This window comes from Oncorhynchus mykiss, chromosome 1 (assembly GCF_057628025.1).
Source record: "Oncorhynchus mykiss isolate SJ-2025 chromosome 1, ASM5762802v1, whole genome shotgun sequence".
NCBI classification, from domain to species: Eukaryota; Metazoa; Chordata; class Actinopteri; order Salmoniformes; family Salmonidae; genus Oncorhynchus; species Oncorhynchus mykiss.
In genome coordinates this window covers 71,453,541-71,525,629 of record NC_143022.1, presented here as the reverse complement: position 1 = coordinate 71,525,629, position 72,089 = coordinate 71,453,541, and the positions used below count along the sequence as shown (strand labels likewise).

At 43.8% G+C, this 72,089-nt stretch overlaps 2 protein-coding genes across 3 annotated transcripts; both read right to left on the bottom strand.

Moving 5' to 3' along the window:
• Nucleotides 1–17,457: 17,457 nt before the first annotated feature.
• On the bottom strand, nt 17,458–44,809 carry fbxw4 (F-box and WD repeat domain containing 4). Its single transcript, XM_036983601.2, has 9 exons — nt 44,354–44,809; nt 43,252–43,347; nt 41,428–41,613; nt 41,047–41,179; nt 40,569–40,654; nt 30,794–30,859; nt 20,747–20,887; nt 17,749–17,890; nt 17,458–17,652 (listed from the first exon to the last, which is right to left on the bottom strand). Exons 1-9 carry the CDS (start codon nt 44,536–44,538, stop codon nt 17,521–17,523), a joined length of 1,167 nt encoding a protein of 388 aa, XP_036839496.1. The 5' UTR covers nt 44,539–44,809; the 3' UTR covers nt 17,458–17,520.
• Nucleotides 44,810–62,558: 17,749 nt separating this feature from the next.
• Nucleotides 62,559–69,414, bottom strand: fgf8a (fibroblast growth factor 8a). 2 transcript variants are annotated; one of them, XM_021609399.3, is made up of 5 exons: nt 68,171–69,414; nt 68,053–68,089; nt 66,818–66,998; nt 65,001–65,107; nt 62,559–63,699 (listed from the first exon to the last, which is right to left on the bottom strand). In XM_021609399.3, exons 1-5 carry the CDS (start codon nt 68,200–68,202, stop codon nt 63,415–63,417), a joined length of 642 nt encoding a protein of 213 aa, XP_021465074.1. In that variant the 5' UTR covers nt 68,203–69,414; the 3' UTR covers nt 62,559–63,414. The 2 variants fall into 2 exon arrangements, with proteins under 2 accessions (XP_021465074.1, XP_021465083.1); XM_021609408.3 differs by having other exon boundaries at nt 66,818–66,894; nt 68,171–69,096.
• Between the last annotated feature and the right edge of the window lie 2,675 nt (nt 69,415–72,089).

Genomic DNA, 72,089 nt, shown 5'->3' with positions numbered 1-72,089 from the left:
ACCAAAGATTTCAAGACTTAAGGCTGGTTGAAACTATGTCTATAGACAGTTGTCGCAGTGACATCATGAACATTCTATTGTCATCCGACATCGAACTCATTGTCGTTATGAAAAAGTATACACACAAATCGACTGGCTGCATGACATCAGCAGCCTTCTGGTCCAAAATAACATAACTGGTGTATCTTAACACCAATAAACCCATCCACTCAAAGAGATATTGAATATATGTCAATCTAGCAAACCAGGCAACTAAAAGCAACTTTCTAAACAATGTTTTGGTTTGTTTCGAGCTTGTTAGCCAGCTAGCTTGTTAGCTAGCTAACTTTAAGTTAGCTGGCTAGCCAGTTTAAATAATGACCATATCATATAGCTGACAATGTCTTAACTTTAGCTAATTTGTATTTGTTATTACAGAAAAATAAACTCACAACAATATCATTATTTACAAGTTCATGGCAAATACACCTAGTTTCCTGACAAGAGTCACAAATGTGGAGCGTTAAAATTAAAATTGGATTTACCTAGTTCGGTGAAGACCCAAGGACTTTCAAGAGTTAACCAACCCTGGGAACGGTGTTGGGATCTCATGTTTTTATACTTTAACTGCAAAGTTAGGTAAGTCGGAAGCTTGTATAGTAGAGCGTTGTAAACAAAAAGGAGTCATGAAGTGATCTACGGAACTTTAATGAGGACCAGCCAACCTTTTGATACAGGATGCAGTGATGCGTATTAAAACAAACACCTGTGATAAGGCGAAGGGAGCTATGGTAGACGACATCCAAAGGATTAAGAGTAGTGGTTGTGCATTCCGATAAATAGTGTCACCATAGTCAATAACTGGCAGGAATGTTGACTGTACAATCTGAATCCTGCTGTTCAGAGAGAGGCATTATTTATAGATGGGATATTTATAGGCGGAAACCTGCTCAATGAAAGAAACATCCCATGCATAAATGTGTAAGCCATCTGAAATATTTCTACGAGAATTAGAAAACAGCATACGTTTAGTTTTTCCCGCATTAAGTACTAATTTTAAATCAACAAGGACTTTCTGCATGGCAACAAAATCAGATTGCAGCTTCAACATAGCCTGGTCAGCTGTAGAATAGGGTACATAACAGTGTCTTCTGCATACAGATGAATGTTACATGTTTTTGCATATAGTTCTTTGTGATATTATTTATATAAATAGTAAAGAAGACAGGACCCAAAATCGACCCCTGCGGGACACCTTTAGTAATATCGAGACAACATCAGAAAGCACACATTGGCCTTACTGACAGATAGTTTCCTATTTCAGACAACCTTTGAATGAGTAGGGGATGGTATCAAAAGCCTTGGATGGGTCTATAAATATGTCAGCACTGTGATTCCTATGATCTAAGCCAGGGGTTCTTAAACTTTCAGCCTGGGACCCAAATGAGAAATTCTGTGTTTTCCTGGGACCCAAGCTTATGAAAATATGCAACTATACATAAATATTGGTACATTTCATTACCCTTATGCCTAAAACAAATGCAATATAGACCAAAATAAAGATGAAATTAAATATAAATAAGTATTCATGTTTATTTTTCCCCATTAAAAGCACTTTTACATATCTGTCTAGGTTGGAACTGTTGCTGTTAAAATACAATAAATAATTTCATTCTGACCTGGAATAAACTGATTGATCACATCACACAGATGAATAACAGAACACACACAGGCTTTTTGATAATGCAACCCTAAGTAAGAGTACAGATGAAAGAAAATGATCAGGCCTACTGTACATCTTACTGTTGGAAGTATTATTGAAAAAAAGTCTAATTATGAACTGTTGCTGTTAAAATACAATAACTATTTGTTTATTCAGAACTGGAATCACACAGGTTCAACAACATGTCTATTCTGGACTCAGTGCAACACAGAGGTCATGCTCAGCATTGAGTCTATTTCTGTACTTGTTTTTAAGTATGTCAGAGTTGAGAACCATGACTCACATAGGTATGTGGTGCCAAACTGGACGAGAACATCTACTGCTTTCTCAGTCAGGCAGGAGACCGCTTCCTGCGTTAGATGAACAACCCAGAACTGTGTGAGTGCGTTTGCCTCAAAAAGCATCTTGCTTCAATCAGTATATTCCAGTTATTATTATTGTATTTTAACAGCAACAGTTCCAACCTAGATCATTTTTCATCTTCATCTGTACTGTTACTTATTATTAGTAGCTTGTTAGCTTTATTTGCCTAACATTAGCTGTTAACTGTGTACAAGGCCAGGTGATTGTTTGAAAGAGAAACTCACATCTACTACTGTTGACTAACCCCATTCCGTACAAATTTCACGCAACTGCGGCATTCAAACGAGGCTGCAATGAAAACTAATGGGACTGTAGCGAATGTGTTGGCTTCAAAATCTGGGGTGTGAACTACGTTTCTATTCAAGAGTTGATTGACATGGTAATAGCCCTCTAGTATTAGAGAAAAGTTTTAAAAAACGGACCCCTCTGATGCTGTACGTATTGTGACGTGTCATGACGTACAGCATGCATAATGCAACTCATTCTGTGCTGTACAGCCTCTCTCCACCAGGTGTAGTGCTCCTCTCGCACATTAAAAACAAGAAAGGGACAGGGACAGGAACAGGGACAGGGTAAGGGGGGATACCAAGTCAATTGTACAACTTAATGCATTCATTTTTTGCGTCATCACTGCAAGCCAACTTGACTCTCAAAAGCCGCTGTTTACTTCTGAAGATCACTTTAGCGCCGCCCTAAAAACCCGATTCAAATTCGACACAAACCTTCAAATAGGTATGTAATGACACATTATATAAACTCTTTATAGTGTTTTATTTACATGTTAGAGGTAATTTGGACAGATCGGGTGAAAAAAGCAGTTTCCCCACACGGCTTATCTCCCCCTTTCCTTATCACTCAGTAGGTTTCGTTCCCCACCCATCATTTTTAAAAAGACCCGACGGAGCTCATTGCCTTCTTCAATCATGCAGAGACGGGCAGCATCAAGGTCTCGTCATTGATTTTGCAGGAAAGGGGAGAAATTGTGCTTTACAAGGGTATTCATATTACAGTTGACCTGGAAGTATTACGTTTTTTGGGGCGCTAAAATAAGGTAAATTGTATGTTACAGCGTGATGTACAAAAGTGTGTTAGCTAACTATAGTATGAAAGATAGTACTCCCTTATTTCTGCTTACTTACTTTTCCACTGTCGAGGCACTGTTTCCTGAAGCATTCTTCACTGTTCTGAAAGAACTCCCTGGGTTTACCCTCATGCTGTGGATGTTTGGACAGGACGTGTCGTTTTATAAATTTTTCCATATTGAGAGACTCATTACTAAGCACTTCCCAGCACAAAACACATTGTGGGTGCTCCTCATTATTTCTCAAAGTTTGTATGAAACCAAGAGAGAGAAACTCATCTCTGTATTTACGTTTCATGACGACTGAGCTCAGGCAAGACTAGTGTCTAGTTTGAGTCCATTTGATGACAGTGGTGAGAGATGGCGAGTGGGAATGATAAGTCAGTGGCTGACAGTGCATCATCTGTTGCTGAACGACAGCGCTGCAGCGTGTAGATCAAGGAGTGATTTTCAATAAAACTGCAGAAAAAAAAGATCCTGTAAACCCCGAAGCACACGGCATCTCCCACTTGTGCAGCTGCCAAACTGAGCAGAGACCGCTGCTAAGCAGAGAGCGCACTGAACAGTGAGCACAGTTGCACTTGGCCAAATCAATTCCAGTAATCAATTATATAATTATACATTTACTCTGACACGTTGCGACAGGTCCACGACCCACTTTGGGTCTCGACCCATACTTTAAAAAAGGGTGATCTAAGCTATTTAATATAGAATTTAAGATAAGTGTAGCCGCTGAAACGGTGCTATGTCCAGTTCTAAAACCAGACTGGTGCTTTTTTTTTTTTAAAGATTTGACCCTTTTCCAGAATTTTGCTGGATTTCTCCACTCAGATATACAATTAAAGAAGTATTTTGAGTGTTGCTTTTCTAACCAGTGTAAGACAGCTATTTCTCAAATGTCTGAAGGACTGCACGTCAGAGGTAGAATCAGTCAATTAAGCCTTAGCCCAAACTAAGTTTCTTTCATGAAATCTTTCAGAAAATTCATGTGTGAACCATGGGTTAGATCTGTCTTTTACCTTTAATCTCTTATATGGGGCATGCTTATCTGCAATAGAGTTAAACAGAGAGGTAAATTATTTAAGGGTCTGATAGAGGACACATACAACAATCATACAACCACAGGTCAGACAGGAAATGTTGCTCATTGAAAATTCTGAATTTCCTCTTTGTAATAATGTATGGATATGATTTTGGTAGCTTAGTATCTCCAATGCAGGCAACAGGACAATGGTCACTAAGCTCGTTAGCAAAGATTCCACTGGCTGTATACTTGTAAGGATGATTTCCAAAATGTTTTTCAGGGTGTATTAAGTTGAGTTATATGTAGCTCAGCACAAATATCTTTCAGTCTATCTGATACTGGCATCACCAATCCAGGTTAAGCTCACCCAATATGAATCATTCAGATTTAGCATAGTTACAGTGCCGTGTGAAAGTATTCACCCCCTTGGCGTTTTTCCCATTTTGTTGCATTACAACCTGGAATTTAGATATATTTTTATTTGGATTTCATGTAACGGACATACACAAAATAATACAAATTGGTGAAGTGAAAAAAATAACTTGTTTAAAAATATTCTCAAAACTTTTTTTCGGAAAAGTGGTGCGCGCATATGTATCCACCCCCAATTACCTTCAGAAGTCACATAATTAGTTAAATAAAGTTCACCTGTGTGCAATCTAAGTGTCACATGATCTCAGTATATATATATATATATATATACACCTGTTCTGAAAGGCCCAAGAGTCTGCAACACCACTAAGCAAGGGGCATCACCAAGCAAGCGGCACTATGAAGAGCAAGGAGCTCGCCAAACAGGTCAGGGACAAAGTTGTGAAGTACAGATCAGGGTTGGGTTATAAAAAAATATCTTGAAACTTTGAACATCCCACGGAGCACCATTAAATCCATTATTAAAAAAATATAAACAATATGGCACCACAACAAACCTGCCAAGAGAGGGCCGCCCACCAAAACTCACAGATCAGGCAAGGAGGGCATTGATCAGAGAGGCAACAAAGAGACCAAAGACAACCCTGAAGGAGCTGCAAAGCTCCACAGCGGAGATTGGAGTATCTGTCCATAGGACCAATTTAATCCGCTTCGCGGAAGAGTGGCAAGAAAAAATCCATTGCTTAAAGAAAAAAATAAGCAACACGTTTGGTGTTCGCCAAAAGGCGTGTGGGAACATTTGTATTTTTATTTCACCTTTATTTAACCAGGTAGGCTAGTTGAGAACAAGTTCTCATTTGCAACTGCGACCTGGCCAAGATAAAGCAAAGCAGTTCGACACATACAACAACACAGAATGACACATGGAGTAAAACAAACATACAATCAATAATACAATAGAAAACTCTATATACAGCATGTGCAAATGAGGTAGCATCGGAGAGGTAAAGCAATAAATAGGCTATGGTGGCAAATTAATTACAATATAGCAATTAAACACTGGAATGGTAGGATGTGCAGAAGATGAATGTGCAAGATGAGATACTAGGGTGCAAAGGAGCAAGATAAATAAATAAATACCGTATTGGAATGAGGTAGATTGGATGGGCTATTTACAGATGAGCTATGTACAGGTGCAGTGATCTGTGAGCTGCTCTAACAGCTGGTGCGTAAAGCTAGTGAGAGAGGTAAGAGTCTCCAGCTTCAGAGTTTTTGCAGTTCGTTCCAGTCATTGGCAGCAGAGAACTGGAAGGAGAGGCGGCCAAAGGAATAATTGGCTTTGGGGGTGACCAGTGAGATATACCTGCTGGAGCGCTTGCTACAGGTGGGTGCTGCTATGGTGACCAGTGAGCTGAGATAAGGCGGGGCTTTACCTAGCAGAGACTTGTAGATGACCTGGAGCCAGTGGGTTTGGCGACGAGTATGAAGCGAGGGCCAGCCAACGAGAGCATACAGGTCGCAGTGGTGGGTAGTATATGTGGTTTTAGTGACAAAACGGATGGCAGTGTGATAGACTGCATCCATTTTGTTGAGTAGGACGTTGGAGGCTATTTTGTAAATGACATCGCCGAAGTCGAGGATCAGTAGGATGGTCAGTTTTACAGAGGTATGTTTGGCAGCATGAGTGAAGGATGCTTTGTTGCGAAATAGGAAGCCGACTCTAGATTTCATTTTGGATTGGAGATGTTTAATGTGAGGCTGGAAGGAGAGTTTACAGTCTAACCAGACACCTAGGTATTTGTAGTTGTCCATATATTCTAAGTCAGAACCGTCCAGAGTAGTGATGCTGGACGGGCGGGCAGGTGCGGGCAGGGATCGGTTGAAGAGCATGCATTTAGTTATACTTGCATTTAAGAGCAGTTTGAGGTCATGGAAGGATAGTTGTTTGGCATTGAAGCTCATCTGGAGGTTAGTTAACACAGTGTCCAACGAAGGGCCAGAGGTATACAGAATGGTGTCATCCGCGTGGAGGTGGATCAAAGAATCACCAGCAGCGAGAGCGACATCATTGATGTATACAGAGAATAGAGTCGGCCCGAGAATTCAACCCTGTGGCACTCCCATAGAAACTGCCAGAGGTCCGGACAACAGGCCCTCCGATTTGACACACTGAACTCTATGGGGCGGCAGGGTAGCCTAGTGGTTAGAGCGTTGGACTAGTAACCGGAAGGTTGCAAGTTCAAATCCCTGAGCTGACAAGGCACAAATCTGTCGTTCTGTCCCTGAACAGGCAGTTAACCCACTGTTCCTAGGCCGTCATTGAAAATAAGAATTTGTTCTTAACTGACTTGCCTAGTAAAATAAAAAATCGGAGAACCAAGCAAGGCAATCATTTGAGAAACCAAGGCTGTTGAGTCTGCCAATAAGAATGTTGTGATTGACAGAGTCGAAAGGCTTAGCCAGGCCGATGAATATGGTGGTTATGATATCGTTTAGGACCTTGAGCGTGGCTGAGGTGCACCCATGACCAGCTCTGAAACCAGATTGCGTAGCGGAGAAGGTACGGTGAGATTCGAAATGGTCGGTAATCTGTTTGTTAACTAGGCTTTCAAAGACATTAGAAAGGCAGGGTAGAATAGATATAGGCAGTTTGGGTCCCTTTGAAGAGGAGGATGACCGCGGCAGTTTTCCAATCTATGGGAATCTCAGATGATACGAAAGAGAGGTTGAACAGGCTAGTAATATGGGTTGCAATAATTTCGGCAGATCATTTTAGAAAGAGAGGGTCCAGATTGTCTAGGCCGGCTGATTTGTAGGAGTCCAGATTCTGCAGCTCTTTCAGAACATCAGCTATCTGGATTTGGGTGAAGGAGAAGTGGGGAAGGTTGAAGTGGGAAGGTTGCTGTGGGGAGCGCAGGGCTGTTGACCGGGGTAGGGGTAGCCAGGTGGAAAGCATGGCCAGCCGTAGAAAAATGCTTATTGAAATTCTCAATTATTGTAGATTTATCGGTAGTGCCAGTGTTTCCTAGCCTGAGTGCAGTGGGCAGCTGGGAGGAGGTGCTCTTATTCTCCATGGACTTTACAGTATCCCAGAACTTTTTTGAGATTGTACTGCAGGATGCAAATTTCTGTTTGAAAAAGCTAGCCTTAGCTTTCCTAACTGCCTGTGTATAATGGTCCTAACTTCCCTGAAAAGTTGCATATCACGGGGGCTATTCGATGCTAATGCAGAACGCCACAGGATGTTTTTGTGCTGGTCAAGGGCAGACAGGTCTGGAGTGAACCAAGGGCTATATCTATTCCTAGTTCTACATTTTTTGAATGGAGCATGCTTATTTAAGATGTTGAGGAATGCACTTTTAAAGAATAACCAGGCATCCTCTACTGACGGGATGAGGTCAATGTCATTCCAGGATACCCCGGCCAGGTCGATTAGAAAGGCCTGTTCGCTTTCAGTGATGAGGGGTGGTCGTTTGACCGCAGACCCATTACGGATGCTGCCAATGAGGCAGTGATCGCTGAGATCTTGGTTGAAAACAGCAGAGGTGTATTTGGAGGGCGAGTTAGTTAGGATGATATCTATGAGGGTGCCCGTGTTTACGGATTTGGGGTTGTAACTGGTAGTTTCATTGATAATTTGTGTGAGATTGAGGGCATCAAGCTTAGATTGTAGGATGACCGGGGTGTTAAGCATGTCCCAGTTTAGGTCACCTAGCAGCACAAGCTCAGACAATAGATGGGTGGCAATCAATTCACATATGTTGTCCAGGGCACAGCTGGGGACAGAGGGTGGTCTATAGCAAGCGGCAACAGTGAGAGAATTGTTTCTGGAAAGGTGAATTTTTAGAAGTAGAAGCTCAAATTGTTTTGGTACAGACCTGGATAGTAAGACAGAACTCTGCAGGCTATCGCTGCAGTGGATTGCAACACCGCCCCCTTTGGCAGTTCTATCTTGGCGGAAAATGTTATAGTTAGGGATGGAAATTTCAGGGTTTTTGGTGGTTTTCCTAAGCTAGGATTCAGACACGGCTAAGACATCCGGGTTGGCAGAATGTGCTAAAACAGTGAATAAAGTGAACTTAGGGAGTAGGCTTCTAATGTTAACATGCATGAAACCAAGGCTTTTACGGTTACAGAAGTCAACAAATGAGAGCACCTGGGGAGTAGGAGTGGAGCTAGGCACTGCAGGTCCTGGATTAACCTCTACATCACCAGAGGAACAGAGGAGAAGTAGGATAAGAGTACGGCTAAATGCTATAAGGAGTGGCCATCTAGCATGTTCAGAACAGAGAGTAAAGGGAGCAGGTTTCTGGGCACGATAGCATAGATTCAAGGCATAATGTACAGACAAAGGTATGGTAGGAAGAGAGTACATTGGAGGTAAACCTAGGCATTGAGTAATGATGAGAGAGATATAGTCTCTAGAGACGTTTAAACCAGGTGATGTCATCGCATATGTGGGAGGTGAAACAACATGGTCGGTTAAGGCATATTGAGCAGGGCTAGAGGTTCTACAGTGAAATAAGACAGTAATCACTAACCAGGACAGTAATAGACAAGGCATATTGATATTAGGGAGAGGCATGCGTAGCCAAGTGATCGTATGGGTCCAGTGAGTGGTTGGGCTGGCTGGGGACATGGCGATTCAGACAGTTAGCAGGCCGGGACTAGCAAGCTAGCAGTTAGCAGGCCGGGGCTAGCAAGCTAGCATAAGGGCCTTAGAGGGACATCGCGATGGGGGAAAGTCTGTTTTTGTCTCCTCGTGTGGTGACGTCGATAGACCAGTCGTGGAATTAGTATGGTTCCAAGTAGCAGAGGGGTCCAAGTCCAATTTGCAAAATGGGTTTAGTTATCCAAGAAACTGGCCGATGGATCAGCTAACAGTCCAATATGCTATAGATAGCTAGCAGGCCGCGGTTAGCAGAATGGGCCTTCAGGGGAAATCGTGCCTGAGGGGCTTGTTGGGATCCTTGGGCAGATTATGTCAGTATTCCAGTCGTGAAGGATCGGCGGGGTTCCGTGCCCCGTACCGGCAGTAGAACACCTGTTTGATATGATAGCTAGCTAGCTTTATCCTTTAGCTCGATGCTTGGGGGCTTTTAATATAAGCTCCCTCTCTTGTCGGTCAGTAAAGCCACCAAGCATTGAAGGAAGGCAGCTAGCTGGTTAGCTAACTAACTAACGCTACTTGTTGGTGGCCCTTACTATAACTAACCTGGCGAAAGTTAGCTAGCTGGAGCGATGGCCAGGTAATGTTAGATAGTCACATGGCAGCACAGGTATTCTGTTGCATCCCCTCCTCTCCACACCCACACTGCCTCTGTTCATTCATTCAATCTTGTGAACGACATTAAAAAAATGAATTAATGCAGTGGAAATGCTTGTCCGTCTTTGTTGTTTAAGTTTGGATATTGATTGAAAGAACGGTACACGAATCACGATGCAGTGCCAGCCATGTTATTTGTGAGGATTGTGAGGTGCTATACAAATTAGACAGTCACAAGACAGGGAATTGACACATCAAGGGAACTGTATAGGCTACTGGGTTAAATAGAATAGTAGCCTGAAATCTGGACACTGACTGTAGGTCTATAACCATTCACATTGCCTAATATAATGTTAACTCCTGCAGAATGAAGCATTTCTTGCAGTAAAATGCTACACCAAATGTACATTTTAACACCGGAACAGGAGTGGAGGGACCGTCTGTAAAGGTGCTATCTTTATCACCATCATAAAAGTTGATAGTAGCCTATTTCAACCACATAAAATATGTATCCAAGACAAACTGAAATCTTATTAGAAACGTTAGGTAGTTTTTATAGCTGTTAATTTACTTAATTAAAACCGGTTAAACTGATTTAAATTATTTTACATTTTTGTGCATTTTCACCCCGTTCCCCAAATGTCTTTGCTATATTGTGTGCAGAGAAGCCGAGATGAAAGAGAAAACTTTACTGATTCAACTTTATTGAAGCATTCATTTTATCAATGTATTGCATTATTCTGGTGAGCAAGGGTTTATTTAGTATTCTATGTTGCCTAGATGAGTTGACTAACAAATAGCCTACCAAAATGTCAGAAATGATAAACGGAGACATAGGCCTATCTAAAAGCGCTGTCAAAAAAAATCGCTCCGCCATCTGACTGTATAGCACATTTTCTATATTTGGAGTTTAGGGTCGGGTGCGGGCCTCCAATTTTCAGTTTATCACACTGGCCTATAGTCGGTTGGTTACGTATCGCCATTGCGGGCGGGCAGGTGAACAAACAGCTAGCTGACCCCTGCCCCACTAATGAGAGTCCAAGGAAGCACAGGAGAATACAAACTACTGCAGTGAAGGGTAAAAGGTCCCCCCGCCCACAAACTGCACCACAACTTCCCTCATGGTCCAGACTTCTGATCAGGGTGCAGTGTCACCTTACGGATCAAAGGGGCAGATGGATGTTTACCTAAGAGGCCCTTTATGATTGAATAAATTGGGCATATTAGGCCTACCAATGAATTTATCTGACACTGTGTGCAACATCATTTGAAATACAGTACATTGCTTCTAACATTTTCTCACATGCTGCATGTATTTCAAAGTCCTGCGAATGTTGCTCTGTGTTCATCACAATCCTGCCACTGCCCAAATACATACCTGTCACATGTCTATTATACTGACCCACCACACCCACAGTTCAATATACTGGCCCACCACTAATATTCAATGTGCCATACATTCACCTGTAGGTGGCAGCATGGAGTTTCAATGTAATTCCCCATACTGGCAGTCTATGGGTATTATTGGGTACACATACAGTATATTGACTCATTGGGGACTGCTAGGGGTTTAGACCATTTAGCACTTACAGGTTTGCCCATGTTCATTTTTCCATTTTGGGGGGGTGCTGTCAATTGTTCCCTGACTAAGTGTAGCCTACACATGATATTTTATGGATGGAGCTTTGGGTTAATTTCTGGATGACTTGATTGAGATTGATGCCATGTCTCATTCTCCTGGAGTCTATAAGAAGTGTATGTGGGATGACGATCAATGGCTGGAGAGAAAAAAATAGGTCGGTGCAATTCTATCACTTTAAAAACAGGCAATACATAAGGCAATACGTAATGTATTCGAGTACAAAAAAACAAGATAGGCCTACATGTTTGTTATAGAAATCTCCCCCTCTCTCCCTCCCTTCCTTCAGCTCTCTTACACTCCCTTTTCCTTCTCCCGCCTTGATTCCCTCTGTCTCTCTTTCCTTTCCTCTCTCTCGCTCGCTCTCTCTCTCTCTCTTTCGCTATCCATCTCCTCAGGGGAAGCTCTTTGAACCTTTCAGCCCAGTTAAAGGGAACAAAAGGAAACAAATCATATTGTTCTTTCAAGAATTTTTCTTGTTCACTGCCTTTCATTGCCTCTTTTTTAGGCACTTCTCTCATTCAGATCCCAGAAGTCAATGGTTCTTTACATCCCGACTTGACAAGTAAGGAGGATACAAACTAATCCCCTTAATCTGGCCTTTCTCCCGCGCACAGCCACAGGGAGAGAGGGACCACAGAGAGTAATCCTGTAGAGGACACAATAGGATTAGGCTGCGACTCTCAGAGTGACAATCAGGTATCTACTGAGTGATCTGCAAAGTAGGGCCGACTTTCTTAAATTTTACTTATTTTGTCAGGGGAAGGGGGGGGGGGATCTTTCTTTGAGGGCTAGTAGAAGTCCCTCTGACAGGACTGTGTTCCTCAGCCCAGGGACCTGTGGATGACTGACAGGTGAGAGTTAGAGTTGACGGTGTTTGGGATGGAGAGGTTGGTGTCATTCACATTCTGGTACAAACAAAGGCACAGACAAACAATTAATTTGAGTGAAACCATTTTCCTTCAGTAAATGTTAAAGTGGGTTCCCTCTGTCTTCCTTAAGAGCAAACACATGGGAATGGGTCGCTGCACAAAGGGAAGGGTTCGAGGAGCACAGATGTGCCTCTTCCCGATGGTGCAGCGAATTTCCCAAGGCAGGAGTTGAAGGCCCTCCTTTTTTAAAAGTTCACATTTCTGATGCATTGCGTTGACAGCCGGTCCAAACAGTTTCTTCAGCTCGACAGGAGCATCAAGGAAACCTGCTTTCTCTCGGTCCGACAGGCTGGACAAGTTGAGCCACAGGGCTCTCTCCCCCACCAATGCAAGGCTCATGGCACGGCCAGTCCTGAATGTCGCCTCTGGAGGTTAAGGTCTGTGACACCACAGATCTCATCCCAAAGGTCTGGGTTACACTTGCCAATGGCTAGGAGACTATGCATCTCCAGCATCAAATTGGCTTGGTAGGCCAACGGTTTGGACATAACATTCAACGTCCATAATTAACATGCGGTAGACATGTAGACTTTTTGGTAGATGGATGTGGAAATGTGGTCCGTCTTATCAGGGAGGGAAGTGCCTGTCAGTGACGAGGCACTGGGGTTGAGGTGGTTGGCCAGTGACGGCTCGATCACCGGTGGCTTGCCAAGGCCCAGATCCTCTATGTTCTTGACATTCATGTTGGCAAAAAGTCTGGTTTGGACTTTGCCTGTCAAGGGTTTGTCCCAGTTACGTTTGGCTTGCCTGGGACGGTGCGAGAGGGGAGTTTCCTCCATTCATACCAGTCTCTCTCTGCGCTGCCACCCCCAATGGGTTCGGGCCACTCAATGCTGAGTCTGGCCACTGCCCGTTTTGAAGATGCCGATGGGCAAATATCTGTTATCTGCCATCAATGCCCTGCTAAGGGTGGAAGAGGGCCTAAAGGTAAGGGTTTGCGCCTCCATGTCCTCTTCCTCTTCTGTGCCTTGAGGAGGTCAGTCATGCCCTCGCTATTGTACTCGTCGACGACAAGGTTCCCTTCAACCTCCTCCAGGGCCAAGCCCTGAAAGAGTGGGTGAAGGTCCTTGGGGTAGCCGTCCAAGACTTCGGCCCATGTGGGCTGGGTCTGTGAGGTAGCCTCCCTGCTTGAAGGCAGTGTAGGAGACTGATCAAGCTGGGCTGCTCTGCACAATCTTCAACGGAGGGTGTTAGCAGTCTTTCCTCCGAGTCATGGACGCATGACTCGGAGTCGTAGAATGCCGCTTGTGTGTGTTTTCGAGCGCAAGGCAGACTGCACACAGGGGGTGCGTGTCTTTGCCTGATCTGGTTTCCCCGCATGGACACGTATTTTCCGGTGCTAGAGCAGGGGCCATCGCCTTGCTCGGTACGCCTTGGGCCAGGGTAGCAGGCTCCATGGCTCCAAAAAACAAGATCTTCCGAGAACAAAGTGAAACTTAACTAGCGGCCTCCACGTGGGCTAATAGCCTAGCTAGTTAGCACAGTGCTAGCAGGAGTAAGATAATCCTTTAACAATATGAACATAGCTAGCATTCACCTCGTGGGCTAGTAGCCTAGCTAGCAGCATACTGTTAGCCAAAGGAAGATAGTGCTTTGTTAGTCTTCCACTTCCAACTAACAAAAGCGTGTTTCTCGACAGATAAGCAGTATAGCTAGGACGGTATGTCTAGTAAATGCGGCACGGTAGTGGGTTGAGCTAAACGAGATAGCAAACTAGTAGCTAGTCGGTAGGATAGCCAGATTTGAGGCGAACAAGCCAGGTTAGCTAAGCCTTGAAGTCTCACTAGCTAGCCGTGTGACACTAGTTACGACAGGAGAATAAGGGAAGAAAAAGCGGAAAAGCTCATTCTTACCGAAGACGAGAGCTGAACAACCTGCACTCTGAGTTATGATCTAGCGGCACACCTGTGAACAGTTTAGCAAGAAACCTGCAAACAATTAAGCAAGAAACATGGCTCAAGTCCTGCTGAGGAGAGCTTAGAGAAGTGCTCTTCGTGAGGAAGAGAGGTGAGAATGACCAGAGGGTGGGCGTGTGGCATCTTATAATGAGGGGAGGGGTCATCTCATTCGCCACTCGACCTGACTGTCTCTGAAAGACATGTGATTGGTTCTTCGGACTTCTGAGATTCAGGTGAATCTCACATGTGAAAACTCTATTAGTGGTGTCATGCATGCATTTACTCTCATCGCCTGTAGATGGCAGCATTGGTATAAAAGTTATAGAATTCAAACAGGTTTTCTTTCTAAAATGTGATTCAACTGGATGCTAGAGCTCCAGCACCTTTTGGTACATAAATGCACAATGGTAAGTCAGTGTAAAAACCTTTTAACAGACAGCCCATTTATAACAGCTCAACCACCTCCCCAAAACCAATCTCAACCCTGGTATGATGCTCCTATGCTCAGCCCAGAATTGCTCTGACATCTGATCCTCTCTGTGGTTGTACCCCCTGAGCCCAAGGAAACAAGGCTCACCTCCACTGAAAGGGAAGCCATTCCTTCCATTCAAGTCCAATGAACTTGGCCAAAGAAAACACTGTGTGATTCTTCACATGTTCTCATGTTACTCTGCTAGTCTTGCTAAGTGCTGAGGATAAATTACAGGTTATCCATTGTGAGAGAGAACAAAGTCAAAGGATGGTGGATTGCTCTGTGAGACAGGTGCCAGTGAGTTACTCTGTGTTTATCTAGTGGGAGAAGTAACAGTAGTGGTACGGAAATTACAATTCTAATTGGTCAAACCATATTGTGTTGAAAACAGTTAAACATTGTTCCTTCACACACACACAGCCTGGTTTGTTCCATCAGCACTCATCTGCTAACACGTTTTGGCATTAAGCTAATGCAATTTGGTGCAAGTCATGCTCCACTGCGAGGTAGTTGCAGTACTAGACTATACTTTATTTCCACATCCGTCATCTGCTTGATCCAAGTGTGTGTGTGATTTACGTCTTAAAGCAGGTCGCCACTAACCCACAGACGCACCCTGATGCTCTGCATATGGTTCCCTCAGCTAAATATACTGTGTGTCTCGGCTGGCTGTGTTTCAGTGAGGTCACGATGGCTTGCCCTCTTCATACTTGCTAGATGTCAGATTGAGCCTCAGACTCTTCATTTGGAGATCCTGCTAAACAAACAGCCACCAAGGCCAGAACATTTAGCAAAATCTAATGAGTGTATCTAAATGTAGAATTCTGCTAGCCATACTTTTCTTATTTCACAAGCCATTTACTAACAATTTGTACTGGTACATTTAACTTGAATTAAAATCCTTATCTTTTGTGTTGTTGTTGTTGTTAGATCTGACAACACAAGAACAAATAACCATGGATTTAATCATTTCTGTCAATGGACAAGTTGTTATATACATTTCTGAAACAGGAATCACATTGTTTAGATGTAAATTACAGTGATACAACTTGTACAACAGTAGCTTTCTAAATCATGATGTAACTGAATATGATGTCACAGAAATTAAGGCAGTGTGGCAGAGTTGAGTGAGGTGAAATCCTTTGTCTCCCTGCTAAGCTCCCATCACCTGTGACTGAGAGAGGTTTGCACAGGTGCCCTCTGCACCCACTCCTCCTCATCCATTCCCACCAAACTGACACTACTGAGGGAGAGGGGCAGGCATAGGCAAGGCATACATCACTCACTATTGAGTCTGTATGTGAGCCCATGGTTTGTGCAAGTGTAGCTAGGTGAGTGTGTTGTGCGTATTGGTGTGTGTGGGCTCTTTAGGTGTGATGAGGGATACCACAAATACCCTTCGTGTGACCCTCAGCCCAGCCCCTTCTCCACCACTTCTGTCCCACCAGGGGGTCTTCATTTCAGCCTCTTCCTGAGAGCGGGGTAGGTGGGTGGTGGGGTTGGGTGAGTCACTGTGTTGAGTTTGTGACGGAACCTCAGACAACAGCACTGCATCGTGGGTACCAAGTAGTGTGGCCTAAAGGCTCTTCCGTCTGGGGCATCCTCTGTGTGTGTGTATGTGTGTGCTTCCTCACACGGTCAGGCATTTCATACCAAGCCACACAATAGGGGAAGGACGACATTGTAAACTATCAAATCCTCATTATCATCAGTGCAAAACCAGTGTATCTAGCCCTTTTACGCAGTGTTTCAGTCCACTGAGTTACAGATAACAAAACACTGGCCACACTACTGAACAACTTCTGTGGGGCCCCTTCCCTGGGTAGTTATGATTAATTCAACTCTGCCGTCTCTGGGGGCCACATCTCCTGCATGGTTGTGCAATGTCTGTCCGCAGCATGGCCATTCCTCTTTTCTGCTACTGTAATATTAGCTAATGGACTGCCCCACCTTGCATATGATCTAATATATGCCATTAATGGCCAGCAGGGAGGGTCTCCGGGAATTCACTGTGGAACCCCGCCAAATGCACACACCCCCATCTCCAAATCACCCTCCCACCCAAGCACAACACAGAATAAACCCCCAAACTATCTCTCCCCACTGACCAAACGAATCCGAAGACAGAAATGAGTCTAATTTGAACTATCTATGACTGACACACCGCCAGGTGTACGTGGGGTTTGGATATGCTTCTAGAACTTTGATATGCCAGATGTGTGTATATTTGACATCTGTCCATCAAATGAATCCTTACATTATAAGATGTGGATTTTCTAAGCTCAAACACTTCAATCCATAAAACTGATTGATCACAGGTGTTGAGGTCAAATGAATGGAAGCCTAAACACGGCGTTTCTATGTTACTGTCAGTGGCTAATATGGTTTTATCCCCTCAAAGCAAATGACAGAACCCACAGCCACTCAAAGTGTAAGGTGGAAACACCTCCCTGTGTGTTCTTCAATGGAAGACTTATCTAGGTTAGGGCTTTAGCCTGTTTGTGTGTGTCTGTGGGCCTCCAGGCCACTAGATTAGTTCTGTAACAACAGGTTATTGCATGCCCTCTAGTCCAGGATCTGTGTTGCCCTGGCAGAGGTTAATATGTTGGTATCAGTGTGGCGTATCCCCATATTTGATATTTCATGCATGGACATTCCCAACGGTCTTTCTAGCTTCAGAGTTCCAGTTATTACAGAGAATGAAGCCATTTACTGTCAAAAACATAGAATTTATTGTTTTAAATCCTAACAGCTGTCTGTGGGAGTGGGCGTTATCTGCGAGGCCGGGGGCCCTGTTTGAAGTCAAGAGAGTGCAGTGCTGTGGCGAGGGCAGCGTACAGGTGAGAGGTGTTGAAACGCAGGCAGTACACTGGGCTACTCACAGCAGAGGACAGCTGGAACATCTGTGGCAAGGACAACCACAGTCATAAATGGCACTCACCCACACACATTTGATTCCATACACACACACACGCACGCACACGCACACACACACACACCTCTAAGCAGCGGGTTTGCCGCTTATCCCACGTCCGTATGACGCCATAGTAAGAGGAGCCACTGGCAATCATGTGATTCCCATCCGTCTGGATGCAGTAGAGGGCACTGTCGTGAGGCTCCTCCCACTCCATGACACACTTCCTGTTGGGACAGGAGGAAATGACATCAGAGAATGTTCAGAAAAAGTAGACATCCGTTTAATTTGAAATACAGCATGACAGCAATACGGCATTCATTTTGTTCAACTAACGTTGATGAGCTATGGTAAAAGGACCACTGCAACACAGTGCAGAGTGTGACTGGATTTAGGAGTGTGCACTCTGAAGAATTTTAAAGAAGGCAAATGTCTGTGTGCATGTTATGAGGAAGTTACATTTTGTATGTTGGTGTGCGTTTTGTGAGGACGCTGAAACTTCCTCTGTTGTTAACGGAAAGGCGCTGGGGTGTTGGAGCGCTAGCTGGGTTTGCAGTGGGGAAGGAGGTGGTGGTAGGGGAAGTATTTTGGGGGTTCTGCCAATAGAGATCGATCATCCATTAGAGCCTCATCAATAAGTGATGCACAGGGACCGAGAGCAGACAGAAGGGCAGCGGAGATGTCTGGAGTCACTCTCACAAGTATGCACATACGCAAATACACAAGGGCGCACATACAGATAGGCTTTTACACACACACACACACACACACACACACACACACACACACACACACACACACACACACACACACACACACACACACACACAGTCTGTTCGTCCTCATTTTAGCAATCTAATGAGTGCGAGATCAATTACCTGTAATTAGCCAGATTTCCATCCAACCAATGAATTACCTGACACATTAAAAAAAACTCACGGCAGGCCTGATGGAAACAGCTAATTTGTTGGTAAAATCTCCTTAATGCCAACTCGAAACAACACGCGAGGCAATAAATACATTCTGCCACAATTGCGGTGGAAACACTGTTATGAACAACTATTGATATAATAACCATGATGTCAAAGAAAACGTGATATATACATTGTAGCCTATAGCCACCACGTGGAAATGCATGAAGAGTTTATAGGCAGATGAAATCAGTTATGATGGACTTCACATCGTGGTTGTAAGTGTGTGACGAGCTTCATGCAAATTTCCAATAACTATCTAGGGTATTATTTGAATGCTGGTGACATGATGATCGGTGCTATGCTGCGCTAACATTATCGACCCAAAAAATCATCTTTCTCTTGTCGTATAACCTACCCTGTTGACTTTATCGGCAAACCGTTGCCTACACTAGAAAGCATACGCAAAAAACAGATTGGGAAAGTTTGCTATTTATCTCAACAGTTTTTGTGACAAAGCCACATCGGTAAAAAGAAACGCGATGGAAACACAATGAACTTCAGATTTTTATTCGCTACTTAGAAACTAAGCACAAAAGTGCTTTTAATGTGCACTAAAACACCACGCACAGCTTTTTATCAAGTCAATTTGATGGAAACACGTCTGGTGGGAAAATGCACTTCTTTTATTGTGTATTTTAGAATATACACATGAAAAGCTGATCGCAAATTGGATGGAAACCTAGCTAGTGGGTACTAAAGGGTTGAGAGACACCACCAGATATAGACAAATATAGCACCGATTCAACCAGACTCAAAGGAGGGTCGCCATCACAAGTCTACTTTGCCTGTCGTGGCATCTGAGGTTAAAGACATAAAATAACATTGTGTGTGTCTGAGAGTTTGAGCTGTGTCGGTTTCTCAGAGTGTGTTTTTCTGGGACAATTTGAGACAAGAGTGCATGAGGTAGACTAGGCCAATTGGGCTGACTCCTCTTTCTCTCTTTTTCCCTCTCTCTGCCAAACCTATAGCCGACGTGGTGTGTGGTTAGTCGGACGAGGTGAGAATGCAACAGTTTGTGAACAAAACGCATACACACTGACCATTTCACCCAGAGAATGTCACAGCCACGACACAAAAACATAACTAAATAAGACAATACCACATTGCATGAGAAAACTATTTGCCATGACCCAATTACAAAAAGCCACACTATAAATACAAAGAAACAACCCCAAAAAGATGATGAAATGACCCAACACACAAAAACACAAAACTCACATATTCAACAAGACCATGAGATGATTGATCAACCTGATAAAAGACACTACGTACATCCCAACAACACTACACAACATAAAGCCATAACAAGAGACAACACCAAGACAACACTGTATTTCAGACAGAGAACAAAGTGTGTGTGTTGGGCATGTGTTTTTGTCCGCTGGTCAGTTACACTCAAGGCGTCTGCGAGACTCAAAGTCCTGCTTTCAGCGGGAACCCAAGGTCCAGACACCCTGCACCACCTCACTGTCCCAGGGAGCCTCCTGGTGGTGCTGTGTGTGTGAATTATTGATGTCTAAAGAGGGACCCCCTCCCAGCCCAACCCCCCGCTCAACTCCCCAGAGCTAACTGACAATCAGCTCTTATTTGTGTTACTTGACTGACCCACGCCACACACACACACACACACACACACACACACACACACACACACACACACACACACACACACACACACACACACACACACACACACAGCACCCAAATAAAAAGGCACCCTCCCCTCTGATAGCAGGACCCTGCTTGGTTTGTAGTGGAAATGTGCAAGGGTCCGCATCATTCAGGTACCGCCCAGATTGGACTGGGTTGGAATATACTGTGCTCTTTCTTTTTGGAAGATGGGAGTGGAGGGGAATGATTGGACTGTGTTGATAGTGCTGTTATGTGTGCTGTGTTGACTCATAGCACGTGTGTGTAGATGTGTATGATGTAGCCGTGATGTTATTCTTGTTTTGGTATGGCTCAGAACGCCTCTTTGCCAATTATAATGCTTGACCGGAATCTACATTTTGACAATTTATACATAAATACAAACAAAATGATTGATTGACAGCTTAATATATGGACTACCTGACTGACAGACTGACGGCTGACTGATTGACAGTGTACCTGGGGCTGAGGCGAAGGTCCCAGGAGCGGATGTAGGTGTCATAGCCACAGGTGAGCAGCTGGACAGGCGACTCATAGACTATATCCAACACACCTGCACCCCGACGGAACTCTGAACCCAGACAACACAGCAGCTCACACCTGAGAGAGAGGGAGGATGGAGAAATAGGGAGAAAGTAAGAAGAAAGATGAAGACAGAGACAGTTCAGGGGAAGTTCTGCACCTAAGATCACAGGCATGTTACACTGTATCAATACTATAAATGCCTGCTGGCTACTGACTACTAATATGTCCAATACAGGATGTCCTTAGTGCTTCAAATGAGGATGTGCAGTTTTCACTTGAAACCATGAATAATAAATGGAGCCCCTACTCATTGATATAAGGTATAACTCACCTTAACCCACAGTGAGATGGATAAAACACTATTTCCACCTGTCTCGGTCTTTATAGCGGTTGATCCTTGATACACCCCTAAGCTCTCTGTGTGTATCTTTATATTCCCATATACTACCATTCTCTCTCCATCTCTATATTCCCAATCCCACTGGCTCCAGACCACCCAGAGGAGATCAAAGTCAACACCTCTCTATCTGGGAGAGGGCTCTGAGACTGATTACAGGGATCCCCCCACACTACAACACCAGGATGGTGAGGTGTGTGTGTGAGAGAGAGAGAGAATGAGCGAGAGAGAGAAAGAGAATGAGAGAGAGAGAGAAGACATCGTGGTGTATGAATGCACAAAGGATGTGTAAGGTGTGTGTATGGGCAGTACCATGCTCTTGTGATCACAGTCCTCCGTTGGCTGCCCACTCGGCGGCTCTGATTCTTGGAGAATAACTTGCCCTCCGCAGGGCGGATTATTGCAGAATAACTGTCTCTTTGTTGCGGTTTAATTCCCTCCATGACCGTGACTGTGTGTTACTCGCAGACCTTTGATACCTGCTCCCTAGCAACCATTTAAAGGAGGCCACTGGCCCTGGTGACCGCACTCCCTCCCCCTTCTCGCTCGTGCCCCCACTGCTCCAAACACCAGGGGCAGACTAGTAATCCGCTAGCCTCACCCCAGGGGGCCATCTTATTGGACGAGAGATTTCTCAGAGCTGGGGTCTAAGCCTGGCCAATGGGGAGTCCGTGATGGGGCTCTCTCTCTGGGATATGTGTCTGTGTGGGGTACCGATCCCTCATTTTCTTTTTTACTGCTAAAACCCAGAGCTTAACGCATGTTGGACAAAGAACACCTATACCACTCAAGCCACACGTGAATAATTGACTCATAACTCAAATGTGTCTTATAGACAGCCCCTACACCACTCAACCGACAAGGCAATAGGCCAATCAAGTCGTTATCTAAATACAATGTCTCACAGACAAACCCAATTGTGCTGATCGCACTCAAGGTCTTCGTGGCCCTCTAAAAATGTCAAACACCAAGGTGAGACGCTAAAAATCCAGATCCCTGAAAGCGGTCTTCACATCTGCGTCGAGAACTTAAAGCCATAATAGCACTGTGCGGTGGATGGCGAGCAGCAGAACAGCCGGGATTGTCAAATTGTTAGGTCACCACTTTTATGAGCCTCAGGAAGATTACAGGACGGAGCATAACCATATAATCTGTCAGAAGGACTGTATCTGCTAGTGCGGCTGCCGCTTGCCTTTGAGCTGCGGCTTGATTGTGTGATCTGATAATCTCATGTCTGGGTCCACACCATCACATACTTGAGTCTGGTCCAAAGCATGCCTGAGTGGGATGTTACATGGTTGAGTCTATAAAATAAACCTGACGAGTCGTTACCGTCACATACGGTCTGAGTCTGTCCGAATGTAGCCTGTCACATTCTTGAGTCTGTGAAATCACAGGGATGAGTCAATACCGTCACATGTTAGAGTCACTGTAGAATAGCTAGGACTCCATCATACACCAGAAAGTGGTGTATATATATATATATATATATATATATATATATACACACACAGTTGAAGTCGGAAGTTCACATACACTTAGGTTGGAGTCATTAAAACTGTTTTTTCAACCACTTAACAAACTATAGTTTTGACAAGTAGGTTAGGACATCTACTATCTGCATGACGCAAGTAATTTTCCAACAATTGTTTACAGACAGATTACAGATTATTTAACTTATAATTCACTGTATCACAATTCCAGTGGGTCAGAAGTTTACATACACTAAGGTGACTGGGCCTTTAAACAGCCTGGAAAATTCCAGAATATGATGTCATGGCTTTACAAGCTTCTTATAGGCAAATTTACATAATTTAAGTCAGTTGGAGGTGTAACCGTGGATGTATTTCAAGGCCTACCTTCAAACTCAGTGCCTTTTTGCTTGACATCATGGGAAAATTAAAAGAAATCAGCCAAGACATCAGAAAAAAAATTGTAGACCTCCACAAGTCTGGCTCATCCTTGGGAGCAATTTCCAAACGCCTGAAGGTACCACGTTCATTGTTACAAACAATAGTACGCAAGTATAAACACCATGGGACCACGCAGTCGTCATACCACTCAGGAAGGAGACGCGTTCTGTCTCCTAGAGATGAACGTACTTTGGTGTGAAAAGTGCAAATCAATCCCAGAACAACAGCAAAGGACCTTGTGAAGATGCTGGAGGAAACATGTACAAAAGTATCTACAGTGAGGGAAAAAAGTATTTGATCCCCTGCTGATTTTGTACGTTTACCCACTGACAAAGAAATTATCAGTCTATAATTTTAATGGTAGGTTTATTTGAACAGAATAACAACAACAAAATCCAGAAAAACACATGTCAAAAATGTTATAAATTGATTTGTATTTTAATGAGGGAAATAAGTATTTGACCCCCTCTCAGTCAGAAAGATTTCTGGCTCCCAGGTGTCTTTTATAAAGGTAACGAGCTGAGATTAGGAGCACACTCTTAAAGGGAGTGCTCCTAATCTCAGTTTGTTACCTGTATAAAAGACACATGTCCACAGAAGCAATCAATCAATCAGATTCCAAACTCTCCACCATGGCAAAGACCAAAGATATCTCCAAGGATGTCAGGGACAATATTGTAGACCTACACAAGGCTGGAATGGGCTACAAGACCATCGCCAAGGAGCTTGGTGAGAAGGTGATAACAGTTGGTGCAATTATTCACAATGAACTGTCAATCTCCCTCGGCCTGGGGCTCCATGCAAGATCTCACCTCGTGGAGTTGCAATGATCATGAGAACGGTGAGGAATCAGCCCAGAACTACAAGGGAGGATCTTGTCAATGATCTCAAGGCAGCTGGGACCATAGTCACCAAGAAAACAATTGGTAACACACTACGTCGTGAAGGACTGAAATCCTGCAGTGCCCACTAGGACCCCCTGCTCAAGAAAGCACATATACAGTGCCTTGCGAAAGTATTCGGCCCCCTTGAACTTTGCGACCTTTTGCCTCATTTCAGGCTTCAAACATAAAGATATAAAACTGTATTTTTTTGTGAAGAATCAACAACAAGTGGGACACAATCATGAAGTGGAACGACATTTATTGGATATTTCAAACTTTTTTAACAAATAAAAAACTGAAAAATTGGGCGCGCAAAATTATTCAGCCCCCTTAAGTTAATACTTTGTAGCGCCACCTTTTGCTGCGATTACAGCTGTAAGTCGCTTGGGGTATGTCTATCAGTTTTGCACATCGAGAGACTGAATTTTTTTCCCATTCCTCCTTGCAAAACAGCTCGAGCTCAGTGAGGTTGGATGGAGAGCATTTGTGAACAGCAGTTTTCAGTTCTTTCCACAGATTCTCGATTGGATTCAGGTCTGGACTTTGACTTGGCCATTCTAACACCTGGATATGTTTATTTTTGAACCATTCCATTGTAGATTTTGCTTTATGTTTTGGATCATTGTCTTGTTGGAACACAAATCTCCGTCCCAGTCTCAGGTCTTTTGCAGACTACATCAGGTTTTCTTCCAGAATGGTCCTGTATTTGGCTCCTGCCATCTTCCCATCAATTTTAACCATCTTCCCTGTCCCTGCTGACGAAAAGCAGGCCCAAACCATGATGCTGCCACCACCATGTTTGACAGTGGGGATGGTGTGTTCAGCTGTGTTGCTTTTACGCCAAACATAACGTTTTGCATTGTTGCCAAAAAGTTCAATTTTGGTTTCATCTGACCAGAGCACCTTCTTCCACATGTTTGGTGTGTCTCCCAGGTGGCTTGTGGCAAACTTTAAACTACACTTTTTATGGATATCTTTAAGAAATGGCTTTCTTCTTGCCACTCTTCCATAAAGGCCAGATTTGTGCAATATACGACTGATTGTTGTCCTATGGACAGAGTCTCCCACCTCAGCTGTAGATCTCTGCAGTTCATCCAGAGTGATCATGGGCCTCTTGGCTGCATCTCTGATCAGTCTTCTCCTTGTATGAGCTGAAAGTTTAGAGAGACGGCCAGGTCTTGATAGATTTGCAGTGGTCTGATACTCCTTCCATTTCAATATTATCGCTTGCACAGTGCTCCTTGGGATGTTTAAAGCTTGGGAAATCTTTTTGTATCCAAATCCGGCTTTAAACTTCTTCACAACAGTATCTCGGACCTGCCTGGTGTGTTCCTTGTTCTTCATGATGCTCTCTGCGCTTTTAACGGACCTCTGAGACTATCACAGTGCAGGTGCATTTATACGGAGACTTGATTACACACAGGTGGATTGTATTTATCATCATTAGTCATTTAGGTCAACATTGAATCATTCAGAGATCCTCACTGAACTTCTGGAGAGAGTTTGCTGCACTGAAAGTAAAGGGGCTGAATAATTTTGCACGCCCAATTTTTCAGTTTTTGATTTGTTAAAAAAGTTTGAAATATCCAATAAATGTCGTTCCACTTCATGATTGTGTCCCACTTGTTGTTGATTCTTCACAAAAAAATACAGTTTTATATCTTTATGTTTGAAGCCTGAAATGTGGCAAAAGGTCGCAAAGTTCAAGGGGGCCGAATACTTTCGCAAGGCACTGTACATGCCCGTCTAAAGTTTGCCAATGAACATCTGAATGATTCAGAGGACAACTGGGTGAAAGTGTTGTGGTCAGATGAGACCAAAATGGAGCTCTTTGGCATCAACTCAACTCGCCGTGTTTGGAGGTGTAATGATGCCTATGACCCCAAGAACACCATCCCCACCGTCAAACATGGAGGTGGGGCCTCCCGGGTGGCGCAGTGGTGAAGGGCGCTGTACTGCAGCGCCAGCTGTGCCATCAGAGACTCTGGGTTCGCGCCCAGGCTCTGTCGTACCGGGAGGTCTGTGGGGCGACACACAATTGGCCTAGCGTCGTCCGGGTTAGGTAGGGCTTGGCCGGTAGGGATGTCCTTGTCTCATCGCGCACCAGCGACTCCTGTGGCGGGCCGGGCGCAGTGCGCACTAACCAAGGTTGCCAGGTGCACAGTGTTTCCTCCGACACATTGGTGCGGCTGGCTTCCGGGTTGGATGCGCGCTGTGTTAAGAAGCAGTGCGGCTTGGTTGCATGACTTTCAACCTTCATCTCTCCCGAGCCCGTACGGGAGTTGAGACAAGATAGTAGCTACTAAAAACAATTGGATACCATGAAAAAGGGGTAAAAATAACAAAAATAAACATGGAGGTTATGCTTTGGGGGTGTTTTTCTGCGGAGGGACAGGACAACTTCACCGAATCAGATGGACGGGGCCATGTGGCCTAGCCAAGAGACTATCTGTGGAGGGACCTGAAGGTTCGAGTTGCCAAATGTCAACCTCGAAACGTTAATGACTTGGAGAAGATCTGCAAAGAGGGGACAAAATCCCTCCCAAAAATCCCTACCATTAAAATTCTAGACGGATCATTTCTTTGTCAGTGGGCAAACATACAAAATCAGCAGGGGATAAAATACTTTTTTCCCTCACTTTCAGTGAGGTAAAAAAAAGTCCTATATCAACATAACCTGAAAGGCCACTCAGCAAGGAACAAGTCACTGGTCAAATACCGCCATAAAAAAGCCGGACTACGGTTTGCAACTGCACATGGGGACACATGGAGAAATGTCCTCTGATCTGATGAAACAAAAAGAGAACTGCTTGGCCATACTGACCATCGTTATGTTTGGAGGAACAAGGGGGAGGCTTGCAAGCCGAAGAACACCATCCCAACCGTGAAGCACGGGGGTGGCAGCATCATGTTGTGGGGGTGCTTTGCTGCAGGAGGGACTGGTGCACTTCACAAAATAGATGGCATCATGAGGGTGCAAAATTATGTGGATATATTGAAGCAACATCTCAAGACATCAGTCAGGAAGTTAAAGCTTGATTGCAAATGGGTCTTCCAAATGGACAATGACCCCGTCATACTTCCAAAGTTGTGGCAAAATGGCTTAAGGACAACAAAGTCAAGTATTGGAGTGGCCATCACAAAGCCCTGACCTCAATCCTATAGAAAATTTGTGGGCAGAACTGAAAAATCATGTGCGAGCAAGGCCTACAAACCTGACTCAGTTACACCAGCTCTGTCAGGAGGAATGGGCCAAAATTCACCCAACCTATTGTGGGAAGCTTGTGGAAGGCTACCCGTAAAGTTTGACCCAAGTTAAACTATTTAAAGGCAATGCTACCAAATGCTAATTGAGTGCATGTAAACTTCTGACCCACTGGGAATGTGATGAAAGAAATAAAAGCTGAAATAAATAATTCTCTCTACTATTATTCTAACTTTTCACATTCTTAAAATAAAGTGGTGATCCTAACTGACCTAAGACAGGGAATTTTTACTAGGATTAAATGTCAGGAATTGTGAAAAACTGAGTTTAAATGTTTTTGGCTATGGTGTACGTAAACTTCCGACTTCAACTGTATATATATTTTTTAAGATGCTATTAGATCCATAAAAACAGGTCATATTTACTACAAGTTAGTTAATACTATTCTGTAGCTGATTTGATTGCATGAGGAAAGGCAATATGAGGGTGTGCGCACCAGCTAGGATGAATAGTGGCTGGTGCGTGAGAGAGAAAAAAAATCTGTAGCGAAAAGTTAGGCCGAGATGCAAAAATATACTTCATTTAATCCATGTTCGAGAAAATACAAAAGGTGAAAGTGCAAAGTGCTAAATAGAAAAAGGAGCAAATGATTGCATGTCACCAAGGATGATGTCTACAATATGGACATGTGGGAGTTCAGAGATCAGTAAGGTGCACTTGGGAGATAGATCATATGGGCAGTATACTCCAGAGTGGAGAGAGGGAACTGCTGCTCTCACACCAATGTTCTGTGACCCCACTCAAACTACAGAGTAGCTAGTGCCACTGGCCCAGGATGAGCCAGAATGTGGGACTTAACTAGCTGTGATATGGGGTTGACATGAGGCAAATCACATTCCCAGTAATTGAGGAAATGAACTGAAATTCGACTGAAATAAAATATTGAATGCTCATGTTTGTCTAAGGGGAAAATCGGTTTCCGGTTAATAAATAGTGAGAATTTGAGATAAAATGAAGTCCAACACTGAATTGATTTTGGAAGGTTAGTTGACTGTCCGCCATTGACTGACTGACTGACTGTTATGAGAGAAGTGACTGTCTGTGATACACAGGGAGAATTAGTTAGTCCTGATTTAATGATTTAAGCCTATCTGGTCTCACTGCAGGAGTCAGGTTGGCTTTCGGGCCACACACACTCGCACATATATACACAACCAGTTTGTGAAAGGAACCATTAATGAATTTACAGACTTTAAACAGGAGAAGCTAAGGGGATTCTCTCTTGGTGTTGGGGGGGGGGGGGGGGGGGGCTATAGAAAAGCAGTATGGGTGGGAGAGCTCTTGTAAGGTTAAGTCTGGTGTCTAAACTGGGCCTGGGGACGTCCGCGCTGGGAAACAGCCACTCCTCTGAAAGGATGTCAGACAGGTAGAGAAAGAGTCCTGCTGGGGTTTTCAGACCCTAAAACAAACAGTGGGGACTCAGGGAGCTGGGAGAACCGCGGGACACAGAACCGGGCAGGAATGTACGGGCAGAACAATGGCCACCTTTAAATGTCACACGCGTTCTCTCCAAAAACAATGCCCGTGCAATTTGTATAACAGAGCGACCTCCCAACGCAGACATTTAACCCCCGCTTTTCAGAGAGGAATGCCAGGAATCTGCCAGGCGATTGTGGGGCTCCTTTGACGGGAATCTCGGAGCGATGGTTGGGGTTCTTTGATGCTTTTTCCCTGTTTATCCACGAGCGAAGGCACCATGAAAAGTTGGGGTGCGCTCAAAAACGCCACTTGTGTGGGATCCCTCTGTATGGGTGATCATAGGCTTTGTACTATCGAGATGAAAAAGACACAGAATTAATTGCAATGGGAGAAAAAAGAAATGTGTTAAATTAAATTAAAATCAAAGCCACAATGGGTGAATGGTCAAGGTTCCTTTGCCCCACATAAGTGGGAAGGTTCTGGTTTTGCATGGCAACACTTAGAAGGGTCAACAAAGAGAAACTGATTTTTAATGAGCCTGTTATAGAATAATGCCAGGACATGCTTCATTCAGGTCACGATTTCTTGAAAAATAATTAAAAGAGTAAAATAGTTGTTTTGTGAAACTAGATTAATCACATAAAGAACACAGACAGAACACATATCCCTTTCTTCCTCCCCTAGTCTCCCTCTCCCCCCCTTTTTCTCCATCTATATTTCTCCACCTCTTTCCCTCTCTTAAAGAAAGTGGCAGTCCATGACCTGAGCATCAGCATCTTTGATCTCAGTCACATCCTGTGCCACTATTTTCCATCCTCGGATGACAAGTCATTTCTGGAATCAGCAACATGTTGTGGTTCCTGTCTTGTTCAGATCCTGATGCACTCAGCTGCTTTACTGGCTATGTTTGGTGCTGCAGGTGTAACGGTGTCTTGGTTGTGATCTTTTCTCTGTGATGTGTCTGCTGTCAAAGGGAGTGTGGCCGCACTAATGCACAGGGTTGGGTTGGGATGCTGCTGGTAGTCTTAGGTTGGGGTGGAGGGGGGTGGATCGTGATGGTGGTGTGTCTGGAGAGGTTGAATATGTGCTCTATGTGTGTGGTGGGGTTGCTGTGTGTGTGTCTGTATCTGTGTTTGTGTGTGCGCACGTGCATCTGAGATATGGGAAATAAGAGACCGTTACAGACACACAGAGTACCCCCATAACCCTCATCCTGCTGTCATCGGTGTACAGTATGTGCCCTGCCCTCTCCCAGACCGCTTTTTGTACCTCAGCTGATTACCAGACAGGAAGTCACAGTGGGGGACACAGATCAGCCAGGCCACTTGTCCCAATCATCATACTACAGCAAAGACATAAGATTTTTCAGGCTTGGGACTTAAAATATTTACTCCTAAACTGAGAAAAAAACACAAACCACAATACCTGAATATTATTCTGCATGTACATACTACACAAGGACATGTTGTTCATGTTTTCTAGCAAGAACGAGCTCTGGTACACTGTGTCAATATATTTTCGGGAACACCTGCAACGCACAAATAACTTCCCCTCCCTTCTCCTTCCCTTCCTCCCTTCCCCCGTTTCCCCAGCTCAAATGTCCATGTCATTTGGAGCAGGAAGCGCCTTTCTCTGTCCAGCCCGGGACGTGTCAGAAGGTTTAATTCGGCAGGTAAAGCTGGGAATTACAGTGGCCTGTCAGGGCTGTATCAGGTTTAAGCTTGGGCTTTCAGTGCCAGGAATTCTCCCAGCCCTCCTTTGAACTTCTCAAAGCAAAGGCTTTTAGACGGGATGATGAAACAACAACTATCATTACAGCCAGGTTCCACTTTCACTGCCGTGATCAGTTATACTGACAGATGGGCTAGGATGGGAGGTCTTGGAATAGTTGGGTTGGTAAGAAGTGGGTTGGTAGGAATACTACTGGTGGATGATGAAGGGCTCAACTCTAAATGTCTATACTGTATAGGAATGTACTTAAAATGCTTGGTCATGGTGCACTGTTGTTTGTGGGTTGTGTGTGTGTAGTAAGTGGTGTGTAAAGTCTGTGTGAATCAGTGGAGTATGTATCTGTGTGTGTGTGTGTGTTGTGTAGTTAGTTACCTTTCAACATCCCAGATCCGCAGAGGAGAGAAGTTCGCACAGCAGGCTGTGCCAGTCACGAAGGAGCTGTGGAGGAAGACAACAGAGGAACGTTTAGGAAAACTGGGAACACTGAGACACCTCGAAGGGCAAAGCTAAAGGGTGACACCCTCAACAGTCTCCGGTCAGAGACACACGTTTATTGTTTCAGTGGTGAGAGAGAAAAGAGGAGAAACTAAAACACTCCTTTGATTGGACTGACAGGTCGGAAGTAGTGGCCTAGGTATGCATGGGCGGCACAGGGGTGAAAGGAGAGGAGGGGGGGGTGGAGGGGTGTAGTAGGGTCTGTGTGTAGAGGGTGGGGTGGGCCAAAGGGGAGAGGGGCAGTAGGGGGGCTTCTGTTAGCTCTGCCCAGGTCTGAGGCTTAGGGCCTCCTGCAGGTTTGACTGACAGGGGAAGGTCCAACACCCTGGGGCACAACCACCATTTGATTATCTTTTGACTTTCTTTTGTACCACTTATTCATTTACTATGTTTCCGTTTTACTTCACAGTTTCAGCATCAACTGCTTTCGCATACAATCTCAAGAAAGCACAGCAGATCTCAAATGAAAAACAGCGGGATAGAATAGCCAGAGAGAAGGACAGAGAAGTAGACAGATAACTGTGTTGAAGCAGTGGTGGTTTGGTTTGGTTGGCGTTTCTTCCTCTGACGGCTGGGTGGGTTGGCAATGGGGTAAGGGTGGCGTGGAGGCGCTTTGCGTTGAGACAGGGGTAACGAGGGGCGTGAGCGGGGCACGGGAGGGTGTACTGAGGCACAGGGGCAGCTGTCAGGCCCGTTAAGCGGAGAGGCCCGTTAGCAAAGCCCCCGTTAATTAGTGTTGGGTAAACTCATTTGGTCCAATCAGGGCGGCGGGCCCTCAGCGAGTATGACCTCTGAACCCTGGTGACACAAGATACAATAGGGTTAAGGTCACACTCGCTGCCTGGCCCTTATTACTCTCCATTACTCACATTACTCACCCCTCACTGGGCTCCCCTCTGCTGGGGGAGGAAGGGGGGTACACAGCACAGACATACAATGAACCGGTTCTGTCCTCCCGAGCACTGGCCTGATCTAGGGTCAGATCACTCACTGATATTATAGCTGCTAAGGTCAAAGCCTCTCTCGCCTGATGTGGGACAGGTGGCCCCTCCCTAAAACCCCTCACCCACAATCACCTCCCTGAGATCCTACTACCACTCCATCCTGAAATCACCCCCTTCTCTGTAGCCTCCCAACCTTCTCCCTCTCCCTCTACTTCCCAGTCCACTCCTCATTATAAGGACATGCTGGGCCTCTGCTGCCGTTTGGGTAACCTCATCAGCTGGCTGCATTATCTAAGGGGCTGTGTGGCAGGGTCACACAAACTAACTCAGACCCCATTGGGAACCCAGCCAAATGAACACACACACACAATCACAGACAAGCGCACACACATAATTACACACAGACAGAAACACGCACACTGAGCCCCTGCTGGGAGAAGAGCCCAACAGTACCAACATTGTTAGCTCCAAATCAACAAGCTGACCGCACAGGGCGCTCCACGCTTTCCCAAGACCACCGCAAACGCTCCACTTCTGTTAACCCATCCCCATTCTCAGCCCCAAAATCACTTCTAGTTTCCTAACAAAGAGGTGAACAACAGCCTGGTCTAGGAATCTAGTCTAACAAATTACATGTTATGAGAATTATTTCTCAGTTTTAATAGGGGATTCTCCAATTGCTTTCCTTAGAAATTAAAAAGGTTACCTATTTGAACCTTCTTGGAGTCAAACTGCAGTATATCAAGTCCGAAAGTCAAACACATAGAAAGTACATTTAGTGTCAAACACCAGAAAGTAAATGTATGGACTTAGGAAGCAGAATTTGACTCTAGTGTTCTAATGATATGTCCGTTCTACAGCCTGTGGGTTAGGGGTGTACTTTGGTGTCGGGCTGCACATTCTAAGCCACCAGTTTGGCTTTAGCATTTGGCTTGCATCACTAGTCACTACAAAAGGATACAATTTCCATGTGTAGGACTTTCAGCTTACTACCTAAACAGCTGTACTACACCAAATGGAACAACTACACTCCAGTCTTGCAACGTTTATTCTTCTGAGAGACAAGAGAAACAGATACGCACTGTCAGTTGAATTTCTCCTGGCACTAAATGTTACATTTGACCTGACTCCAATTCTTTCGCCATTGCCAAAGATTGGCACCACTTTCGTGAAATTCAAAGAATCCCACACAAACCTATCGCATGAACAACAATACTCCAAACAAAACAAGTAAGTCACCATTTTTCTAAACTAAACCCCAGCCAATTACAGAAGAATAGGCTAAATAGCAGAGATGAACACAGACCATGCAGGCGCTGGGAATGTAGAGGCATGGCGATGGACTCCAGGGGCGATTTAGCTATGCCCCTGCCCCCCTTTTCCTCCCTTCTCCCCCCTCTAGGCAAAAGAGGTTGTTAATTTGTTGCGCTTGACCCCCGGCTTTGTGCCCGCCGTGTATCTAGTTTGTAAAAAGTGCTTTTATCTGCTCTCTAAATATGTCTGAGCTCAAAGGGTTATGATGCTTTTATATCAGCCGGGAGGGGGACAATGGCAGGGGCTCGCCAAGACCCCCCCCCCCCCCTCCTCCCCAATACCCCACCCCCTTGGCCCTTTTGGCTTCTGTTTGTGTCCCCTCTGTCTGAGGTCACCAGGACAGCACCAGGACATTCCACACACAGCCCCTCTGCGCTGCTCTGCTCAGCCGGCTGGAACGGAACAGAACGGCCCGCCACCATGTATTGAAAACACAAAACACCATCCGGTCTCGCTATACTAACGGCTAACCTCCGAACAAACAACAGCTAAACATTAAAGTTCAGATGATGTCGATTATGAGTCTAGTGGATTCCTATAATGGATTACAACAATAGACTCTATTTAGCAGACTCTTTTGTCCAAAGCGACTTACAGTCATCGTGCATGCGTACCTTTTACATACGGGTGGTCCCGGAAATCGAACCAACTATGCTATGCTCTACCAGCTGAGGACCAATAGACAGACACAAATGAGGATTCATTCATTGTGGTATGTGTCAGCTCAGCTCCGGTTCCCTTGAATGATCAGAGACCTTGTCACTCATCTTCTTCTCACTCAGAAACATGAAAGGAGCAACAGTCATTAGGATACTGGATTATAAGAACTAACATCCATTCAATTGACCATTGGACCATGTTGGCAAATTGAGGTCTGTGTGTAAAGAAACAAAACAAACATCAATGCTTTCAACAAACAATCAATTAAACCTAGACCATCCACGAGAAGAGGGATATTTCAATGTTGATAGAACACAATTAATTAATTCAATAACAGAATCTGATATACCAACCCATGTTGACTGGGCAGTTGTATCATTAACCCAATTTATGCCATGATGTCGATCACGAGTAGCGTTGTTTCCCTTCTGTACATTGAACAGCAGGCCTAGTCTCTCAGGTAGAGCAAGTGAACCCGAGGAACACCTGTATGAGGTGGTGTGTAATGAGAGGCCTGTGTATGTGTGTGTTTGTCAGGTATGTCTGAGGTGCTAGTATGTGTATGTCTGTAAAATGACTTTGAGCAGTGTGTGCACGCGTGTGTGTGTATGAGGTGGGCACATGGGTATGTGTTTGAAGTAGCTTAGGAGTGCCTGTGTGTAAATTTGAGGTACCGTATGTCTGTGGAATGTGGGTGTCGGGTGTGTGTGTGTGTGTGTGTGTGTGGTGTGTGGTGTGTGGTGTGTGGTGTGTGGTGTGTGGTGTGTGTGTGTGTGTGTGTGTGTGTGTGTGTGTGTGTGTGTGTGTGTGTGTGTGTGTGTGTGTGTGTGTGTGTAATGAGTGGTTCAGAGGAGCTGTGATTATTCTTGCCTCCTGCAGTGTGGGTCCTCCGGCTCTGTGGGCCCCAGAGAAAGCGCCCTGTATTTAGCGTGTGGGAACGCACATTCTGCCCCTTATCGCTGCATTGTTGCAGTCTCTCTCTTTTCTTCTCTTTTTTTAACTAATTGAATTCTTGACTCCTGAGCCACAGGCCGAGCCTGAGAGAGACGAAAGAGAAAGACATGAATTTCAGGCTTTTTCTTGTGGTTGAGTGGGGCAGTTCAGCAGTGGGGGTAAAATCAGGGCTGGAGGGGGCGTCTCCCTGTACTTTGATACTAGAGGTCAGAGGTCAGTCTCCCTCCGTGGTGAGAAAGTGGCGAATCGGGGCGGTTTATCCAACAATCATTTTCTTTGGAAACGTTCAAAGGCATTGCCCCTGCAACATCTTTGTAGTTGTGCTTGAGGAATTCTAAACAAAACAAACCCCGAAAAAGCGCCCCTTTCTCACCTCTCCTCAGGGTAGCTTCTCCCTCCAGTGGCTTCCAGCCCCCTCCCCTTTACGAGTGGTCAGTATAACCCCCCCCCCCCCCCCCCCAATCTTGCCGACATACATTGTGTAACTGCATTTTGGCACTGAGAAATGGATTGATCTTATAGGCTCTTTGACACTGAGCATCAAACCTTAATTGGTTCTTTGGAGTGGTCTGTTATTGGCTATTCCGTTCTGCTAACCCTGTAACACATGCACACAGGTGATACTCTGGGTGTGTGAGTGACAGATTTTGTGGCGAATCTCTTATGGAATACAGTTGGGTCATTCTCACAAAACAAAAATTTGATCCCAAAATTCTCAGGTGTCATTTTAAAATATTTACAAAATGTATATATCTTGGATCACTGAGATTAAGATTTGTACTTATCAATTTCATAATTATTACTATGTTTTTTTTATCAGATATTATGCATTCTACCACCATTTCCACAATATTCTCATTACGGCAACAGTCCAAAAAAGAAATAAAGAAATCAATTCATCTTTTTAACATTCCTCCTCTAATGAAAAGGCCTGAGTTAAACATAACACTGAAAATGCACATATCATAAAATGATTATAAAATGTAAGACTTTTTCCCAATTTTAGCTTTTTAGCCATTACATTAATGAGAAGGCCAAGCGGGGTAAAGGGGGGTGTTTGAGAATAAGAACCTCATTCTGGAGGCATATAAGCAAATGAATTAACTTAACTTCTACTCCTCTAGATGATGCATCACGGGTGGATAAAACTTTATATATAAAAACTGATTGGAGTTTTTACAGGAACTTGAGAAAGTGTTACATTAATGAGACATGTCCACCGACTCTGTGTTTGTACATAATAAATATAATAGTTCAACGTAAACATTTTTAGGATTTATGGATAAACTATAGCAACACAGATTATTTTTCATGAGAATGGTTTCATGACAATCACCCAGTTATCCTATTAACACCAGAGTTCCAGCCAATCCATTTATCAAATTGCATTTGTATGGCTGCAGTTTTTCAAAGAGCCTATATATGTAACAAAGAGTCGGACTTAAACCCTCAATAAAAACGCAGAGGTAACAATGGCAAGAATTCCCTAGGAGGGAGAAACCTTGCTTTCATGACATTGTTCCTAGAGCATTTCCTTACTCTTCCTACAGAGCAGCAATACAACAGCAATAAATAGTATCATCACTCAATAAAACAACCTATGGTACGAAATCCACTCAGTCGTGACTCCATACTCTCTCCCATCGAACAGTGTGATCTGCCACGACAGCTCCAGCGCTCAACCTGTCCGGTCTTGTTGGCCCAAGCCTATTTGCAGGGAACACCTCAGTCAACTACTAACCACCTGCCCGCTTCTTTATCATTCAAAGAAACTGTACCAAGAGTGGAAAGAGAGGGTGAGAAAGGGAGAGAGGAAGAGAGAAAGACAGAGATAGAGACATGGTGGGAGAGTGGAAAAGCCAGCATTTAGACCCATGTCCGCCCTCATCCTCTCTCACTAATACTACAAGTCCTCATATCTAATGTGTAGTCTTGGTACAGTGTCAGAGTCAAGTCTAAGCCCGGATTCGACCCCTCTTACTCAATTGCTAGTCAATGACAGAAAACCTCTAGGACATGGACCCAACAGAGCCCAGTCCTATTCCAATAACCATGTGCCATATTTATTAAAAAAAAAATATATATATATATATATATATAGTGGGTTAACTGCCTTGTTCAGGGGCAGAATGACAGATTTTTACCTTGTCAGCTCGGGGATTCAATCTAGCAACCTTTCGGTTACTGGTCCAACGCTCTAACCACTAGGCTACCTGCAACCCCAGGTAGCCTATATGAAGTGGGCCTCGGGACAGAGACAGTATCACACAGCGTGGCGTGGAAAGACATTCAATTGAGAAAAGCATGAAAGAAAGGGCCAGATCAGGGCCAGATCTACTGCTGGGATCAATCTCGCCCAAAGTAGGCAGGGACCAACACGGAGTCGCATCAGCATTGGCATTTCAATGCAGCCACAATACACCTCTTTGTAATCCTTTAATAGACTTTGAGATGATATTTACTGGAAAACCCAAGAGAGAGAGATGGAAAAAGAGGGACACCACAAGAGAGGAAGATTACAGAGAAAGGGGGGAATGGGAAGGATAAAGAGGGGGGAACATTTCGCCGCCCACAGCTTGAACACGAGGGTGAATATGAGAAAAGCAGCGACAGCGGCAGTGTAGCAGAGCGGGGGGATTCCTTTTGCTGCTTCATTCTGTAGAATGACTGTGAGAAGGACATTTCTGGTAGAAGGACATTCTACTCCAAAATGAATGACACCATCTGAAATATACGCTTCCCTTTAAAAGCATTATAATTTGTAGCCCAACTGATGCAGCATAGCGGCTTTAAATAAATAGGCTGGAGCATGGTGTTTGCCCATCTGCATTCGTCTCCGACTGAACATTTTAGAGGGTCTTATCTTGTCTGCAGCGACAACATTTTGTTGTTTTAAAGCTCATTTCCTGCAATTCTACACATTTTGCCTTGGGGCGGGAGAGAACATTTTGCCTTGGGGCGGGAGACAACATTTTGCCTTGGGGCGGGAGACAACATTTTGCCTTGGGGCGGGAGACAACATTTTGCCTTGGGGCGGGAGACAACATTTTGCCTTGGGGCGGGAGACAACATTTTGCCTTGGGGCGGGAGACAACATTTTGCCTTGGGGCGGGAGACAACATTTTGCCTTGGGGCGGGAGACAACATTTTGCCTTGGGGCGGGAGACAACATTTTGCCTTGGGGCGGGAGACAACATTTTAATGTTCTAAAGAGCGACTGCCTTTAAAAGCAACTTTTCTTTTTGAAAACAGCCTATGTGGCATCGATATGAGTCCGAATGTACTACAATGTGTAAATAAGATCATTTTGATCATAAAGTCAGTCTCGTCCAAAAAAAATGGTGTGTCAAGGAATGAAGGGTACCATAACAGTTTCCCTTGGTTTGGGTTTATTTCAATCCTGCCCACAGCTTGCAGCACACAAGTAATCATCAATTCGGAGTGCAGCTGCACACGACCTGATCGTAATGCCCATGGTCATACTGCCGCCGCTAAATTAATATAGGGCAAACACTGCCATTGGGTAATATCAGTATAGTTGTGGTAGTACCGACCACAAAAGTGGATATGGTTAGCAGGGATTCAATTGGGCAGGGTCCCGCCCAGCCTGAGACCCGGGACCTACAGTACAATCAAAATGAGAGCCAGACAAAGCTGAGACCCGGTACCTTTTGGTTATTTGAATTATCTGATGAAAAATTGTTGACCCCATTTAATATGCCACAGCTAACAACAAAAGAAAGCAACAGCAAAATCAGACAACCCCATAGTAAAACAGTTTACCTATTCAATTGTTCAGCCTGTCACATTCTATGCGAAAAAATTATATTCTTCTTGAGGCGCATTCAAATTGCAAGTGTCGCACTCAATATCATGACAGCATAACAGTTATTGTTATGTGTGGCTTAGTTGGTACAGCATGGCGCGTGCCACGCCAGGGTTGTGGGTTTGATTCCCATGTGAGACCAGTACGAAAATGTATGCACTCACCAGTGTAAGTGGTTCTGGATAAGAGTGTCTGCTACATGACTCAAATGTAACATTTAGAAAAGCACCTCTAAAGTTGTAGCTACAGTATGGTACCAACACTACAGTTAGCCATCGCATAGCAGGCTGATCTCACACATCACACCAGCCCCATCTCCTGCTGCACCCTAAAGCGGGGGGCCCCCCTACTCTTTAGATTCCTTGAGCATGAAGCAGGGACAATTACATTTAAAACATAAGGAGGTCCCCCCCACCAAATCAAAAAACATGCTGCTTCCACCATTTTGCTCCCTGTCGCTTTCAACTGTCATTTAAAACAAGATAAAACTAAAGCTTTCAATGCCCCTAACTGACCCTTAACGGGTAAGAGATAGCACCTGGGTCATGCCACACAGTTGGTAGAGTAGAAAGGTCTACCATAAAGAGCTAGGTTATTAGATTGATTTTGAGCCATTTCCTTATTAACGAGACCTGTGTCATGCAATCATTTTAAATTAATTGGCGGTGCCATCACATGTAATATTTGACAAAGCACTGACTAAGCGATGACATCTCTCTCCTTGTATCCTCTTAGCTCCAGGAGTGATGAGGTTGCAAGGGGATAGGTGGGCTTATAGGTTTGTCAGCGAGTTGACACCTCGGTTCCAGGGGTCTATTAATTAACCAGGTCATTGGTCAGTGTGTGGAAGGAGCAGGTTTATTATGAGGGGGCAGCAGGCTGAGGCACGGTTGCTATTTCAGCCAGCAAATTGGAGAATTAATGATGTGGATAATCGCCCCATACTCTCAGATCTAAAGTTCTGGCTGAGCAGACAGGGCCACCGGGGCTCAACGTGAATGTGTGTGTCTGTGTGAGAGTAATATATACTGAAGGAGTGTGTGTGTGACAGAGCGATCGAGTGAGTTCATACTGTCTGTGGCTGTGTGTGTTTCTACAATAAAAGTGTGCGTGTGAAGTTGAGTTTATACCGAATGAATGTATGGCGGGGGTCAACGAGCAGAAACAGCCAGTCTCACTACAGTTTCAGTCTTCCAGGTCTACCTGAATAAATTCAAGTCAATTCATGGAAATGTAATGCATGAACAATCCACCCAGAAGATGATGGTGTCTCTGATTGCCTGAATTTAACAGAGTTGACCAGGGACCTGTCAGCCGAGGAGAGCTGCCCTTTGTTGCTGTGACTCATGGTGTTTCCACTCTGCGGCGGCGCTAAGGCCAGTTTGAAGGATCAGCTGCCTGCCGGTCTAGGGCAGGTGGTGAAGCAGGGATACTGTTACAGCCTTGTGCGTCTGTGTGTCATTAAGGGTGTCCCTGTGTGTGTGTGTGTGTGTGTGTGTGTGTGTGTGTTCGCTCGAGTGTGTGTATGTATGTGCTCGTGTGCTTGCTTTCGTGTGTGTGAGCATCATTAAGTGTGTGGGTGTGTAGCTACATGGCTGAGCAATCAAAGGGCCTATGAAGGCAACCCCGCTTTGCCTTGATATCCTGTTTTTTCACCTCTCTCGATCCCTCTTTCACCGTTCCCCAGACCACCCGAGGGAAATAAATATTGTCCTATTCAGTAACAGAGGACAATGAACCCACCGCTCAGGTTAATCTAGCCCCAAACTCAACTATCACCCAAACCGGTGGCTGACAACTGTTTTGATGCCAATGGCATAACTGAAGTCAGGGTGTCGTACTGACTGGTGGGGGTTGTCCGGGGGGGCAGGACTCTACCTTTTGTGCACTCATGTATGATGTTAGTGTAGCTGTTTGACTGTTTTGGGACATTCTAGGCATGTACATTACATACCTCTGTGTGGGACTAATAGCCACAGACCACACCCTGTCGTTCATAGGGATCGTGTCTCTGGGGCAGTTGGAAGACAAAGTCCAAATCTGAAAGGAAACATTAAGAAAATACGAACATTAAAACCATAGTTGTCTGTGGTTGACAGTACACCCTAATGTGCCACAGAAGCTGCGTTCCCACAGGCAACCCAATTCTGATATTTTCCCACTAATTGGTCTTTTGACCAATCACATCAGATCTTGTTCAGAGCTGATTGGTCTAAAGACCAATTAGTCAAAAAAATATCAGAATTGGGCTGCCTGTGTAAATGCAGCCAGGGTGGAACACACAGAGTTAATGATATCAATTTGTTCGCCAAGCTTGCATATGACACATACTTTGGTTGCCACCCAATGTGAAACTACAGTGGAGCCCTATTTCAGCCAGTATCATCTAAACAAACGGACACATTGGGTGCTAGAATATTAGTGTGTCTCACCCGGGCTGTTCTGTCTCTGGAGCCGCTGACAATCAGTCCTCCTCTGCAGTCCAGGCAATTCACTTCCTGGTTGTGACCTGAGTACTCCATTGAGAACCCATTCCTCCTGTGGTGCACCAGGATCTTACCATCACTGAAAGAGGCAGATAATAGTTCACTATAACAGACATGAGTACATTAAGTGGAATGTGATATCTTTGACTGAGAGTGTGCTTCTATGGCCGTGGGTCTGCAGTAGTGATGATGCTTCAATGACCTTTAGTTGAGGCATGTACACAGTAAGAATGGCAAGTGAGTATTGAAGCAACATGATAGACTGAACTTCAACCACTGATATTATTCCTTTCAGGAGTTTGAGTTAAGTTGATTACTGCTGATTACCTTCCTCCACTAACGAGGTGTGTGTCAGTCACAGCAAATCGACACACGTCTTCCAGGTGTCCTGAGAACAGAGCCATGGGGCTGCGCTGGAGCTTCCCCGTGTCCGGCCTCAGATGGTACGCTCCGATGTCTGCAGCCTGAGACAGATACAGCACATCCCCGTCTAGCTGTATCCACGGCAACAAGCTGTAGGGGGAACACACAATCAAATAATGGAAAATACTCTGACATACAGTACCAGTCAAAAGTTTGGACACACCTACTCATTCCAGGATGTTTTCTTTATTTTTACTGTTTTCTACATTATAGAATAATAGTGAATAAATCAAAACTATGAAACAACACATATGAAATCATGTAGTAACCAAATAAGTGTTAAACAAATCAAAATACATTTTATATTTGAGATTCTTCAAAGTAGCCAGCCTTTGCCTTGATGACAGCTTTGCACATTCTTGGTATTCTCTCAACCAGCTTCATGAGGTAGTCATCTAGAATGCATTTCAATTAAGAGGTGTGCCTTGTTAAAAGTTAATTTGTGGAATTTCTTCTTAATGCGTTTGAGCCAATCAGTTGTGTTGTGACAAGGTAGGGATGGTATACAGAAGATAGCCCTATTTGGTAAAAGACCAAGTCCATATGGCAAGAACAGCTCAAATAAGCAAAGAGAAACGACAGTCCATCATTATTTTAAGACATGAAGGTCAGTCAATGTGGAAAATTTCAAGAACTTTGAAAGTTTCTTCAAGTGCAGTTGCAAAAACCATCCAGCGCTATGATGAAACTGGATTTCATGAGGACCACCACAGGAAAGAAAGAGTTACCTCTGCTGCAGAGGACAAGTTCATTAGAGTTAACTGCACCTCAGATTGCAGCCCAAATAAATGCTTCACAGAGTTCAAGTAACAGACACATCTCAGCATCCTGTTCAGAGGAGACTGCGTGAATCAGGCCTTCATGGTCGAATTGCTGTGAAGAAACTACTTCTAAAGGACACCAATAAGAAGAAAAAAGTTGCTTGGGCCAAGAAACACCAGCAATGGACGTTAGACCGGTGGAAATCTGTCCTTACGTCTGATGAGTCAAAATTTGAGATTTTTGGTTCGAACCGCTGTGTCTTTGTAAGATGCAGTAGGTGAATGGATGATCTCTGCATTTGTGGTTCCCACCGTGAGGCATGGAGAAGGAGGTGTGATGGTGCTTTGCTGGTGACACTATCCGTGATGTATTTAGAATTCAAGGCACACACAACCAGCATGGCTACCACAGCATTCTGCAGCGATACGTCATCCATTCGGTTTGCGCTTAGTGGGACTATCATTTATTTTTCAACAGGACAATGACCCAACACACCTCCAGGCTGTGTATGGGCTATTTGACCAAGAAGGAGAGTGATGGAGTGCTGCATCAGATGACCTGGCCTCCACAATCACCCAGATTGAGGTGGCACAATGACTAAAAGGAGAGCATGATTCTCTCTCTAGTTGAAACCTTGTGAATGGTAATCTAGGGATAGATTGTAAACCCACCATTGACTCTCTGGATAGTGCTTACTGGTACTCCTAATGAGCTTTTCAGCCCCAACATCTAGAACTATAACCTATTCAGCAACCATTTTCCAATGTTTAATACATTTTACTTGTATACAGCTTCATTAAAAAACTAACAATAACTCTTCAGGACCTCTTTTGCAATTTCTTCTCCCTAAACTTTCACCAGCCAATCCCTGTCGTGTGTTCAGTGGCGCAAGAGATGAGATGGATTAGGGAAACTCCTGAAACTACACTGTGGTGCCATGATGCCAAAACTCACAAACACACTCACTTAATCCTCCATTTGAGCATGACTTCCTTTCTGCAGATCCCATGGCACCAGTTCTGAGATACCTTCACTCTGTCCTTCAGAGGGATGTGGGGATACCTGTAACATGGATAGTGATGTGATAACACAATTATAACCCTTGAAGAACACCACATAAATAAAACCTCTGAACGGACAATGCACACAAACAATGCCCAACAGGCGTAGAATTACAGCATTGTGTGCTGTATATTAGCAGATATGGTGTGAATATCACAAGGAATAGCAGAAGGCCTCAAATAGACCCATATTGTCATACTTGAACCCAACACTGTCGTCCAGAAAACTAGCATATGTGTTCACATGTGTTCAGGAGGCCTGTGCCAGAGGGGGTGGATGTGAGCTGGAGGAAACAGCCTGCTTCTCTCAAAGAGCTGTGGGATGTGGTGTCCTGTAGCGCTCAGCAGGATTACCAAGTTTATTTACACTGCTGTTAGGCTGCACCTCAAAGGAGACCCATGGTTTGATAAGAGTGGCTGTCACTGTGGCATAAGTAGCTGTGCTGGGGGAGAAGGCAGTAATGCCAGAATGGCTCAGGTCCAATTCACAATGTTACGTTCTCTAGAACAGTGTTTCTAGACCAGTCAGTCAGACTCAGGGCTTCCACGGCAGCAAGTGGGAAACAGGCTATATATATTTCATACAATGAATATATCCTGAAAAACAGTGTCGTCATGTCAACATAACTGCAGTCATTGGCCGAGGATATTCTTCTCAGGATTATGTAGCACCATGACTGTGTGCAACAAGGAATGTGTTATTATGCAGCTACAACTTATCTGTAAACGCCGTTCAGATATCTACAGCAAGTAACCACGAGGCTATCTGTATGCGTTTTTACAACACATAAACGTTTTCCATGGGCACTATGCTGAAACAGTATAGCCCATGTAGTGCATGCTACAGTGTTGCATAACTTTGCATCGAGAAGGATAGCGGTGTGAATGGCAACAACTGTAGCAAGCCGCGTGGAAGTAGATGTAAACAACTCTTGGGAAGTCATGATGCTTATCATGAAACGACCACTGTACCCTACTTATTGTACGAATAAAACAATATTTCTTACACATCTGCTCCTTGTCGTGTAATTCCAGTGTTTATTAACTCTTTTGCTATCTTCCTCCATACGGCGTCACGATTTGCAAAATGGTAAATTGTTTTGCAAACTTGAGAAAGGCGACTCAAAGACTTGTATTCCAAATATGACATAATGTGGTAGAGCACAACCTCTGGTAACTGGAATAAGAACATTTTAAGTTCGTATTGAAGGTTTCTCTTTTCCGTTTCTGTATTGCCCTGTATCTTTCTCTTGGTGTATTGCCTCTTCTATGGTAGTTCTTAAAAAAAGGGTTTAATAGCGTTAAACAGTAATCCATGTTCTTAGAGCGCGTGAAAAGAGAAGATACAGGAAGCCATTCCAAAACAGTGACGAAAGATCACGTGGTGACGTTGTGCGACGTAATGACGTATTATATAACTATATATAAAATAAAATACAGTTGTATTTGTCACATGCGCTGAATACAACAGGTGTAGTAGACCTTACAATGAAATGCTTACTTACAAGCCCATAACCAACAAAGCGGTTTAAAGAAAAATAAGTGTTAAGTAAAACATAAATAAAAATAACAAATAATTAAAGAACAGCAGTAAACAGCAGCGAGGCTAGATACATGGGGTACGGGCGCTCCAGTACTGCTTGCTGTAGAAAGAGATTGACAAACAGCTTCTATCTCAAGGCCATCAGACTGCTAAACAGCAATCACTAACTCAGAGAGGCTGCTGCCTTCACTGAGACCCAATGACTGGCCACTTCAATAAAAGGATCACTAGTCACTTTTACAATGCCACTCTAAATAATGCCACTTTAATAATGTTTACATATATATATATATATATATATATATATATATATATATATATATATATATATATATATATACATACAGTGGGGCAAAAAAGTATTTAGTCAGCCACCAATTGTGCAAGTTCTCCCACTTAAAAAGATGAGAGAGGCCTGTAATTTTCACATTGTAGGATTTTTAATGAATTTATTTGCAAATTATGGTGGAAAATAAGGATTTGGTCAATAACAAAAGTTTATCTCAATACTTTGTTATATACCCTTTGTTGGCAATGACAGAGGTCAAACGTTTTCTGCAAGTCTTCACAAGGTTTTCACACACTGTTGCTGGTATTTTGGCCCATTCCTCCATGCAGATCTCCTCTAGAGCAGTGATGTTTTCAACTCCCTCCAAAGATTTTCTATGGGGTTGAGATCTGGAGACTGGCTAGGCCACTCCAGGACCTTGAAATGCTTCTTACGAAGCCACCCCTTCGTTGCCCGGGCGGTGTGTTTGGGATCATTGTCATGCTGAAAGACCCAGCCACGTTTCATCTTCAATGCCCTTGCTGATGGTAGGCTTTGTTACTTTGGTCCCAGCTCTCTGCAGGTCATTCACTAGGTCCCCCCGTGTGGTTCTGGGATTTTTGCTCACCGTTCTTGTGATCATTTTGACCCCACGGGGGGAGATCTTGCGTGGAGCCCCAGATCGAGGGAGATTATCAGTGGTCTTGTATGTCTTCCATTTCCTAATAATTGCTCCCACAGTTGATTTCTTCAAACCAAGCTGCTTACCTATTGCAGATTCAGTCTTCCCAGCCTGGTGCAGGTCTACAATTTTGTTTCTGGTGTCCTTTGACAGCTTTTTGGTCTTGGCCATAGTCGAGTTTGGAGTGTGACTGTTTGAGGTTGTGGACAGGTGTCTTTTATACTGATAACAAGTTCAAACAGGTGCCATTAATACAGGTAACGAGTGGAGGACAGAGGAGCCTCTTAAAGAAGAAGTTACAGGTCTGTGAGAGCCAGAAATCTTGCTTGTTTGTAGGTGACCAAATACTTATTTTCCACCATAATTTACAAATAAATTCATAAAAAATCCTACAATGTGATTTTCTGGAAAAAAAAATCTCATTTTGTCTGTCATAGTTGAAGTGTAGCTATGATGAAAATTACAGGCCTCTCTCATCTTTTTAAATGGTAGAACTTGCACAATTGGTGGCTGACTACATACTATTTTGTAATTTATACCATCTATTGCACTTTGCCTATGCCGCTCGGCCATCGCTCATCCATATACTTACATTCTACATATTCTCAAACACCCCTTTAGATTTATGTGTATTAGGTAGTTGTTGGGGAATTGTTAGATTACTTGTTAGATATTACTGCACTGTCGGAACTAGAAGCACAAGCATTTCACAACACTTGCATTAACATCTGCTAACCATGTGTATGTGACAAATAACATTTTATTTTATTTGATTTGAGAGAGCAGTCTATGACTAAGGTGGCTGGAGACTTTGACAATTTTTTGGGCCTTCCTCTGACACCGCCTGGTATAGAGGTTCTGGATGGCAGGAAGCTTGGCACCAGTGATGTACTGGGCCGTACGCAACTACCCTCTGTAGTGCCTTGCTGTCGGCGGCTGAGCAGTTGCCATACCAGGCAGTGATGCAACCAGTCAACATGCTCTCTATGGTGCAGCTGTAGAACTTTTTAAGGATCTGAGGTCCCATGCCAAGTCTTTTCAGTCTCCTGAGGGGGAATAGGCTTTGTCGTGCCCTCTTCACAACTGTCTTGGTGTGTTTGGACCATGATTGTTTGTCGGTGATGTGGACAACAAGGAACTTGAAGCTCTCAACCTGCTCCACTACAGCCCCTTTTCCTGTAGTCCACAATCATCTTCTTTGTCTTGATCACGTTGAGGGAGAGGTTGTTATCCTGGCACCACACGGCCAAGTCTCTGACCTTATCCCTATAGGCTGTCTCATCGTTGTCGGTGATCAGGCCTACTACTCTTGTGTTGTCGGGAAACTTAATGATGGTGTTGAAGTCGTGCCTGGCCATGCAGTCATGAGTGAACAGGGAGTACAGCAAGGGACTGAGCACACACCCCTGAGGGGCCCCTGTGTTGAGGCTCAGCGTGGCGTATGTGTTGTTACCTACCCTTACCACCTGGGTGGGCGGCCCGTCAGGAAGTCCAGGATCCAGTTGCAGAGGAAGGTGTTTAAGCCCAGGGTCCTTAGCTTAGTGATGAGCTTTGAGGGCACTATGGTGTTGAACGCTGAGCTGTAGTCAATTAATAGCATTCTCACATAGGTGTTCCTTTTGTCCAGGTGGGAAAGGGCAATGTGGAGTGCAATAGAGATTGCATCATCTGTGAATCTGTTGGGGCAGTATGCAAATTGGAGTGGGTCTTAGGTTTCTGGGATAATGGTGTTGATGTGAGCCATGACTAGCCTTTCAAAGCACTTCATGGCTACAGACGTGAGTGCTACGGGGCAGGAGTCATTTAGACAGGTTACCTAAGTGCTCTTGGGCACAGGGACTATGGTGGTCTGCTTGAAACATGTTGGTATTACAGACTCAGTAATGGTCAGCACATGCTCGGAGTACACGTCCTGGTTCCCCGTTTGGCCCGCGGCCTTGTGAATATCGACCTGTTTAAAGGTCTTACTCACATCAGCTACAGAGAGTGTGATCACACAGTCGTCCAGAACAGCTGATGCTCAATCAATCAATCAAATTTATTTTATATAGCCCTTCGTACATCAGCTGATATCTCAAAGTGCTGTACAGAAACCCAGCCTAAAACCCCAAACAGCAAGCAATGCAGGTGAAGAAGCTCTCATGCATGCTTCAGTGTTGCTTGCCTCGAAGCGAGCATAGAAGTAATTTAGCTCATCTGGTAGGCTTGTGTCCCTGTGCAGCTCGCGGCTGTGCTTCCCTTTATAGTTTGTAATAGTTTGCAAGCACTACCACATCCGAGGCGTGTCGGAGCCGGTGTAATACTATTCAATCTTAGTCCTGTATTGACGCTTTGCCTGTTTGATGGTTCGTCAGAGGGCATAGCAGGATTTCTTATAAGCTTCCGGGTTAGAGTCCCACTCCTTGAAAGCGGCGGCTCTACACTCTACACTTAGCTCAGTGCGAATGTTGCTGTAATTCATGGCTTCTGGTTGGGGTATGTACTAGAGGTCGACCGATTAATCGGAATGGACGATTAATTAAGGCCTGTTTCCTGTTTTCATAACAATCGGTAATCTGCATTTTTGGACACCGATCATGGCTGTTTACATTGCACTCCACGAGGAGCCTGCGTGGCTGACTACCTGTTATGCAAGTGCAGCAAGGAGCCAAGGTAAGGTGCTAGCTAGCATTAAACGTATCTTATAAAAAACAATCAATCTTAACATAATCACTAGTTAACTACACATGGTTGATGATATTACTAGTTTATCTAGCTTGTCCTGCGTTGCATATAATCTTTGCAGTGCCTGTTCATTTATCATTGAATTATAGCCTACTTGATTTAACAAGCCCATTCACGAAAAAAGCAGTGTTGTTGCACCAATGTGTACCTAACCATAAACATCAATGCCTTTCTTAAAATCAATACACAGAAGTATATCTTTTTAAACCTGCATATTTAGTTAAAAGAAATTCATGTTAGCAGGCAATATTAAACTAGGGAAATTGTGTCACTTCTCTTGCGTTCATTGCACGCAGAGTCAGTGTATATACAACAGTTTGGGCCGCCTGGCTTGTTACAAACTAATTTGCCAGAATTGTATGTAATTATGACATAACATTGAAGGTTGTGCAAAGTAACAGGAGTATTTAGCCTTATGGATGGCACCGGTTAGATAAAATACGGAACGGTTCCGTATTTCACTGAAAGAATAGACGTTTTATTTTCGAAATTATAGTTTCCGCATTTGACCATATTAATGAACTAAGGGTCGTATTTCTGTGTGTTATTATGTTATAATTAAGTCTATGATTTGATATTTGATAGATATTTGATAGAGCAGTCTGACTGAGCGGTGGTAGGCAGCAGCAGGCTCATAAGCATTCATTCAAACAGCACTTTCGTCCGTTTGCCAGCAGCTCTTCGCAATGCTTCAAGCATTTATGTTTATGACTTCAAGCCTATCAACTCCCGAGATTAGACTGGTGTAACCGATGTGGAATGGCTAGCTAGTTAGCGGGGTGCGCGCTAATAGCATTTCCAACGTCACTCGCTCTGAGACTTGGAGTAGTTATTCCCCTTGCTCTGCAAGGGCCGCGGCTTTTGTGGAGCGATGGGTAACGATGCTTCGAGGGTGGCTGTTGTCGATGTGTTCCTGGTTCGAGCCCAGGTAGGGGCAAGGAGATTTGCCAAATGGAGGGCCAGGGATAGCTTTCTCTGTGTGTGGAGTAAAGTTGGTCTAGAGCTTTTTCCTCTGGTTGCACATTTAACATGCTGGTAGAAATTAGGTACAACGGATTCAAGTTTCCCTGCATTAAAGTCCCCGGCCACTTGGAGCGTCGCCTCTGGATGAGCGTTTTCCTGTTTGCTTTTGGCCGTATACAGCTCATTGAGTGCGGTCTTAGTGCCAGCATCAGTTTGTGGTGGTAAATAGACCGCTTTGAATAATTATATATCCCCGATATCTCCGTCTCTTTCTCATGCGAATCACTGGGATTTTGGCCTTGTCGGGTGTCTGAAGTAAATCCTTCATGTCCGACTCTTTAAAGAAAAAACCTTCTTTCAGTACGAGGTGAGTAATCGCTGTCCTGATATCTAGAAGCTCTTTTCAGTCATAAGAGACAGTGGCAGAAACATTACGTACAAAATAAGTTACAATTAACGGGAAAAAAACACACAATAGCACAATTGGTTAGGAAACCGTAAAATGGCAGCCATCTCCTGCGGCGTCATTGGTTGACCATATATACAGTATATACAGTGCCTTGCGAAAGTATTCGGCCCCCTTGAACTTTGCGACCTTTTGCCACATTTCAGGCTTCAAACATAAAGATATAAAACTGTATTTTTTTGTGAAGAATCAACAACAAGTGGGACACAATCATGAAGTGGAACGACATTTATTGGATATTTCAAACTTTTTTAACAAATCAAAAACTGAAAAATTGGGCGTGCAAAATTATTCAGCCCCTCTACTTTCAGTGCAGCAAACTCTCTCCAGAAGTTCAGTGAGGATCTCTGAATGATCCAATGTTGACCTAAATGACTAATGATGATAAATACAATCCACCTGTGTGTAATCAAGTCTCTGTATAAATGCACCTGCACTGTGATAGTCTCAGAGGTCCGTTAAAAGCGCAGAGAGCATCATGAAGAACAAGGAACACACCAGGCAGGTCCGAGATACTGTTGTGAAGAAGTTTAAAGCCGGATTTGGATACAAAAAGATTTCCCAAGCTTTAAACATCCCAAGGAGCACTGTGCAAGTGATAATATTGAAATGGAAGGAGTATCAGACCACTGCAAATCTACCAAGACCTGGCCGTCCCTCTAAACTTTCAGCTCATACAAGGAGAAGACTGATCAGAGATGCAGCCAAGAGGCCCATGATCACTCTGGATGAACTGCAGAGATCTACAGCTGAGGTGGGAGACTCTGTCCATAGGACAACAATCAGTCGTATATTGCACAAATCTGGCCTTTATGGAAGAGTGGCAAGAAGAAAGCCATTTCTTAAAGATATCCATAAAAAGTGTTGTTTAAAGTTTGCCACAAGCCACCTGGGAGACACACCAAACATGTGGAAGAAGGTGCTCTGGTCAGATGAAACCAAAATTAAACTTTTTGGCAACAATGCAAAACGTTATGTTTGGCATAAAAGCAACACAGCTCATCACTCTGAACACACCATCCCCACTGTCAAACATGGTGGTGGCAGCATCATGGTTTGGGCCTGCTTTTCTTCAGCAGGGACAGGGAAGATGGTTAAAATTGATGGGAAGATGGATGGAGCCAAATACAGGACCATTCTGGAAGAAAACCTGATGGAGTCTGCAAAAGACCTGAGACTGGGACGGAGATTTGTCTTCCAACAAGACAATGATCCAAAACATAAAGCAAAATCTACAATGGAATGGTTCAAAAATAAACATATCCAGGTGTTAGAATGGCCAAGTCAAAGTCCAGACCTGAATCCAATCGAGAATCTGTGGAAAGAACTGAAAACTGCTGTTCACAAATGCTCTCCATCCAACCTCACTGAGCTCGAGCTGTTTTGCAAGGAGGAATGGGAAAAAAATGTCAGTCTCTCGATGTGCAAAACTGATAGAGACATACCTAAAGCGACTTACAGCTGTAGTCGCAGCAAAAGGTGGCGCTACAAAGTATTAACTTAAAGGGGGCTGAATAATTTTGCACGCCCAATTTTTCAGTTTTTGATTTGTTAAAAAAGTTTGAAATATCCAATAAATGTCGTTCCACTTCATGATTGTGTCCCACTTGTTGTTGATTCTTCACAAAAAAATACAGTTTTATATCTTTATGTTTGAAGCCTGAAATGTGGCAAAAGGTCGCAAAGTTCAAGGGGGCCGAATACTTTCGCAAGGCACTGTATTTTTTTCCAGATCTCTCCAGAGATGTTCTATCGGGTTTAAGTCTGGGCTCTGGCTGGGCCACTCAAGGACAGTCAGAGACTTGTCCCGAAGCCATTCCTGTGTTATCTTGACTGTGTGCTTAGGGTTGCTGTCCTGTTAGAAGGTACACCTTCGCCCTAGTCTGAGGTCCTGAGCACTCTGGAGCAGGTTTTCATCAAGGATCTCTCTGTACTTTGCCCTTTTCATCTTTCCCTCGATCCTGACGAGTCACCCAGTCCCTGCCACTGAAAAACATCCCCACCATAGGGATGGTGCCAGGTTTTCTCCAGACGTGATGCTTGGCAATCAGGCCAAAGAGTTACATCTTGGTTTCATCAGACCAGATAATCTTGTTTCTCATGGTCTGCGAGTCCTTTAGGTGCCTTTTGGCAAACTCCAAGTGGACTGTCAAGTGCATTTTGCTGAGGAGTGGCTTCCGTTTGGCCACTTTACCATAAAGGCCTGATTGCTGCAGAGATCCTTGTCTTTCTGGAAGGTTCTGCCATCTTCACAGAGGAACTGTCAGAGTGACCATCGGGTTCTTGGTCACCTCCCTGACCAAGGTCCTTCTCCCCCGAGTCCTGATGGGTCCAAACTTCTTCCATTTAAGAATGATGGAGGCCACTGTGTTCTTGGGGACCTTCAATGCTGCAGAATGGTTTTGGTACCCTTCCCCAGATCTGTGCCTCGACACAATCCTGTCTCGGAGCTCTACGGACAATTCCTTTCAATCACATGGCTTGGTTTTTACTCTGACATGCACTGTCAACTGTAAGACCTTATATAGACAGGCCTTTTCAAATAATGTCCAATCAATTGAATTTACCACAGGTGGACTCCAGTCAAGTTGTAGAAACATCTCAAGGATGATCAATAGAAACAGGATGCACCTGAGCTCAATTTCGACTCTCATAGCAAAAGGTCTGAATACTTATGTAAATAAGGTATTTCTGTTTTTTATTTTTAATATAATTTAATACAAAATCTGTTTTCGCTTTGTCATTATGGGGTATTGTGTGTAGATTGATGAGGATTTATTTATTTCAATCCATTTTAGAATAAGGCTGTTACGCAACAAAATGTGGAAAAAGTCAAGGGGTCTAAATACTTTCCGAATGCACTGTCGTTCCACTTTGACATTATGGGGTATTGTGTGTAGGCCTGAGACAAGGCATCCCTATTTAATCCATTTTACATTCAGGCTGTAACACATCAAAATGTGCAAAAGCAAGGGGAGTAACTGCTTTCTGAAGGCACTGAATACTGTATATATACATTTTTGCTCAATCTGATTGGTTGGGCCTGGCTCCACACTCGTGCCTATGCGGCTTTTCCACAGTGCCCTATAGCATTTCAACAACTTCTTTTAAGTTCATTTTGGTTTTATTCTGCTTTTTTCTTGCGTGTGTGTGTGTGTGTGTGTGTGTGTGTGCGTGGTCGGCGAAGGTGGTCATGTCCCCAATTGTTCTCTGACAAGGGACTTTATGAGAAGTGTTTAATTGATTCAGCAGCTTTATCCACTAAATCAGAATTCAGGTATTCTCATTGCTCATTGCTCATTGGCCTCTTTGGCTTTCCCCTTGTCTTTCCTCGTCTATTGGCCGTTCTGGCCGGGCATGAGTTCCCCGGCAGCAGACATGCTCCGTGGCTTGTGGAATGCCCCTCGGCCCCTCAGTCATTCTCATCTCTCCATGCCTCTTCTGTTCCGTGGCGTATTGACTGACCCAGTCTCTCTGATGTTTTGTTGTTATGTTTTATTTGTTTGGGGAGCTTCTTGTCATTATTGGCAGACCCCCATCTCATGTCAGTATTCAAAGCTGTCATTGTCTGACATGTTTTTCTATTACAGCCACAATGGTCAGGGGTTATGGTATGTGATAGGTCATTTGATCAGAGGTCATGGTGTGTTGATGGGCTGAAATGCAGCTCCTAGGTGGTGGTTTCTATTTAGACCAAAGTGACCTCATCTCATTCAGCGTCGTGACTGTGTTGCTCACAGAGAGGTGACCGAACTGCGACCAAGTTCCTCACAGTAACTGGACGGTGACCAGGTCAAACACAGGCGACCAGGCCACACTACACCGCTCACTGCGACCATAGGACCATGGGACCACATCCTACAACATTATGATTTAGAAAACAACAATATCATTGACTCTCTGTGTGTATCTGACTAATACAGTTTCTAAGCAAAAGCACCTGCGGTTCTTCGGATGATGCTAACTGTGAAATACTAGAATAACATGAAAAAGAGTGCTATGGGAAAGGCTTTATAATGCAAGGAGCAATGGTTTAAAAAATGTTCAAAGGGTTGTCTTATCTCTGAACAAGTTTATATGACACTGTAAATCATGTGAACAATAAACCAAAGAGAACAACTTCTGTTAAATCTATCTGCATGCTAAATATTCCTCCTTTCCACCTGTAGTACCTTATTATCAGGTGTGCATATACTCTTATAATGATACATCTGTCTTCCTAAGCAATCTATGTCCAGAATTTAACATGCTATTCACAAAAAGTCGTACAATGGTGAAATTACTACTAATATCGACCATTCAACTGTACGTAAAGCTTACCGTAACCGTTTAGTGTCAGTAGCATCAATTTGTGCACATTCACATCACGAGGGTGCTCTAGCCTTTAGTTACAACTGGCAGCCCCAAAAGTCTTTGATCAGCTGTGCATAACAGCACATCATTGAAATATGCAGATCTTTTTAGAGACGTGTCCTCTGTTGAAAGCTGCACACTCTGAAAGGCCATGTCCCAAACACTGGGACGTCTAAAAAATCATTTATGGTTGGGTTTCCAGCTGAACTGACATGGCTAAAAGGAAATGAAGAGGTTCGGAGGAGGGAGCTGGGGAGCGGAGGGGTGCGCCGGGGGGGCCAGGGGGGTCTTCCCTTTTGATCTTTTTAGGGCAGAGAGGGGGGACTCTCCCTGAGCTGGCAAACACATTTAGCTGGTAATTGTTCAGATCATTCTGACAATCAGTCTTGGACAAACAAGAGTTTACAGCTCCAATTGGAAAAGTAAACAGGTCTCCTGTACGGCCTGTATATATACAATGAAACTGTCGAGTTGGCACTCCACTTTGATCGGTGTTTGCATTTCAATTATCCAGCTTGATTTGGCTGCTGGTTCTTCCGTAACATTGCAGGAAGAATAAGGACATGGATTTAAGGGAATCTCTGTCACTTGGAATGAAAATCAATGCAACTAGTCTTCTAGGCACTAAGAATGAAATGCAATGAGGAGAAGGGGAGTTAACTAACTGTACTCTGTTTCTGGACAGTGTCAAACACAGAAAACTCAGACTCACTGATTGATTGCTGCTTATTGTGGGTTTCCTGATTTGTGTTTTTGTTATATTTTCTATATTGAGAAAAATAGATGGTAAACATGCCATGGAAATAAAGCTATATGAACAACCCCCAAACTGCATCCTAATGTAAGGACACACCTGAGACCCAGGACACTTAAACCCCCCATAGACCTCACAGTATGTATCTCCAGATCAAGGTAAGATAATGAAGGAAAGCTTGTGGTGTCTGATCATTCATTAAAGTCTGTTTAACCAAGGCAGTGTGTGTCAGTCTGCGGCAGTGCTGGTTAAGACAGCAGGGTCGCGCTCCCTGCTCACCCCTGCTAGCCTACAAGGGGGGGGGGGGGGGGGGGGGGGGGTTCAGGACAGGGGCTAAATTGCTCCTGAAGCAAATTAAGAGGGTAGCTCTGTTTGTTTATCTGCTCAATAAAACGGATGAAAGCAATTTTAACCCCTTCTTCTGGAGCAGAATTGCTCTGCATTTGCATGGCATCGCAGGCTACACAAAAGGTGTGACTTTTCCCACAACCTACTCCTTCCCTGGGTCCATTGGAGCTTTACTGTCATAGAAGGTGTGGGCAGACTAGAGAGTCCATGGGCAGACAAGAGAGTCACTGCAGAGAGCCCAGGGGGACAGAAACCCTGTTAATCCGTCATGGAAGGACTCAATCAGATTACTGTCAAGTATTGTGAATAGACATTTTAACTCAGTCCTCAAGGGTGGAAGAGCATTTCAACACCTTAGCACTGACTTAAAACAGTTAAGATGTGAGGTTAGATACAGTATTAGATACGATAATGTGTTTCAATTCATCTACAGGGAACTGTTTTGAATCTACAATGAAGTATGAGCTGGGAAGCCTGATTATAGCGCCAACAGATATGGCAGTTCTGCTTCTAGCTCCTAAGTAACTTTGTAGTATTTCGTTTTTTGTGTGTGTTATTTCTTACATTATTAGCCCAGAATGTTTTTTGTGTTATTACGTACAGCCCGGAAATAACTTTTGGATATCAGAGCGGTGGTAACTCACCAGCATTACGACCAGGAATACGACTTTCCTGAATTGGATCCTTTGTTTGTTATTCCAGAGGCTGCTCCACCGCCGGTGGAGAAGAGGAATTCGGAGTGGACTTCTAGTCTGACTCAGGAGGCGTGCACACCATCCACTGCTTCGAGTATATTACTCACTAATGTTCAGTCTCTGGATAATAAAGTAGACGAGCTCAGGGCGAGGATCTCCTTCCAGAGAAACATCAGGGATCATAACATACTTTGTTTCACGGTAACATGGCTCTCTCGGGATATACCGTTCCCCGTCCATACAGTCATCTGGGTTCTCAGTACATCGCGCAGACATGAATAAAGAACTCTCCAGGAAGAAAAAAGGCAGGGGTGTATGTTTCATAAATACAGTTGAAGTCGGAAGTTTACATACACCTTAACCAAATACATTTAAACTCAGTTTTTCACATTTTCTGACATTTAATCCAAGTCAAAATTCCCTGTCTTCGGTCAGTTAGGATCACCACTTTATTTTAAGAATGTGAAATGTCAGAATAATAGTAGAGAGAATTATTTATTTCAGCTTTTATTTCTTTCATCACATTTCCAGTGGGTCAGAAGTTTACATACACTCAATTAGCATTTGGTAGCTTTGCCTTGAAATTGTTTCCCTTGGGTCAAACGTTTTGGGTAACCTTAAACAAGCTTCCCACAATAGACTGGGTGAATTTTGGTCCATTCCTCTTGACAGAGCTGGTGTAACTGAGTCAGGTTTGTAGGCCTCCTTGCCCACACACCCTTTTTCAGTTCTGCCCACAAATTTTCTACGGGATTGAGGTCAGGGCTTTGTGATGGCCACTCCAATACCTTGACTTTCTTGTCCTTAAGCCATTTTGCCACAACTTTGGAAGTATGCTTGTGGTAATTGTCCATTTGGAAGACCCATTTGCAGCCAAGCTTTAACTTCCTGACTGATGTCTTGAAATTTTGCTTCAATATATCCACATAATTTTCCACCCTCATGATGCCATCTATTTTATGAAGTGCACCAGTTCTTCCTGCAGCAAAGTACCCCCACAACATGATGCTGCCACCCCCGTGCTTCACGGTTGGGGCGGTGTTCTTCGGCTTGCAAGCATCCCCCTTTTTCGTCCAAACATAACGATGGTTGTTATGGCCAAACAGTTCTATTTTCTGTCAGACCAGAGGACATTTCTCCAAAAAGTACGATCTTTGTCCCCATGTGCAGTTGCAAACCATAGTCTAGCTTTTTTACGGCAGTTTTGGAGCAGTGGCTTCTTCCTTGCTGAGAAGCCTTTCAGGTGATATAGGACTCATTTTACTGTGGATATAGATACTTTTGTACCTGTTTCCTCCAGAATCTTCACAAGGTCCTTTGTTGTAGTTCTAGGATTGATTTGCACTTTTCGCACCAAAGTATGTTAATCTCTAGGAGATAGAATGCGTCTCCTTCCTGAGCGGTATGACGGCTGCGTGGTCCCATGGTGTTTATATTTGCGTACTATTGTTTGTACAGATGAAAATGGTACCTTCAGGCGTTTGGAAATTGCTCCTTAGGATGAACCAGACTTGTGGAGGTCTACAATTTATTGGGGGAGGTCTTGGCTGATTTCTTTTGAGTTTCCCATGGTGTCAAGCAAAGAGGCGCTGAGTTTGACGGTAGGCCTTTAAATAGTTCCACAGGTACACCTCCAATTGACTCAAATGATGTCAATTAGCCTATCAGAAGCTTCTAAAGCCATGACATCATTTTCAGGAATTTTCCAAGCTGTTTAAAGGCACAGTCAACTTAGTGCATGTAAACTTCTGACCCACTGGAATTGTGATAGTGAATTATAAGTGAAATAATCTGTCCGTAAACAATTGTTGGAAAAATTACTTGTGTCATGCACAAAGCAGATATCCTAACCGACTTGCCAAAACTATAGTTTGTTAACAAGAAATTTGTGGAGTGGTTGAAAAAAAAGTTTTAATGCCTCCAACCTAAGTGTATGTAAACTTCCGACTTCAACTGTAACTAGTCATGGTGTGATTGTGATAACATACAGAAACTCAAGTCCTTTTGTTCACCCGACCTAAAATACCTCACAATCAAATGTTGACCGTATTACCTCCCAAGAGAATCGTCTTGGGTTATAGTCACAGCCATGTATATTCCCCCTCAAGCAGATACCAGGATGCCCTGAAAAAGATCTACACTGGACTTTATACAAACTGGAAACTACATATCCTGAGGCCACATTTATTGTAGATTTAAACAAAGCAAATTTGAGGAAAACGCTACCGAAGTTTTACCAACACATTGACTGTAGTACTCGCTTTGGGAAAACATTGGACCACTCAACTTTTCGAAATGCCTACAAGGCCCTCCCCCACCCTCCCTTCAACAAATCTGATCACAACTCCCTTTTGCTTCTCCCTCCCTATAGCAAAAACTCAAACAGGCAGTGCCCGTGCTAAGGTCTATTCAATGCTGGTCTGACCAATCGGAATCCATGCTTCAAGATTGTTTTGATCACACAGACTGGGATTTGTTCCGGGTAGCCTCCAGCTGGCTGGAGTATTTATGGACATATTCAATCGCTCCCTATCCCAATTTGCTGTCCCCACTTGCTTTAAGATGTCCACCATTGTTCCTGTACCCCAAAAAATCAAACGTAACCTATCCAAATGACCATCGCCCTGTAGCACTCACTTCTGTCATCATGAAGTGCTTTGAGAGGCTAGTAAAGGATCATGTCACCTCTACTTTACCTGACACCCTAGACCCACTTCAATTTCCTTACCACCCCAAAAGATCCACAGATGATACAATCGCCATCTCACATCACACTTCCCTATCCCATCTGGACAAGAGGAATACCTAATTAAGAATGCTGTTCATTGACTATAGCTCAGCATTCAACACCATAGTACACTCATCATTAAGCTCGGGGCCCTGGGTCTGAACACCGCCCTGTGCAACTGGGTTCTGGACTTCCTGACAGGCCGCCCCCTGGTGGTGAAGGTAGGAAACAACACCTTCTCAACAGAGGGGCCCCACAAGGGTGCGTGCTCTGCCCCCTCCTGTACTCCCTGTTCACCCATGACTGCGTGGCCACGCATGCCTACAACTCAATCGTCCAGTAGTAGATCTTATTACCAACAATAACGAGACAGCCTACAGGGAGGAGTTGAAGGCCCTGGCAGAGTGGTGCCAGAAAAATAACATCTCACTCAACATCAACAAAACAACAGCAGAGGGAGCACACATCCACATTGACGGGACCGCAGTGGAGAAGGTGGAAAGCTTCAAGTTCCTCGGCATACATCACTGACGATGTGAAATGGTCCACCCACAAAGGCAGTGTGGTGAAGAAGGCGCAACAGTGCATCTTCCACCTCAGGAGGTGGCCCCTAAAACCTTCACAAACTTTTACAGATGCACAGGGCTCTCCAGAGGGTGGTGTGGTCTTCCGAACGCATCACCGGGGGCAAACTACCTGCCCTCCAGGACACCTACAGCAACTGATGTCACAGGAAGTCCAAAAAGGACGTCAACCACTCGAGCCACGGCCTGTTCACCCCACTATCATCCAGAATTCGAGGTCAGTACAGGTGCAACAAAGCAAGGACCAAGAGACTGAAATACAGCTTCTATCTCAAGGCCATCAGACTGTTAAATAGCCATCACTAGCCAGCTTTCACCCGGTTACACAACACTGCACCTTAGAGGCTGCTGCCCTACATACATAGACTTGGAATCACTGGCCAATTTAATAATTGAACACTAGTCACTTTAATAATGTTAAAATAATGTTTACATACTGCTTTACTCATCTCATATGTATATACTGTATTCTATTCTACTGTATTTTAGTCAATGCTCAATCTAATATTTATATATTTCTTAATTCAGTTCTTTTACTTTTAGATTTGTGTGTATTGTTGTGAATTGTTAGATACTACTGCACTGTTGGAGCTAGGAACACAAGCATTTCGCTACACCTGCAATAACATCTGCTAAATATGTGTATGTGATTTGAATTTGATTTGAAGCCTTCCATGCTATCCTGTGCCTTGCCCTATAAAGCGTTCCAACATTAGACCAGGCCTCGCTCTGCCATACAGAGCTCAACCAGAAGGCATTACTCTGAACACACACCAGAACGATGGGTGGCCAAGTGTAAGCGAGTGCCTCTGACCAGAATATCGGACGTCGTCTTGTGTTAACTTCCCTCCGATTCTACACCTCTCGGCAGATGGAACAGCTGCCTACTGCACTTGGCCGTCCTTCGTTCTGTTTTTATCTTTTCCAGAGATGCATCACCAGGTCTTGCTCTGCCATGCAGAGCTGCATCAAGAGAGCCTTCTGTAGCAAGAGACTTCAGCTTAGTCTGATAAGCGGGAGCAAGGGCAGCAAAAGGGGTCTGAAGACAACTTGTTGGAAGGAACTGAATCCCTGTGGCGAAGGAGTTGTCAGAACCCAACCTCCCTCACTCAGCACAGCTCTACACCCATGAGGACACTGTCAGCAAACAAACAAACACACATCGGAGCTGTCCAATCAGATTATAAACACACACACACACCAGGGCTGTCCAATCAGATTAAGACCTGGGGTGTTAAAGGAGTGAGATGAAAGAAAAACAGTCGTCTGCATACGAGGAGACACTGAGACAGTTACTGAACCTGGAGAAACCAAAAGCCTTAATTAAACACACACACTGCTATCATCTCTGGAGGACCAACCAGTAGAAGACCAAACACACTGCTATCTGCTAAAGGGCTCCAACATCAATGACCTGCTGTAGTCTCACACTGCTTGCTATAGACTGCTGCTTGGCCTTCTAGGGGGCTAAGAGTTGCATTCCAAACAGGGCAGAGCAGGAGGAAATCTATACCTAACTCTCTATCAAACTTTACAGATATATTTTTTTTGAGTGCAAGGTTAGAGGACGAAAACATTTCCCACTTTACAGTTCACATTTCTAAGATCAACTCGTGGAAACAACATGATGTATGCATAAAGGATTTGAAGGCTGGGAAGGGATGACATTCTGTGTTATATATCATTAGAATGCTGATGTGATCCAAGTGCCCTGTGTGTGTGCCTGTGCGCATGCATGAAGCGACTTAAGCCATCTCCAGTGTGTGCCTGAACGATACTCCCACTTCCCAAGCAGAGGTGTGTATTCATGATGCCAAGGGAAACCCCCAAAAAACATAGAAAATGATTTATCTTTCGTCTCTCTGTTTCATCATTTTCCTTCAGCTGAATGTATCTGAGCGAGTGAAACAGTGCCCCTCTGTCTCTGTATGTGTAGGCCATCTATCTGATGCTGTCTGGTCAAAAAGAGTATGACATTGTTGCCGCCCGTAGCATTGAATTGCAAGGGAAGCCAGCAAGCATTTGGCCTCCCTTGATAGAAAAAAATGTATAAAATAATAGCCAATTAGCGTTGTGCTAAACTGAGATCTCATCTGTGAATGGTCCTATCACATCGCATTGACAGAAATACGTAACTGACAGAAACTACTTGAACTGTTGCAACTCAATGTGTTGTTGTCCTCCGGTGGCTAGCTAGCTAGTTAAAATGTACCCTTTCCTAAATTAGCCATGGATAGAGATAGGGATTTGGACTTAATTCTCTGTACTGGCTAATGATTATAATGGCGATTCTGATCCAACCATAAATTCATACATTGTGCACCTGGACTGAGAGGATGGAAGTTCAATATGTAGCTAGATGTAGAAGGCTAATGTTAACTAGCTAACGTTGCCCATGAAAGGAGGTAAGCAAATAAAAGTGTGCTGTATGACAGTGACCATTTCGTCAACATGAAAGAGAGGAGGATGACATTGGCATTTGTCTACACGTAGGATGAGTCAACATGTCTTTTCTACTTGCGCGAACGCACACACATTCCACAAAAAAACATCTAAATCATGGACAGCCACATCATATTTAGCTTATGTCGATTGGACTAAATTGTTTTTGGTATCTTTTAGTTGTCACTGTAGTAGACTAAGCTTAGGTGATTTGATGATGTTGAAATGTAAAAGGTGCTGGAATAGTGGAGGCAGCTCCGGTATTCTTTGCGACTCGCAGTAACTCTCAGTGGTTCTGAAGCAATAGTTGTTTAGTAGTTCAAAAATGTCAGAAACATTAACTTACTTCACCATGCTGTAGGTCATGTAACTGTTTGTTACCTGCAATATGCTTTGTGGACTTCACCAGACAGAGGTTTGCTCTCCAGTTTTGTGATGAATCAAATGCATGGTTGAATAAATTCTGCCACTGTGTCTACTTATTGTCTCGGCCTTAGGCATACAGTATTCAATCACGGTGGCAAGACATATGAACGAACAGGTAATAGAGCGAACAACGCAATTATCACAAGACATAGGTTGCAATATGGCTTTTTTTTCCTGGCTTTTCCATTGATTTTTCCCGCACAACCCTACTGTTCAAAGTGTGTAAAACAACCACATCACAAACAAGAGTTTAATATCAGTATTCTAATGTACATTTATTACACATTTTAAATAAATAATCCATCATTAAAATTATTTGTACACATCCGTAAAATAAAAATAGATTTATATATGTATAAAAACAGACAGGGTAACAAAAACAAAGGGGGTTTCCGACATATCAATGCATTTTTACACCTCTAATTTACAGTTATAACCATTGCAGGAAACCTGTGATTATCAATATAGCTGCCACATTTTCCATTGTGTGTACGTACCTAAAGCACTGTTTGCTTTAACAGCGTTTGTCTCTATAGAATTCCCAAAAGTAGTAAGGTCACACCACAGCGTTCAACAGAGGTGTTGTGGCTGTGTGTGATACTGAACACAACGTTACTCAACATGGCGCTCCTGAATGCAGCATCGATGCTGTGTGTGTGTGTGTGTACTGTATGTGTCTCTGAACGCAGCATTTTCTGGCAGTGCGGTCGATCAGGGCCCTTCAAGTCTCTTGGAGCAGCAGGTGTGAGTCCAAACGACTCTGAACAGTCAAACAAAAGCAAAAACACAACCCAAAATACAGAGAGACAATACAAAGTCCACGCTTTACTAAAATGTCAGCACCCCAAATGTTCGATGATGAGTTATGTGCATCTAAAAACAACACATCAGTACTAAAAGTATCAGGTACAAAAATATATTTGTTATGGGTTTTTTCTTTTAAAAAATGTACTTTTTGAAAAAAATAGAAAAACTACATGTTAGGTATAGTAACGCTCAGTACAAAAAAAATGTCTTTAGAGGTTTTGGAAAGGAGTTCATTCTTGCTTCAGTCATTGTTTTTTATCCTCTGTCTCACCCTCTCTGCCCCCCTCAGCCTTCGGCTGAGTAGCGTGTGCGTTTAGTCCTGGGGCTGAAGGGGTAGTGGACGAAGTCAAAGGCCTTGTGCTGGGCCGGGTGAGTGGGATTGGATCCCCGAGGCAGTCGTTTCATAAAATGGACCTCGCGTTGATGCTGCCGTGTTTGCGAGCCTTTCCGGGGGCGTCCACGTCTGGTGAAAGCCATGTACCAACCCTCGAAGCGTGCGTTCCTCAGCGCCGTGTAGTTATTCTCCAGGACAATCTCTGAGAAGATGCAGTCGCGGCCTTGACCATTTTTCTTTGAAAGACAAACACACACACACACACCAGGTCAGTCGGAGCGTCTGGAGGAGCTTTCTATGAAGACTCACAGATAGGAAATATCAGATGTAAGAAGGCTACCCCGAACAGTATGTCCCTGCGCACACACACACAAACACGTGTGCACGCAGTGCTCTCCACACGCATGAAGCATATGCTACAGTCATTACAGGCTCAGATCAGAGAGGGGATGACAGTAAGCAAGGAGTCTCCCTCCTCAGTAAACACAGAGACGCATTCATGAGGACCACTCAAGAGTTAGCAGCCTAAGACATGCCATCATAGCAGAAATACCTGAGGAGTTCAAGTTCTTTATCAGCTTCATGTGTGGATTTCCTTCTATTTAGCGCTGCACTGTCTCGTTTGTGGCTGAATCAAACCACAAAGGGCTCATCGACTTGAATATCAATCAATAGATCCTGAAATAAACGACTCTAGTCTCCCTTTGGTACAATCAAATACATGGTTGTCTTGCATTTATTCTATCTCTACATTTTGAGAAATGGTACGACGGGGTAGATGTTGTTTCTGTTGATCTAGTATTCTACATTGAGGGTGACGGGGGGTTTGTCCTCTTGTACTATGAGCAGTAGCTAGGCCCTGCGTCCTCCCACAACCCCTCCAGCCCAACCTCCACTGGTCTGTGACACGTCACACACCGGCAACACTAATGTAGCTAAACCTGCTCAACAACCTAGCTGGACAAAATGGGCTGTTAAAAATAAATCTAGCATCCCATGCAGCCAGAAAGCAAGTGAAACATACACAAATATACACATACAGTCGTTCAAACACACACACAGGCTGTTGCTGGGCCGGTATGGCAGAGAGAGGCAGCTCAGGGCAGATGGTGCACCTGGCAGGGTTCTGTAGGGGGGCGGAGATGGCAGCCCTGTTTATTAGCCAGCACAGCAAGAGAGAAGCAGAGACACCCTCGAACCCACAACACGCTACACAGAGGAGGTGACTTCCAACAGCATACAATGACTCTAACCTTCTCCCATGCAGAACATACCAGAGGTGGACAGCCCTGGAGCTACAGCTGTAGGGAACCACCAAACAGAACCACAGCCACACTGAACTATGGTGAGAACTGCTGCCGAGTCGCCATACAAAACCACAAGTCTTAGAAAACCCAAACAGAACTACAATATAATCAAACCTTGGAACCACAGCTTAAGAAGCTTGAAAACAGAGCCAATGGAAAAGGGCAGCATACTGGCATTACCATTGATCATTACCCACAGTACAGTGCTCAAAGGATTTTTTTCTCTTTACCTTCCCGATCAGCTTTCCCTTCTTGTTCATGCAGATGTAGAATCCTGTCTCTGCTCCTTTAATCCGCACGCGACTTCCAAACGTGTCCGTCTCTACGACGAGTTTGGCTGAGGAAACAAAGGGGTTTTATTATCAACCAGGGCTAATACACTGTTAGTAATAGGATGTTGCTTAAAGACACGGTTAAGCTGATTCAGTTTATATTTTTACAAGAGAAAAGTCTATATATCACACACACACACACACAAAACCTGTGGGGACCATTCCTGAGGATTTATGCACGCTTAAAATCTTGCACAATCATAAAAACATGTGTACCTCAATTCTTTGAAAACTAAAGAGGCCATCCTGGAAGGACTATCAACTTTTTCTCTCTCTAAATCTGCACTCACGTCACACATAAGCACCACATTCATCTCTGTCATAGATCATAGATCACGCTTGGAGACAGATGGACATAAATAGAAGCGTGTTAAATGGCTTATCTTAATGTGTGTTCATAGATACTGTAAGTCTCACAACTGCTTCTATGATTGAAAACACCGATATCCTTATTTTCCAAACTAAAATATGTTTATCTATTTTGTTGTTGCCTTCCACGGAGGCACACAATGTCTACCTAGCCATTATGAATAAACTTTTCAAAGGCTTACTAAGAGTTATGATTTAGTATTTTATCAGGGTCCCCATTAGCTTCGGCCAAGGCAGCCCCTACTCGTCCGGGTTTCCCATCCCCCTACCTACATGATGATGGCACACATTCCCGGACCAACATTTGGAGAAAGGAATAACCCTTGGTGCATCTGATCATTTTACTGCTCAACCTCTGTTCTTGTTAAACACGGCAAAATTCAACAGATAGGCACAATGTCGTTTCAAAATGTTAGCCACGTGTATGTCCCTTACTAGAGATTCGAACCACTCCCTGATCCATGCACACCCACGTGGTCATTGAGTTATGTTTATGGTTGAGGTTGTGGATTGATGGTTGGTGTGGGGCTAAGCAATAAACGCCTCATGCAAGCCACAGCTTTAGACCCACAAGTACAACCTGCTACCATGGTACAGGTGGCACTGGCATAGGTGACCCGAGCACCTCCACCCCCTCTGGTGCAAACCACAAACACACACACAAGTGTGAATACACACCACATTAGACAGGACCTACAGCAGCATACACACAGAGAGTCAAAGGTCCAGTTTGCTGCCAAATTATGTTTAAATCTAACACTATTTAATGGCAATGGGAATAGCCCAATGAAAATCACCCAAAAAATGGACTTCATTTTAAAATATAAAATCCACGTTTGAAAAAACTTCGGCGGGCCCTATTTTGGTTCTGAAGCTGGTCAGAGGAAAGAGAGAGCAGCAGAGCTATGCAGGAAATGTTCAGGAGGTTGAAGGATGATTATTTCTAATGGCTCTTCCAGACATGAGTATCTCTGGAGAATCACCCACAGCACAATCTTCAATCCATTTGACAATTTCTTTGACGGTCCGCGGCCTCTTCTTAGCGATACCAGCTGATACAGTAGCCGTGTTATTTACTGTCAAAAACGACGAGAGAAAAACCATTTCTGTAGAATTCACTGTAAGCATTTGGCTACTAACCACTTGCACATGATAGTTTGTTATGCCAAAATGGGCCTTAAGGCCCTGTGACTATATAGGCATAGCCTAAGCCTGTTGTAGACATACGTTTATTTTAGTAGGTTAGTTTAGAGATTCAGAAATATTAGCAATGGATTTCGGCAAGTTAAAACCTACAAAAATTAGGAACTTGAAACAAATCCATAAGGTTTGGATATTGGGCTTACCGTGTATGTCTCCATCTTCTGCCATGGCGTTGATCTTCTTGTTGGGCAGAACCTGCACATGCTTCCCGCTGGTTCGGCTGTAAAGTTGATAGGTCCGAATTAACCTGCGGCTCACACGGTCTGTCACCTTGCTCTGCTCGCTTACATGCTGCGTGAAATTAGGCGAGGACTGATTGGTTACCTGTCAGAAATTAAATGTCATCACAATCAGTATTTGCAAAAATTGCTTCAATGTATTTACAGTAGCGTACGTATTAAGCAATAATAGCATCATTATTTAGCTCTAAACCCAACAGAAGCAAATTTGGAGGGATGTTTCCCATTTTCTTTAGACCTACTTGGCATGATTGGCTATAATAACACATAACTTTATAACATGCAATAGACCACGTGAATATACCGCCGATACAAAGGCCTACATTCCTTAAATTAAGCATGCATAATTAAAAGCATGAAAACCTAGAAATTAAAAAGGGCGCGCAATCTGCAACAGCTTGTGCGTAAAAGTGAGTGGAGGTAGACGTTAAAAAACATGTCCAAAATATCAAACAGGCTATAGCCTACATAATAAATGCTCATTATTTCCCTCACATTAAACGGAGCAAATGTACATATTAATGCCTATGTTAAAAGCTTCCCTATTTGACACTTAGCCATACGCACTCATTCTGTTCCAAGGAGGACAACGAAGGAATTAACTTTGGCCTTTATATTTGAACCCCACGACATTTTTCACAGACTCGCCTTTCCCCGCGCGATGCCCATTCTGTGCCCACGCATCCTGCGCGAGGGCAGTATGTTCGCAACATACATCGTGCCAAAATGTGACGCGGGCGGCATGCAGCGCGCCCGCTGCCCCTTGCGCGGTGGGACCCATCTGATGTGTCGTTATATCACAAATGATATGAGCTCTCGTCTCTCTCTCCCTCACTGCTCGCCATTATTACACCGTGCTTTCACCCCCAGAAACCTAACCATATGTTTGAACAGTGACATTTGATGTAGGTTAGTTATACGAATTTTCAAGATGCGTAAACTAATTACTTGTTGTTCAAGGAGATTTACAGTTGTATCCAATAATCCACTGATAGACTGAACAGTTTGTAAATTATTTGCAAATTTACCGAAAACGCGTGAGATATTTAAAATCATAATCAAGAATGCTATGTTATTTTCACAAAGCCTGCTGATATACAAAATATTTGGGCTATTTCAAAGCATGCATATGAACATACCTGAGCATAGTAACAGAATGCGAAGAAGTGTAGGAACCTGAAAAAGAGCTTAATTAATGAGTTATAATACATTGGGGCACATTAATCAACATAATTGAGACTCGCAGGAAATACTCACAGATAACTCAACCGGGAAGGGAGGCGTCGCATGTTGATTGTGTTGATTGTTCCTTCGATAAATACAGACCACAGGGCTTGCAGTGTTCCAAAATCGAGGTTATTTGGTAAAGGTGAACTGTGTGAAACACTGGTGTCGGTTGCAATTGATTAAGTCGTCGCTCTTCAAAAACTTCATTAAAATCCAAAACGACCAAAGATGGTGGAAGAAGTGGTTAAGCCAATTATTTTTTTGTAAAAATGTGGGTACATTTCATGTCAAATAAATGTCCATAGCCTGTTTTGGCAAGGCTGGCGCTTACAACTGATCGACAACCTTGCCAGTAAAATGTGAAACTGTGACAATGATAATTGATAATAATGATTAATGATAATTGATTATTGATAATAACTGTCTATGTGTCAGGCGGCCCTCTCGATTAGCAACGTTTAAGTGCACTTACTTAGAAGAGAGGTGCATTCAAGTTTTGGCAAAGAAAGCGCTGGATGAGTGTCCTAATAATAAGGATACAAATGCAAGGTCATCCGAAGCCAATGAAGATGACAGTTAATTTGCTGCAGATTGCTATCTCTTTGTAATTCCTTCAGAGAATCCTCAATCGCTATCATCCAGTGTATCCTGTTGTAGAGAGTTTATATCTGGCTTTTGCCTGGTGGATAACGTGCGCGTCCCGTGCGTTCAGAGCGGGTGATGTTGCTTCAGTGTTCGGTAGTGCAGGACTGGCGACTCCCGTCTCCCCTCCTCTACTCCCATCGCAGGCTCCAATGTCAACCCCTTGTTCGCACTCACACCCCTGGTTAAAATGGAAGGGCGATCTGCGAGGAACAAGCCCCCTTTTTCTGCAGAACAAAAGCGTCCCTCCTCCCCCTGCGTTTAAAACATATCTTCACCTGAGGAAAGTCAACACTTGCGGAGAAGCAGGAGTCTTGCGTACTCAGCGCGCAATGACGCTTCTTCACCGAAACGACCTTCTGAATTAATGAAATAAAAAACGAGTTAAAGGAACGTTCCTAGATTATCCTAAAAAGTATATTCCAAATTGAAAGAGAAAAATCCAAACATAAAATTGCAGTCCATTTCAGGACAATAGCCTCTTTCCATCAATGCGAATGTTATGCAATAGCCTAGTTTACATTATGCCTAGATTGAATATTTTTCGTTTTTTGGATGAAACTGGGATATGTCACTGGGATTAGCTATGGATACTTTTTAGCTGTGTCTCTTGTGTATTGCCGAAGAAAGGTGAGAGACTGGTATATTAACAGGATTACAGGCGATTAACGTTTTTTAAACACCCCTCCCTTCATTTGATAAAGGGAGACCATTCATCTCCACTTGCGTAAACAGCCGCTTCTCACCCGATGCTCCTCATGGGCTCTTAGACATTGGGGATTTTAACGAAGAAAACTAGGGTAGATTAACAAACATTAGGCTACATGAATATCTTTGCAAAATGTAAACTTACAGTATAGCTGAAACGATAGCCTATTGAATAGCCTATCCAATTGATCATTTAGTCACACTGTCCCGAATGCAACAGACTTCTTCAACGAAAACTCACTTAATTATGAGAGAAATCAGACAGAACAATTTTCATCGTTGTGGACATTTTGTGCAAGAGGACGTTCTCACCTAGGATGGGTGAATGGGCCATTAGAGACCAAGTGTTCAAATTAATCACTCAATTAATTTATTTGGATTAAGTGAAACGTGAAGACCCCTTAAAGGGATAGTTCCGGATTTGGCAATGAAACCCTTTATCCAGCCTAACTTCTCAAGTCAGATTTTTAAAATAAAAAAAATTATGTAACCTTTATTTAACTAGGCAAGTCACTTAAGAACAAATTCTTATTTACAATGATGGCCTACCCTGGCCAAACCCGGACGACACATGGCCAACTGTTCCGCCAATCACAGCAGCATGTGATGCAGCCTGGATTTGAACAAGGTACTGCAGTGACACCTCTTGCACTGAGATGCAGTGTCTTAGACCACTGCACCCCTCATGAGACCAAGTGAACTTGTTGATACCATTTTTTATGTCTTTGCATCCAATATGAAGGAAGTTAGGGGCAGTTTCCTGAGATAATTCTAACTGTGGTTAGTCCTAGTTTAGCACAAAGACTGAAAGCATTGGAGTAGCCTACACCCTGAAGACGTCCAATCTTTTCACTAAACTGCGTCCTTCATACTGGATGCAGTTATAAAAATGGTATCCCAAAGTTCATCTGACCTTGGGGAAGTAGATAAAGGGCTTCATTGACAAAATCCCAAACTATCCCCTTAAATGCAGACCCCACCCCACCCTTTATTACATGTGACCCTTAGAATATATCCATAACCAGGAAGAACCTCTGGTTTATTCATTAGGTTGTGGTCCAGCAAGCACAGACGTTTCAGGTGGTCAGACCCAGAGTTTTGTTTCAGCCACATGATGGTCAGACAGATGCCCAGAGCCCCGCCACTCTTTTAACGTTTGACTGACATCATTTGAAGTTTGTTAGCTCTTAAATGAATGTGTAGGGCCAACCAGTAGCCTAACGTTACCCCTGGCTACAGTCATGTCTTGGTAATTGTTATTATGAAAATAATATATGCGTTCGATATTGCATTGCACTGGTGTCTAATATTGATACGTTATGTGTTGTCTGTTGAGTAAACCAATCCAATAAACAGACTGAATAGGCAAGAAATTATTTGACAGAGACTACAAATGTTTTCAATCCCTCTTTCAATCAGGTGCCGCATATCATGCATGTGAGTGCGTACTAAAATATTATAGATTTTAATGAAGGACTATTGAAGCACGTTATAATGGATGGACTTTACACTGTCATTAACAAATCACACTATCATTTGTCCTTGTCACCCTGCCAGCAGTTACTCATCTGAACCACCAGGGGGCACCATGTCTGTCTACTCTACTACATTGGTACAAGAAAGACATATTATAGTAGGCCTAGCAAACAACAACAGATATTTATTGAACTGATGCAGTATTTAGACTCTAAAATCACCCTAGATAATGGTCAGCAATATTATACAGAGGTGTAATGACTGTTAAAATGAAAGGGTTTATGTATTTGATGAGCTCTCATTGACGGCAATTTCATTATGCTGAACTTTATTCATCTGTGAGTATTAGGCCTAGCCTGTCTTGAACTGTCAGACTTCTCATTGCTAGTTGCTTTGTATTTATGTTCCCTTCCCATCCTCCCATTAGCATAGTCTTCTTGTTCTCTCTATCTCTGTGTTTGTGCGCGTACAAGTGTGTGAGATGAGCGGCAGGTAGCTGCCACTCTGCAGCCCGGCACAAGGTCTGCCTGCCCTCCCCTTAACCCCAGGAGTCCCACATCCATCAGCAGCCCTGTGGGGGTCCCCACCAACATCCCTCCCCCACCACCTCTCTCTCGCTCCCTCTTCACTCTCCCTCACAACATCTCTCTCGCTCTCTCCCCCCCTTCAATCTTTCTCCCACTACCTATTAATTCCTCCTTTGCTATCCCTCTTCACCCCCCCCCCACTACCTCTCTCCCCCACCTTTACCCTTATCCTTCACTCTCCCCATAACCTCTTTTTCCCTCCTTTGCGCTCTCCTCCTTCTCTCTCCCGCTATCTCTACTTTCCTTTCCATCTATGCCATCATTTAAAGTGGACGTGATACGGGGACCCATAAGAACGGAAATATTTCATTGCTAAACACACACCTTCTCTCAGTTTTTCTTACAAAGACAAACCATGTTCACCCAGGAGGAACTAGAAACTTGCTAATCATCATGACAGCTCTCTTCTCGTGAGAAATTGACACAAAACAGAAACTCCATGGGAACTTAAACATCCATTAGACTATTTATGAAATTACAGAGGATATAGATATTCAAGGCTGGTAGACTGAAGTAACAGATCATTAATCCTTGTT

Bases quoted from the DNA above. Each gene is read 5' to 3' on its own strand.
- fbxw4 (XM_036983601.2), bottom strand. From the start codon at position 44,538: ATGTTCTTATTCCAGTTACCAGAGGTTGTGCTCTACCACATTATGTCA. The intron at 20,888-30,793 runs GTAACTAACTAC...CCTCTCTCTCAG, and splicing joins CGGATCTGGGATGTTGAAAG to GTGTGAGCTGCTGTGTTGTC. The intron at 17,891-20,746 runs GTACACTGTCAA...CTGTCCCAACAG, and splicing joins GACCTTCGCCTCAGCCCCAG to GAAGTGTGTCATGGAGTGGG.
- fgf8a (XM_021609399.3), bottom strand. From the start codon at position 68,202: ATGCGACGCCTCCCTTCCCGGTTGAGTTATCT. The intron at 66,999-68,052 runs GTATGTTCATAT...AATTTCTGACAG, and splicing joins CATTCTGTTACTATGCTCAG to GTAACCAATCAGTCCTCGCC. The intron at 63,700-65,000 runs GTAAAGAGAAAA...TGTCTTTCAAAG, and splicing joins AGGGAAAGCTGATCGGGAAG to AAAAATGGTCAAGGCCGCGA.